Below are 66,537 nucleotides of genomic sequence, written 5' to 3' on the forward strand. Positions count from 1 at the left end.
CATGTTTGGTGACCTCAACTTTCCCGAGTAGTTGATGCCGGCATATTTTGTGACCTCAACTTTCCCAAGTAGTTTATGCCAGCATGTTGGGTGACCTTAACCTTTCCCGAGTAGTTGATGCCGGTATGTTTGGTGACCTCAACTGTCCCGGGAAAGTGATGCCAGCATGTTTGGTGACCTCAACTTTCCTGAGAAAGTGATGCCAGCAGGTTTGGTGACCTAAACTTTCCCGAGTAGCTGATGCCAGCATGTTTGGTGACCTTAAATTTCCCGAGTAGTTTATGCTGGCATGTTTGGTGACCTCAACTTTCCTGAGAAACTGATGCCAGCATGTTTGGTGACCTCAGCTTTCCTGAGAAAGTGATGCCAGCAGGTTTGGTGACCTAAACTTTCCCGAGTAGCTGATGCCAGCATGTTTGGTGACCTTAAATTTCCCGAGTAGTTTATGCTGGCATGTTTGGTGACCTCAACTTTCCTGAGAAACTGATGCCAGCATGTTTGGTGACCTCAACTTTCCTGAGAAAGTGATGCCAGCAGGTTTGGTGACCTAAACTTTCCCGAGTAGCTGATGCCAGCATGTTTGGTGACCTTAAATTTCCCGAGTAGTTTATGCTGGCATGTTTGGTGACCTCAACTTTCCTGAGAAACTGATGCCAGCATGTTTGGTGACCTCAACTTTCCTGAGAAAGTGATGCCAGCAGGTTTGGTGACCTAAACTTTCCCGAGTAGCTGATGCCAGCATGTTTGGTGACCTTAAATTTCCCGAGTAGTTTATGCTGGCATGTTTGGTGACCTCAACTTTCCTGAGAAAATGATGCCAGCATGTTTGGTGACCTCAACTTTCCCAAGTAGTTGATGCTGGGATGTCGGGTGACCTCAACTTTCCCATGTAGTTAATGCTGGCATGTTGGGGGACCTTAACCTTCATGAGTAGTTGATGCCGGCATGTTTGGTGACCTCAACTTTCCCATGTAGTTGATGCAGGCATGTTTGGTGACCTCAACTTTCCCAAGTAGTTGATGCCGGCATGTTGGGTGACCTCAACTTTCCCAAGTAGTTAATGCTGGCATGTTTGGTGACCTCAACTTTCCCAAGTAGTTAATGCTGGCATGTTGGGTGACCTCAACTTTCCCAAGTAGTTAATGCTGGCATGTTGGGGGACCTCAACTTTCCCAAGTAGTTGATGCCGGCATGTTGGGTGACCTCAACTTTCCCAAGTAGTTTATGCCGGCATGTTGGGTGACCTCAACTTTCCCAAGTAGTTGATGCTGGCATGTTTGGTGACCTTAACCTCACGAGTACTTGATGCCAGCATGTTTGGTGACCTCATCTTTCCCGAGTAGTGGATGTCGGCACACTGGGTGACCTTAACCTTCCCGAGTAGTAGCATATTTGCTACCTCAAGTTTCCCGAGTAGCTGATGCCGGCACGTTGGGTGACCATAACCTTCAAGGGTAGTCGATGTCTGCGTGTTTTGTGATCTCACCTTTCTCCAAGTAATTTATACCAGCACGTTGAGTGACCTTAACCTTCCTGAGTAGTCGTTGATGCCAGTAATTGGGATACGACGACATGCATCAGCAAGCCAGACCACCTGATCCCTTAGTCGCCTGAGAACATATGAGTACAGTGAGAAAATGTGTTGAGTTGGTTTTGCAAAGCTTGAACTTTTTTTCAGTTATATTGAAATGTCTCATCTATATTCAGGAATGCCCCAAGTCGCATGTTGTAGATGTGTACCCCTTTGGTGACATCCCAGAGCAAGGGTGTGGTTCTGGCATATCCGTATATGTTCTCTGGGCAGACAAAGGGGGAATCTGGTATTAAAACCCATGACAAGCGAAACCAAGGGACGCAACTCTGAACCTACCGTTTTGAGTAGAGAGGATGAATTCTATGTGAATTCAGTGGCAAATATGAAGATGTTTTAAAAACTACTAACACAAGTTAACAAGAACAAGTTTATTCATTATTAAGACAGGAATAGCAATATATGTCATGAAACTTCATAAATATATGTAAACAAATACAGACAATTATAAGTAAAGACAACAATAAGTCATACTATCAAGGACATAAAAATAAGGTGAAAAACTGTTCTTCTAAATATTAATTTATTACTGGAGCTGAAAGAAGGGAATGTATTGTGTTTAAGGTTATCATGCAAAACTCAGGGATGATAAATAAATAATGGCTGTGAAAAGGAACGTTCAAGTAATGACCTGGATGTGTGATATCACTTTTACTAAAGGTCTGACCATGTTCTTCTTGTTTTACAGATATTGTGGCCAATTTGCAGGAGGTAATGAGATAATAAGGAAATAAAATAGTTCTTAAGGTTGACATAAAGTAGTGCAAACAACATTATATTGAAAAAATTTAAAAAATATTTTCTTCTAATTTAGTAGTTAATGCTGGCATGTTGGGTGACCTCAACTTTCCCAAGTAGTTAATGCTGGCATGTTGGGGGACCTCAACTTTCCCAAGTAGTTGATGCCGGCATGTTGGGTGACCTCAACTTTCCCAAGTAGTTTATGCCGGCATGTTGGGTGACCTCAACTTTCCCAAGTAGTTGATGCTGGCATGTTTGGTGACCTTAACCTCACGAGTACTTGATGCCAGCATGTTTGGTGACCTCATCTTTCCCGAGTAGTGGATGTCGGCACACTGGGTGACCTTAACCTTCCCGAGTAGTAGCATATTTGCTACCTCAAGTTTCCCGAGTAGCTGATGCCGGCACGTTGGGTGACCATAACCTTCAAGGGTAGTCGATGTCTGCGTGTTTTGTGATCTCACCTTTCTCCAAGTAATTTATACCAGCACGTTGAGTGACCTTAACCTTCCTGAGTAGTCGTTGATGCCAGTAATTGGGATACGACGACATGCATCAGCAAGCCAGACCACCTGATCCCTTAGTCGCCTGAGAACATATGAGTACAGTGAGAAAATGTGTTGAGTTGGTTTTGCAAAGCTTGAACTTTTTTTCAGTTATATTGAAATGTCTCATCTATATTCAGGAATGCCCCAAGTCGCATGTTGTAGATGTGTACCCCTTTGGTGACATCCCAGAGCAAGGGTGTGGTTCTGGCATATCCGTATATGTTCTCTGGGCAGACAAAGGGGGAATCTGGTATTAAAACCCATGACAAGCGAAACCAAGGGACGCAACTCTGAACCTACCGTTTTGAGTAGAGAGGATGAATTCTATGTGAATTCAGTGGCAAATATGAAGATGTTTTAAAAACTACTAACACAAGTTAACAAGAACAAGTTTATTCATTATTAAGACAGGAATAGCAATATATGTCATGAAACTTCATAAATATATGTAAACAAATACAGACAATTATAAGTAAAGACAACAATAAGTCATACTATCAAGGACATAAAAATAAGGTGAAAAACTGTTCTTCTAAATATTAATTTATTACTGGAGCTGAAAGAAGGGAATGTATTGTGTTTAAGGTTATCATGCAAAACTCAGGGATGATAAATAAATAATGGCTGTGAAAAGGAACGTTCAAGTAATGACCTGGATGTGTGATATCACTTTTACTAAAGGTCTGACCATGTTCTTCTTGTTTTACAGATATTGTGGCCAATTTGCAGGAGGTAATGAGATAATAAGGAAATAAAATAGTTCTTAAGGTTGACATAAAGTAGTGCAAACAACATTATATTGAAAAAATTTAAAAAATATTTTCTTCTAATTTTGCAAAATCAAAAGCAGGCTTATTGATAAAGAAAGAAAATAATACAGGTCAATATCAGTTTTACAAAATATTATTATCCATTACATGTCTGACAAATGACACTGTAGATTTGGCACACACTGCATCCCTCGAGCATTCCATAGTCTCCCTCCCATGTCAAGAGGTCAGTTAAAGGGACATAACTCTAGTGAAGCATTCTAACCCCCACTGGAAAGATTTTAAAGAGGACATTCATAAGATAATTATGTGGTAAATTGAACATACACTATATTTTCACTAAGTAGACTCTTTTCTTTATAATTTGTTCTTTTAACTTGAATCAATTAAGCAGAAAGTTTGGTAAACTAAATACCAGTACATTTTAGGGGATGCCGGTTCACAGTTCACAGAGTGAGACAAAATTAAAAGTTACAATATTCAGGCTATATAGCAACCACACTTTACATATACAATTTCATCATTTGTCTAGATAGGATATTGTTGTGTAAGCTAATCTTTGCTACTCATTGGCTGCAAGTGATGAACATTTCAAGACAAACCATTGCTGCCAGTAATTGCTGACTGCTGTAGACAATATTCAGGTGCCACTGATCAGATGTTTAGCATGAGCAGATTAGCATGAGCAGTTATTAAACATGGCTGTGTCTTTATGACAAGTTGATAGACAAGTTGATTGAAAAGCTTGGAATCCCCAAACTGGAGTGAGTGAGTGAGTGAGTGAGTGAGTGAGTGAGTTGGGTTTAACGCCACTTTTAACAGTATTACAGTTATATTGCGGCGTGTCAGCTTAATGTGGGAGGAAAGCACGAAGTGATGCAGGTCTCAGAAGTTTACCACTTCGGTGAAACCCACAAGCACGGGTATGGTGCTGAAAAACCTAGAAACATAATCGTGGGGGGAACCGGGATTCCAACCCACAATCATAGGTTTCTGGCGTGCCCAAGGGACGCATCTCTGCACAGCGAATCGCGGCGCCTTAGACGACTGGGCCATCCGTGCCCCTCCAAACTGGAAAGTAGATAGTATGTTATATATAGTATGAGAGTCAACTATATCTAGCATATGTGTCCAGTCCAAGGGTGCTTGATGAAGACACATCTCGAAGGCATGAGTGAATTGAGTTGAACAGTATACATGTATTAGCAGAGACCAAATACCATATATCGGTACTTGGTCTCTGAATACAGGCATGTCATGGGCTGTCAACTTGACACGGTAGGAAAACCTGAAGTTTTTGACGTTTACCACTCTGATGAAACCCATGAGCAAAATAGTAATGTGCCGACAAGCTTGGAAACAATCTGGGTGAATGTTGGCTTTATACCCACGACCATTGGATGCAGCAAACTGACTGTGCCACTAGTGCCAAGAAATATCCTGAAAGGTTAATAGGAGATTGGCAAATGACATATATCCAGGGATGAGAATCTTCCGCCGATCCGCGAATTTAAGCGAATTTTAGTGAACATGAATTTCTTATATTCTGATGAACCCCCTTTAAACACCCCCAAATTATGGACCAAGTCCCATTGAAAAGACATTGCAGCTGAAAAGGAAAATATCCGTTCTCATCCATGTATATCCTTAATCATATTTCATACCATACAAATCTGCATGTCCCAGCTCATAATCATATTTTACAATTGCTGTCTTATATCATGTATATCATGACGATAGATGTTGAATTTAGTATGCAATAAATAATTCTAAAATGAAATTTGAATCAATAGTTACCTTTTATTGTAATAACCATGGCAACTGATGACATTGATCCTCCTCCTCATTTAACATATACCACAGTTTGATCTATACATTTTCCACAATGAACACACACACATATAAAACAACAGTAGCACTTGAATGGACAACACTTCAACGTTGTAACAAATTCCTTGTATAAAAAAGCACTTTTCACAAATACTGAGAAATGTAAGACTCACACCTCTGTAATGGTGATGTAACTGCTGAAGGGAATGTCCTGGTTGACTAGCCAGTAGCGGGAAATCTGACTGTGAACATTGCAAGGGTGAAGAAAATATGACTAAAAGTATTCGAATGTTCTCAAAAATACAAGATATAGAAAATGTACAAAAACTGACTCTACATGTGTATACAAAAGTTGATATAGCTCTCTATATGATCATGACTGTGAATGATGCTCATCATGTTTTGTTCGTTGACCTGAGTGAGTGAGTAGGTGAGTGAGTGAGTGAGTGGGTGAGTTTGTAGGGTTTTATGCCACTTTTAGCAATATACCAGCAATATCATGGCGAGGGACACCAGAAATTGGCTTCACACATTGTACCCATATGGGGAATCGAACCCAGGTCTTCGGCATGACGAACAAATGCTTTAACCACTGGACTACCCCTCTGCCCCTTGTTGATCTGAAGCCAGATATCTCTTATATTTAATAGTGCAGATTGAAGCTGTGTGGTGGCTACCTGACCATGGAGTACAAACCCAGTTTTGTGAAGCATAGGCACTGTATCGGTACTTTATAATCGCTCGCAGTGGTATGCTGCAGGGCCAAGTTCAAGTGGTATAGATTATTAATTATTATAAAATACATTGTGAAATGTACATGCTTTTTCAGGGAAATGAAACCATCAATGACTTGTTGGACACAAACAAGTACAAGCCATTCTACGTTTATCAAAGACTTCTGTCATTTGTCCTCTCAAACACACTCTCTCCCCACAGAAAACAACAATCCTACAAAGCATTAATCTTTAAACAGAACTGCACATACGATATTGTCAGGAAAATTCTGTGGTTTCAAAATAAATAGCCTGTTTAGAAACTATAAAATAAACTCCCTATAAATAATTTTAATAACATTGAAATACAATTCTAATCATGTTTGTGTGGTGACAAGCAATCAAGAACAATGTATCAAAAACAGGGATAGAGCTTTCTGTTTTCTTTTTTGCTTTTATGTACAAAACAAATAATTGTGACTCTAAAAGTACCACACATTTAATGTCATGATCTGAGTTTTTGTTATTGCCAATGTTTTTTACTTCACAGAGTAGTTCGTATTGTTCACTGACAACCATCTCTCTCTCCCCATATTTAAACTGAGAAGAATCTCTACAACTCATTAACCAGAAATGATGACTCTCACTTCAATTAACATACAAAACTACAAGCTTACACAGGACAACATTTAGCAGTACCATTAAACTTTCTTAAAAAGTGTCAATTTAAATTCGGTTAAATCCCTATAAGAAACTAAAGATGTTACTTCTGGTAATTTTCGACTGGTAGACCCATGTGATGACACGTAGAGATGTAGTTATGAACAGCAGGCACCATGCATGCTGCAGTTGCTAATACTTTTGAAAGTTTGCTTTTGCAGGTCATGTGCACAAAATACGCAGCTCGTAGATGCATGCACAATACACTTAGAGGTGACAGTGCCACGCTACCGCATGCAAGTACCGGTAGTTGGACTCTCCCACTTATTCCTATGGTCAGAATACAGGTGTCGTCAAGTCTATGTCTACACAGACTATACAAGTACTATATGCACACATTGTAAACCTGGGTCTATTGAAGACAAGTTTCTTGTCCTGTATATCTTCGATGCCTTTGCTTCCCAAAGAAAATTTTGAAAATACATATGTAACGTACAATTTACTCAACCTACATGATGTAAATACTATTAAGTCAGTAGCTATCTTTACTAAACACATTTTCAAAAAGATTTCTAAGCGTTAATTTAGCAAATGTCCTGTCCGTCATGTGACAACAACTATATTTTGTACATTCAATTGTACTCCGGGCCACAAGGCCGAAATACTGAATAAACATGTCTGTCTATCTGCGTGTATGTATGTCTGTCTGTCGTCATGTCTTGTATGTGTAGCACTGGTGGTCATGTCATAGTGCACGTGTACAGCCATGTCTGTGAAGACTCCGGGGTAGAATAGGTCTTCAGCAACCCATGCTTGCTGTAAAAGGTGACTATGCTTGTCGTAAAAGGCGACTAACGGGATCGGGTGGTCAGGCTCGCTGACTTGGTTGATGCATGTCATTGATCCCAATTGGGTGGATCAATGCTCATGATATTAATCACTGGATTGTCAGGTCCAGACTTGATTATTTACAGACCGCCGTCATATAGCTGGAATATTGCTGAGTGCGGCGTTAAACAACAAACCAACTAACCAACCAACCAACCAAGCCATGTCTGCTGATAGTGACATGATCACTGGACCCCTTGCCCTATGTCGTATATAGCATGTTGTTCTCGACTACTGATAGTGGCACAAGACGGGGCACCTGCCATCTAACTGTGAGTGAGTTTGGATTGATAACTCTTTTAGTAATTTTCCAGCAATATCACAGCAGATGACACCTGAAATGGCTTCAAACAATAGTGAGTGAGTGAGTGAGTTGGGTTTAACGCCGCTTTTAACAGTATTCCAGTTATATCTCGGCGTGTCAGCTTAATGTGGGAGGAAAGCCCGAAGTGATGCAGGTCTCAGACGTTTACCACTTCGGTGAAACCCACGAGCACGGGTATGGTGCTGACAAACCTAGAAACATAATCAGGGCGAACCGGGATTCGAACCCACAATCATAGGTTTCTGGCATGTCCAAGGGACGCAACTCTGCACAGCGAATCGCGGCGCCTTAGACGACTGGGCCACCCGTGCCCCCTTCATACATTATGCCAGTGTGGACATTGAACCTGGACCTTAGTGATATGAGCGAACACTATAACCATAAGGCTACCCAACATTGTGCAAAGCCTACCGATGCTGCGATACACTCATACACACAAATATAAACAATAGTAGCACAGTAACGGTCCAGTCACTTTGAGAAGGCAGGTCCTAACCCCACCCCCAACCCCCCACCACACACCACACACACACACACTCTGTGCCTGCTCAAGAAAGGCTCCCGATGTTGCGATACACTATATATACACAGACAGATAGATACAGTATTATCTCAGTAGAAAACAGGTCCTGAAATTGATAGTCCTGGTGTTTCCACACCAATTTCAGTCAACAATCTGCTTCAGCCATGTATCTCAAGCGTTCAAGGAAACAATATATGGAAAAAGGCAATTGAGCTACATGTTATATGACAGACAGTATTAGTAAGTGGGTTCAACAATATCTACGATGTATAACCAGACATCAGGATAACAAGGAAACAGGTCTAGTCTTCAACACAAGAATCTATAGTAAAAATATATCCACATATCTTCAGGTATAAGGAATGCTTAGTGTAAACTGAGGCTCAGGACAGAAAGATTCTGTGACTAGTTCACAGTGGAATGACAAATCCAAGTTCTATAAAAAAAATGATGCACACACTCATTTTTATATTCCATTCAAAATACTTACTATAAGGCCATAACAATTGATTGTGTCATCTCTAACTTAATGTGGGACGCAAAAAAACACATGTAGCCCGAGTGATACTGCTACAAGAATATATCTTACTGACATGTTTTAATCAGCCACTGTAAAAGAATTAAAACAAATTGAAAAATGACAGAAAACAGCTGTTCGATTGAGCTGATGTTAACTGGTGCTATGTCACGTGACTTTCATTGACTCTTGACTTGACATTGAAAAAGAGTGCAACTTTTTGCTTGGAAGAGGGGTATAAGAGATTTATTCCTCCTCTCAGAAATCCTAGTGCAGTCTGACTTGCTCGTGGCTGGGTATAAGGGATTTTTTCTCTTGCTCAGAAATTTATTTCCGTCCCAGGAGGGATAAATACGTGAAACAATCAGATCTCATCATTCAGTCAGATATGATAATTGACTCATCTCTAACCAAATACACACAACTGTGTACCTTCATACCATAATCTGTTTCCTGTTCATTTATAAATAATTTATAAGAGTCAGCATTTTGAAACAACAAACAAACAGTATTTTGAAATACAAGGAAACTTTTTTCAGACCATAAAGTGAACATCACTTTTAAGCAACAGCATGCTTCAACAATGTGCGATTGGGTTCGCTGACATGTCATATACTACTCAAAAGAAGTTAAAGAATACTTTGTTCATGCACGAACAAGTTGGCACCAACAGACTGATATCAATGATACCACATATGTGTAAAACAGTGACACTGTTGGCTTGTCCTTTCAGACAAGGACTATCAACACTCACGTACTGGGGGAACACAGGCACATGCACCTGTGACCAATGTTAGAACAATATGATCTGGACAAACACCTAGTGTTGTGACTCCATTAAGCCTTATATTTTGTATAGTTGGTTTACGAGGCCGACTGACCAAAAACACAACTGAAAATAGAAAAAAAAAAAAAATCGCCTTTGACAAAAAATGTTTTGTCCGACTGTTTTACATTTTTAGTTGAAAACCCCCGAAAACTTGACAGTTGATCACAGCTGTTCAAAAGAAATGTCGAATAATATGTATAAAAATCTTTAATCTAACAACAAAAAAACATTATCTTTAGGTATCATTTCAAAATCTTACTTCCATGATTGTGTGACCTACAAGTTGGTGTTTCATTCATTAAAGGCAAAACTAATCTAAAAGTTGACATCGTTATTTTTTATTTTATTTAACCACCTACATTGAATTTAAGGCCAAAAGGTTTTTAGACCAACTAAACAAATAATAGGCAATACATGAATTTCAAAATTCCACAAAGGTCCACATGCCATTACTTGAACATACAGCTGAGATACAGTGAATATGAGAATATATTCTTCAAGCATGACAGTAGATACATGTGCCAGCCATCAGTTGAAATTACTATGTATCCTGCCTTGTGACTAGTGAGTGAGTTCGGTTTAACACAGCTTTTAACAGTATTCCAGTTATATCACGGCATGCCAGCTTGATGTGGGAGAAAAGCCGAAGTAATGCAGGATTCAGACGTTTATCACTTTGGCGAAACCCACGAGCATGGATATGGTGCTGACACACCTTGAACCATAATAGGGGCCAACTGGGAATTGAACCCTATTCACAGGTTTCTGGCGTGTCCAAGGGACGCAACTCTGCACAGCGAATTGCGTCACCTTAGACGACTGGACCACCCGGCCCCCTCCTTGTGACTAGAGTGGCCCAAGTCCTATTGTACAACTCTGGCTGTGATGGCTGCAGCTATCTCTTCCTGAAGGGTGCTGGTGCAGGGTGTGCTGTTTGTGTAATACTCACGTACAAATATTGTGAAAATATCTTCCTTCCACTGAAACTGTCACCAGTGATCGGTATATAGAAAATATGCATCTCTTGTCAAAAAATACTTTCAAAGAAGATCAAATAAATTCATATTAGCTGACGCAAGTTCATAATGGCAATGGCAAAGATAGCAACAAAGGGAATCAAGCATCACTATTTGTTTTTTCACAGTAAAAGGAACACCACTGTACCAATGTACCAATTCAGTGCACCAAAGAATGAAAGTATTTTATTAAATTAGACCAGACCAGTTTTACTTTCCATTTCACGAACTTTCTCGGGCAGAATAATGTAGGCAAAATAGTGTCTAAAAGATAACCAAAATAAAACATAAACTTATTAACATGAAAATATTGTAACATCATTTTGAACATGCCAACCGGTAATGGACTACTTGCACGGGCTTAACATACAAATAAAGGTTGTTTATTCTTAAAAAAGGGTCTGGCCTTCTTATCAAATTCATTGTAGCTGTTTAGTATGTCAATCATCTTCCAGAAAAAAGAGCGTTAACTGACTATAAAAGTCCAGTTTCCACCCTTGCCGAACTTGGCTGGTATTATGGAGTTACATTTTGGCTGGGCTAACGAGTCCAATCAAAATCGTGCAACAAAATCAAATTCCGGTTCATAAACTGTCGTGCAGATTTCGGTTGATTGCAGGATTTGCAATATCTTTTCAATATATTTTCCAAATCTTTTCATGTTTTTAATCAAAGTGCTAACATGATTTGATGCACTTCGCGATGTAACACCCGTTTAATCACAATATAGATCTTGATTATCGATCAGATCGTCTTGACTGGGCGCCGCCATTTTGTTTGAAGCAAATGCAAGTGATACGAGAGGTGGAATCGCATTGGTCCATAGGAGAGGCTTAAAAGAGACTTAACTCGTAATAGCCACTGGTGGCACTACGTTTGAGCCCAGGAATTCCAACCTAGTTCGGCAAGGGTGAAAACTGGACTTTTAAAGTCAGTGAACTCTCTTGCCTCGAGAAGATGTACGTCAATAGTCTCAGGTAGTTACAATGAATTACAGAGACAAATCGGCAGCCACTGTTAGTTTGAGAGTCACTCTGGTCACTCTACATTCTTCAGTGATTGTCCCAGGTACTATTATCTGACGGAAGTTTCAACTTTAATCAGATAAAACTAAGAATTAGCTTGCCATAGTTTCTCATACCTGTGTAATATCACACCAGGGCTGCACATAATCGTGATAGTGACTATAAAGTTCACAATACATCATCCTAAACCAACACACTTATAATGGCAATATTTCCAACATATCACATGTTATACTGACAAGTACATTTGGCACATTTAATGTAGCTAGATAGCAAAAATAAATATATATTTTTTTAATCTATTTACATCGTTTGTTTCTTTTGATTATTAACAAATAAATTCATGAGATGTGAAACATGAATACTGTAACATGTCTTATGCCAAAAAAATGATTCTACAATGATGCCATTCACATTTTTGAGGACTTGTTTTGGGGGAAATCACCAAAATTAAACAAAGAAAACTACAATGTTGACAATGGTAGAAAACATCACGTAATGAAATATGATTACTACACAGTGTAATGACTAGCTCAAGGTGTCCTATCGGCTGTCCTATAGCAAGTGAAGAAGTCACTGTTCAAGTCTTGAAAACTGGTGCTAAATCATAAAGGTTTTGTTTAGTATTGACAACATCGAACAGGTAATGTCTTGGCATCTTATGAAAACACAGAAGCAGAAAGATCATATGCAACAAAAGTTGTAAATCAACAAATCTGATTTTTTATTTTTACAATATCTCATTAAATATGGAATATGCAAGAAATGCTTCACTTATTTAGCAGGACTTGCAACTTACAGAATCATTTCTAAGGTTAATAAATTTTATATTCTGACTACTGGTGATCTCTGTGACCTTGATTATAATGCCAGCCAGGCTCTACCAGTATTTCTGGAGGGAATATTGGAAGTGTTATACCGGTAGGTATAAAGTTCCTAAAATGTGTGGTGAGATCGATATTGATAAAACAAGACATTATTGCGGAGGTCAAATTCAGTCAACCAGTTTGAGAAGCCCCTCGTACACAGGAGCAAGGGTAGTGACAGGTGATACATGTGTTATTATGCAAACAGGAAATAATATGGGTGAATTGATTTTCTCACACTGTGTTTCCATAAAAGGTTATCTGAGTTTAAAAAATGAGTTGATATCAACATTCTCACCAGTGTGACCTTCATCCACAGACGTGAATGCAATGTTATATGTTTGAAACTGGGTTGCAAAGTCGCTTTCCAGTTAAACAGTTATAGGGTCCATTTTGGAAATGATGATATTAACTGATACTTGGTTATCACAAACAATTAAGAAATCAATCTTTATATTCGAGAAAACACATGCATATGATTTAATCTGATTTACAAGAAAAGCAAGTTGAGATTCGTTTGAACTTTTTATAAAGAACAAGTGATTCAAGTTCAAATGTAGTAAAAAAACTAAGAAATACATTAACTCAATAATCATTTGAAAAAATGCATGCCTTAAAAGTACTCAGGACACAAAGCAAAGGGACGTCATAATCTCTCAAAGAATCTTCCAGTGTCTCATTTCTTCTACAATATTTCAGGAGACAAACGTTTAGGACCTTGTCATGACACAAGGTTCTTATTTGCATAGAAGGGACAGGTCACATGTCAGTGGGTGAACCTTGTCTAGCGATGGTTACCATGGCGAGTGTCTCACGACTAAATTCGGTTCGTCTCTGAAGCACAATTTTCTGCTGCAGTTACTTTTCCTCCAAGAAGGACTTTCCTTAAATTAGCAAATCCTGCTTCCACCTGAAGCTTGTTGACCACTGAGCAGGCCTGGATCATCCACTGCCTCTTGCCCGTCTCCGCCGACAGCTCCAGGAACCGAGCAATCTACAAGACAGGCACAAGTGGTAAAACAACGGTAAATAGTTTGTGAGTGAGTGAATGGTGTTTCTGTGAACTGTGCAATCTACAAGACACACACAAGTGTTAAAACAACAGTAATTAGTTTGTGAGTGAGTGAATGGTGTTTCTGTGAACTGAGCAGTCTACAAGACAGCCACAAGTGGTAAAACAACGGTAAATAGTTTGTGAGTGAGTGAATGGTGTTTCTGTGAACTGTGCAATCTACAAGACACACACAAGTGGTAAAACAGCAGTAATTAGTTTGTGAGTGAGTGAATGGTGTTTCTGTGAACTGAGCAGTCTACAAGACACACACAAGTGGTAAAACAACGGTAAATAGTTTGTGAGTGAGTGAATGGTGTTTCTGTGAACCGAGCAATCTACAAGACAGGCACAAGTGGTAAAACAACGGTAAATAGTTTGTGAGTGAGTGAATGGTGTTTCTGTGAACTGAACAGTCTACAAGACAGGCACAAGTGGTAAAACAACGGTAAATAGTTTTCGAGTGAGTGAATGGTGTTTCTGTGAACTGAGCAATCTACAAGACAAACACAAGTGGTAAATCAACGGTAAATAGTTTGTGAGTGAGTGAATGGTGTTTCTGTGAACTGAGCAATCTACAAGACAGGCACAAGTGGTAAAACAACGGTAAATAGTTTGTGAGTGAGTGAATGGTGTTTCTGTGAACAGAGCAATCTACAAGACAGGCACAAGTGGTAAAACAACGGTAAATAGTTTGTGAGTGAATGAATGGTGTTTCTGTGAACCGAGCAATCTACAAGACAGGCACAAGTGGTAAAACAACGGTAAATAGTTTGTGAGTGAGTGAATGGTGTTTCTGTGAACTGAGCAATCTACAAGACACACACAAGTGGTAAAACAACGGTAAATAGTTTGTGAGTGAGTGAATGGTGTTTCTGTGAACTGAGCAGTCTACAAGACAGGCACAAGTGGTAAAACAACGGTAAATAGTTTGTGAGTGAATGAATGGTGTTTCTGTGAATTGAGCAGTCTACAAGACACACACAAGTGGTAAAACAACGGTAAATAGTTTGTGAGTGAGTGAATGGTGTTTCAGTTAACAAGTGTGTTGGGTTCAAAGCCGCATGTTAATGTGTGGAAAGCCCTATAATGCACATTTAAGCACATATTTAACACACTGGTGAAACCCATGAGCATTGGTATGGTACTGACAAACTGAGGATCTTGGACTGAAACCTATAATGGAAGGGCAAAGATTGTTTGTTTGTCGTTTAACGCCGCACTCAGAAATATTCCCGCTATAGGGCGGCGGTCTGTAAGTAATCATGTCTGGACCAGACAATCCAGTGATTGTCATTGTGAGCATCGATCCACGCAAGTGGGATACGATGACATGCATCAACCAAGTCAGCGCGCCTGACCACCCGATCCTGTTAGTCGCCTCTTGCGACAAGCATAGTCACCTTTTATGACAAGCATGATTTGCTGATGACCTATTCTACCTTGGATCTTCATGGGTAGAAGTGCAAAGTAAAGGGCCTGCCCAGTAGCCCATAGCTACTATATTTCCTCTCTGGCTAGTGAAATATGAGAACTGGGAATAAGTTGTCATTTCATAATCGACTTATGAAATATTCGGTTAACCACTGACCAATTACTAACTATAGTCAGAATGTAACTTAATCTGTTTCTCTTGATTTATTCCAGTTTCAAGGTGTAGATGGTTGTATATACAAATTCTCCAAGTATATTTATAAATATTCCAGACATGAAAAGAAAATTCAAATTTATCCTGTCAACAGTAAAAACTACTAATATGTCTAAGATATGTCAATCAGCAGAACTTTGTTTTTAAATAATGAAATAAACATGTTATTAAACATAGTTATTATAAAATACAACTGAGAAACACTTTTTCATACAGAAAAAATAAGTTGATTCAAGCTTGCACAAATTAAAGAAAAATCAATTCTTGCTTGAGATCCACTTTTATTAATTTTTCATTGATTCATCTATCTGACGCCCAATACATGTTTTTTCAGACCAAAAACATTGTTATTTCACACAAGTTTGGCATGGACCAGATGCTCAACAGGGTTCCAATTTAAAGAGTTCTCTCCCTTCATACCTCAGCCTCGGACTTGGCACCTTCTACGTCCTGGTGGTTTGCCAGGACAAGGAGCGGCAGCCCTCGCAGGAACTGGTTGGACAACGCCTTGCCCAGCTCGGACTTGGCTGTAGCGAAGTCCTCCTCCGTACTTGCACTGTCCACTACGTAGATCATACCTTGGCTGCCTTCGAAGTAGCGGTCCCAGTATGGACGGACATTCTCTCCCCCTGTAAAAAGCAGATGTTTGTTTGTTTGTTTGCTTGTGGTTTAACGCTGCCTCAGCAATATTCAAGCTATATGACGGCAGTCTGTAAATAAATGAGTCTGGACCAGACAATCCAGTGAGTAACAACATGGGCAGTGATCTACACAATTGGGGTACGATGACATGCATCAACCTAGTCAGCGAGCCAGACTACCTGATTCCCTTAGTTGCCTCTTACGAAAAGCTTGGTTTGCTGAAGACCTATTCTAACCCGGATCTTCACGGGGCTAAAAGGAGATGAAAACGCTAATTAATGAGCAAAAAAACGCTGTTTTCTACTGTTGAATGGAGTGAGTGAGTTAGTTGGGTTTAATGCAGCTTTGAACAGAATTCCGGCCATATCATGGCATATCAGCTTAATGTGGAAGGATATCCCCAAGTGACGCAGGTCTTAGACATTTACCACTTTGGTGAAACCCACGAGCAGGGGTATGGCACTGACAAACCGGGAAACATTATCTGGATATTTAACTCTCTAAACTTACATTTTACTTCAGATAATTAATTTGTATTCCAAGGTTATATTAGTTTGTTTACACTACTCAAAAGAAGTTAAGGACCCCCAATTCTTACATATACTGATGGAAATAAATAAGGGATCGCATAGTGTGTTTGGTCAATGAGTCCGAATGTTGTTATTTTTTTTAGACCATTTTTCGGAAGTACATGGTCAACATCTCCAAAACGCTATCACCTATAGAAAGACATGCAGTGCACGTGTTTCAGTAGCTTTTCATGGCACAATGGGGTATAAAGTCTTCTACTGTAAGACAAATCTCATTGACATCAACTGCGTGAAACATGCCAAGACATTACATGTGTTTGAAGGAGAAATGGTAGGCAATCGGGATGGTGAGATTAGGCCAATCACTGCGAGAAGTTGCAAGACACTTTCAGAAGTCCATCAGTGTCCTCTCACGACTGTGGAACCCCTACAGGCAGATCGGCGATGTTGTCATGAGACGTGGGCGTGGGCGACCAAAGAAACCTACAGCTCGTCAAGATCGTCAGATTCAGCTGATTTGTTTGAGGGATCGCTTTAAACCTGCCCCAAAAGTGAATGCCGAGTTCAGATTTGTCACACATCTAAGGTTTAGTGATCGCACAGTACGTAACAGGCTGCGTTCAGCGGGTCTACAAAGTCGCCGTCCCGTGGTAGGAATCAGGATGACTCAAGAACACAAACGGCGAAGGTTACAGTGGGAAAGGCAGTATGGAGCCAGACAGCTGCGTCGTTGGATATACACCATGTTCAGCGATGAGTCTCGTTTCAATATGGACAATGCAGATGGTCGGATACGTGTTTGGAGACGACGTAATGAACGATACCAAGCATGCACTGTCAAACAGCATGACAGATACGGGAGTGGATCAGTGATGGTCTGGGGTGGAATCACCTACGACAACCGAACAGATTTGATTCGTATGGATGGTCGTCTAACTGGTGCTTCCGTTCGCTAACAGAGTTGGGCGGTTGTTCGAGTTTCAGCAGGGCAATGCAAGGCCACATACTGCTCGTGTTTCAGCCGATTCTTTTAGGCAGAACCAGGTCGTTGTGCTTCCATGGCCGACTAAAAGTCCAGACGTTAACCCGATAGAACATTTATGGGACGTTCTTGGTTGTCGGGTGTGAGATCGCATTAATCAACCTTGTAATCTGGACGAGATGTTTGACTGTTTCAGACAAGAGTGGCATAATGTTCCAAGGGCTACAATCCGGGCATTAATTCGGAGTATGCCAAGACGTTGTCAGGCTGTTGTGAGAGATCGTGGTGGTCACACGTCATACTGAAGAATTGAGATTAAGTCATTATTTGCCATGTAGATTTCATTTGATCAAGTGTTGTATTAAAATCTTATGTCTGCACCATCTATGCGATCCTTTATTTTATTCCATCAGTGTATTACTATAGTTAATCTGTCATGCCTTGACAGGATAAATGTTCTTTAACCGTGCTCATGATGTTATACATGTGGCTTTAAACACTTGACACACGACTTGAATACATAGTTCAAGTGTTAAGAAATCGGATGTGTGAGTGGGTTGGGATCGAGGAGCTTGATGATGTAGGCTATGTGTGTTTACCACGTGGTGATGTAGGCTATGTGTGTTTACCACTTGGTGAAACCCACCAGCAATGTTATTTAACTGACAGAGATTTATCTATTATTCAGATCAAATAAGTCATTTTCAAAACTTATGGGGCCAAACTCTGATATGAAACTTATATCCCTATGGTATGCAGATTATGGATACAGAATCGCCGTCCACAAGTAACGTTAGTGATACACAGAATTTTTACAGGGCATCTCTCTCAGATATTACCTATTGCAGCAGCAACATCTGATGTCATATATTAAGCCTCAACACTTTGTTTGTGATCACTGCCCTTAGCATGTCTCTTCAAGGTACTCATTGCTAAATTAGAATGCTTGTTATTGAATTAGATTTCACATGACTTACCGGTACACAAAGCAGCCAAATCATAGTATTTCTTTCTTAGTTATGCTGCAAGCACGTGTGGTTAGAAATCATGTTCACTGAAAATTTCTACCTTTCTAAGTTTTTCTGCCTTTCTGACACCATGGTGAGCCATGTGAAACATTCTGTGTATCGCTAACATTACTTGTGGACGGCGATTCTGTGATCATTTGAAACAGAAACATCTTTGGTATTATCAAAACTATGACAACTTTATTTGAAAAATTTGTATACTTGATTCTGATTTGTGACCTTCAGCATATGAAAGGTGTTTGTAAATTGAGACACATAAGGCAACAAAAATCACGATGTTTACATTCAATAATAGAAGCAGCTATCTGAGTGATGTAAACTGTTTTTGAGACAGGTAGTGACTAATAACCATAATTATATAAAATAAACCCATCTACATGGAAGCGCCCCTTGTCCCAGTGAGAGTAAATATCATGCGTCAATCGATAAAATATTGCGATTATTGTGCAGGGCGCTGCCTCGGCAGAACACTGCAGTATTAATAAAGCCTATTAGATACTCTTTATTGGTCACCACTACAAAGCCATATCATTAGTTATAACTATAACTACAAGAATTGGGTAATCTGTTGTTCCAAGTTGGGAATTTGCACTGACATGGGGGCCGAATATCGGCCTCTGTGCAGGTCTAGATCAATCCCTGTGACAAGCTAAATCTAAGCTGACATCAAGTCTCTGAAATGAATATATTTTACTCTAAAAAAATAAAAAGTTGTTAAATTACAATCATGAAATATAATAAAAAGGATCCCAGAGACTTTCTTCATTTTCATCCTGATACTGCAGTAATCTAGACTTACCAAATATTTGACTTGCATAGGCTGTATTGGATATATTTGTTTCAGGGACTGGATGACAGACTAAGCTAAATCATACCGGTAATCAGGGCAATCTGGGATTTGAACCTACAGCCATCCTAAGGGATGGGAACTGTAGCTTCTCCAGCCACTGGGCCACCTGCAGAGCCCTGACAACGAACATTGGGTATGTACATATACTGCAGCCATAAACAAACGAGCATATCTAGGACAATCAGCGTTTCAGATTTGTATCGTAAATTACTGGTATGTAACAGGTTGTAAAAGTGACAGCTGTTGACAGCTGATGATCATCCAACCAGATGGACCTCACAAACAAGGTAAGAACATGGGCATGCTGACATCTCCGTAGGGATTGCCCACGACCAGCCTACAGCTGTCTTGTGGCATCACTTCAGCATCGGTAGGGATTGCCCACGACCAGCCTACAGCTGTCTTGTGGCATCACTTCAGCATCGGTAGGGATTGCCCACGACCAGCCTACAGCTGTCTTGTGGCATCACTTCAGCATCGGTAGGGATTGCCCACGACCAGCCTACAGCTGTCTTGTGGCATCACTTCAGCATCAGTAGGGATTGCCCACGACCAGCCTACAGCTGTCTTGTGGCATCACTTCAGCATCGGTAGGGATTGCCCACGACCAGCCTACAGCTGTCTTGTGGCATCACTTCAGCATCAGTAGGGATTGCCCATGACCACCCTACAGCTGCCTTGTGGCATCACTTCAGCATTGGTAGGGATTGCCCACGACCAGCCTACAGCTGTCTTGTGGCATCACTTCAGCATCAGTAGGGATTGCCCACGACCAGCCTACAGCTGTCTTGTGGCATCACTTCAGCATTGGTAGGGATTGCCCATGACCAGCCTACATCTGTCTTGTGGCATCACTTCAGCATCGGTAGGGATTGTCCCCTACCAGCCTACAGCTGTCTTGTGGCATCACTTCAGCATCGGTAGGGATTGCCCACGACCAGCCTACAGCTGTCTTGTGGCATCACTTCAGCATCAGTAGCAGGGATGTGAGCAGGTTTTCCCGAAAAAAGAGGAAAAGTCTAGGGGGGTCTGAAATTTTTTAAACATTTGATTGCAGCTGTCTTGTGGCATCACTTCAGCATTGGTAGGGATTGCCCATGACCAGCCTACAGCTGTCTTGTGGCATCACTTCAGCATTGGTAGGGATTGCCCACGACCAGCCTACAGCTGTCTTGTGGCATCACTTCAGCATCGGTAGGGATTGCCCATGACCACCCTACAGCTGTCTTGTGGCATCACTTCAGCATTGGTAGGGATTGCCCACAACCAGCCTACAGCTGTCTTGTGGCATCACTTCAGCATCAGTAGGGATTGCCCATGACCAGCCTACAGCTGTCTTGTGGCATCACTTCAGCATCAGTAGGGATTGCCCGCGACCAGCCTACAGCTGTCTTGTAGCATCACTTCAGCATCGGTAGGGATTGCCCATGACCCGCCTACAGCTGTCTTGTGGCATCACTTCAGCATCGGTAGGGATTGCCCATGACCAGCCTACAGCTGTCTTGTGGCATCACTTCAGCATCGGTAGGGATTGTCCACAACCAGCCTACAGCTGTCTTGTGGCATCACTTCAGCATCGGTAGGGATTGCCCATGACCAGCCTACATCTGTCTTGTGGCATCACTTCAGCATTGGTAGGGATTGTCCCCTACCAGCCTACAGCTGTCTTGTGGCATCACTTCAGCATCAGTAGGGATTGCCCACGACCAGCCTACAGCTGTCTTGTGGCATCACTTCAGCATAAGTAGGGATTGCCCACGACCAGCCTACAGCTGTCTTGTGGCATCACTTCAGCATCAGTAGCAGGGATGTGAGCAGGTTTTCCCGAAAAAAGAGGAAAAGTCTAGGGGGGTCTGAAATCTTTTAAACATTTGATTGCATTTTAAGCAATTTCGTGCAGTTTGGACAACATTCACACCAAGAAATGTAATAAGTCAATGGCAAAAGTCAATAAGTCAAATAAACAAGATGGCAGATGGAGTAAAATTTCGAAGTTAAATCAGTACTTTTAAAAAATCGGGCATAGCTTCCGCGCACCTGGCTACCCGCCAGGTCTGGGAGCAATACTGCCATAAACTTCAACCCCCCATCCCCCAGACACAAGGACAACTGATACAAGCGTGCAATGTCTGACCCTTTCCCCATGTTGAAGCATACTGAAAAAAACTTACCTTGTACTTACTTACCTTTTGTTGAAAAAAACAAAACTCCATTGCAAACATACGACATTTATACAACATATATCCCCATGTTATGGGTTTTTGGAAGCTGAAGAAACATTCACAGTTTTCTTGCTAATCACATGAACAACGGTAAAACATCTCATTCACTTACAGGCTAAAAGACAACTTTATCTTAAAAACAAGCCATCTGTGTGACGCCACACCCCACGTTATAGTGCAAGTATTCGTGATAGAAAACGTATGATGTCCGAAAACCTATGCTGCTGAAAGCTCTGATCGAAAACAATACAATCCGCGACGATTGTCCGGTTTTCGATCATATTTTTCGGAGTGTTTTTTTAGAAATCTTTGATTATATTTTTAAGAGGAAGATGATTTTTCCCGAGGACTACTGTTTTAAAAAACGCGATTTTCCGCGTTTCCGCATTGGTAGGGATTGCCCATGACCAGCCTACAGCTGTCTTGTGGCATCACTTCAGCATCGGTAGGGATTGTCCCCTACCAGCCTACAGCTGTCTTGTGGCATCACTTCAGAATCGCACTACTAACTACTTGAATTCATCCAACACAAACATTACTCATTCCTCAAGCTAATGTTTAGAGGCACACTAGTCTGCCGTACAGACCCGGAAACAAATATGTCCAATACAGCTTTTGCAAGTCTATAATGTTTGGCAAGTCTAGATTGCTGTATCTGAAAATGAAGAGAGCCCCTGGGCTCCTTTTTTATTATATTTTTATTGAGATAATTAAACAACTGTTAATTTCTGTAAGATATGTTCATTTCAAAGACTAGATGTTAGTCTATAGGCACACTTACATTTCATAAATCAATTTTATATAAATTATATTTCAACTGTCAGCCAATGACTATAACCTGATTGTCAGAATATAATATATTATACAAATTATCAGTTTTTATCCCCACCCACCTCACTACTCAACAACCCACTTCATTTTATTGTCTCAAGGTCGCTACAGATGACATCCTCCCGAGGTAAGGGAGCTAACTGACTGTAAAACTCCAGTTTCAACCCTTGCCGAAGCATAGCTGGGATAAGGGAGTTATATTTTGGATTGACTAACGAGTTTATGCATAGTCCAATTAAAATTGTGTTGCAAAATCGAAATCCGGTTTGTAAACAAGGATTTCAATGTGCAGATTTCGGTCGAAAGCAGGATTTGCAGAGGATGTGTACTGTCAACTGGGCATCGACAGATATTTCCAAATCTTTTCATGTGTTTTATTAAGAAGCTCAAGTGATTTGATGCACTTCGCGTGGTAAGACCCGTTTTATTACAATATAGATCTTGATCATCGATCAGATCATCTTGACTGGGCACTGCCATCTTGTTTGAAGAAAATGCAAGTAATATGATAGGTGGCATCTGATTGGTCAGTAGGAGGGACATAGCAGGGAGACACAACTTGTAATTCACACTGGAGGCACGGTGAACGAGCCCAGAAATTCCTTCATACTGCATGACCAACCATTGTGACCAGCTGATCCACATTCAAGGTGACGCTGACGACAAGCATGGGGTACTAGGATCTACACCCATGTCTTCATACTGCATGACTAGCCATTGTGACCAGGTGATCCACATTCAAGGTAACGCTGACGACAAGCATGGGGTACTGGGATCTACACCCATGTCTTCATACTGCATGACCAACCATTGTGACCAGCTGATCCACATTCAAGGTAACGCTGACGACAAGCATGGGGTACTGGGATCTACACCCATGTCTTCATACTGCATGACCAACCATTGTGACCAGCTGATCCACATTCAAGGTAACGCTGATGACAAGCATGGGTTACTGGGATCTACACCCATGTCTTCATACTGCATGACCAACCATTGTGACCAGCTGATCCACATTCAAGGTGGCGCTGATGACAAGCATGGGGTACTGGGATCTACACCCATGTCTTCATACTGTATGACCAACCATTGTGACCAGCTGATCCACATTCAAGGTGGGGCTGATGACAAGCATGGGGTACTGGGATCTACACCCATGTCTTCGTACTGCATGACCAACCATTGTGACCAGCTGATCCACATTCAAGGTAACGCTGACGACAAGCATGGGGTACTGGGATCTACACCCATGTCTTCATACTGCATGACTAGCCATTGTGAACAGCTGATCCATATTCAAGATAACGCTGACGACAAGCATGGGGTACTGGGATCTACACCCATGTCTTCATTCTGCATGATCAACCATTGTGACCAGCTGATCCACATTCAAGGTAACACTGACGACAAGCATGGGGTACTGGGATCTACACCCATGTCTTCATACTGCATGACTAGCCATTGTGACCAGCTGATCCATATTCAAGATAACGCTGACGACAAGCATGGGGTACTGGGATCTACATCCATGTCTTCATTCTGCATGACTAGCAATTGTGACCAGGTGATCCACATTCAAGGTAACGCTGATGACAAGCATGGGGTACTGGGATCTACACCCATGTCTTCATACTGCATGACCAACCATTGTGACCAGGTGATCCACATTCAAGGTAACGCTGATGACAAGCATGGGGTACTGGGATCTACACCCATGTCTTCATACTGCATGACCAACCATTGTGACCAGGTGATCCACATTCAAGGTGGCGCTGATGACAAGCATGGGGTACTGACACAAAGTAAGTGATCTAGACTACCACTTGTCGAACTTTCACCGCTGTGGAAGCCTCGGTGGCTGTGTGGGTTAGATCGCTGACTTTGTGTGATGGCGATTAGGTACCTCATTCTGGCAGTGTGGGTTCGAGGTCTCGGATGGGATTCAACTCACAAAAGTAATAAAATCTAACATTTGTTACATTTGAGTAAGTGAATGAGTGAGTATGGTTTTACGCTGCTTTTAGCAATATTCCAGCAATATCACGGCATGGTTACATTTGACCACTTTATAAATGGCATTGTGTGTACATAAAAACATTTTGTATACCTTTCTACAGACCCATTGTGATTATATTTCATAAGAACATGTTAACATAAACACCAGTAATTTGTTTGGCCTCAAAAGACTGAGATGCATGAACAGTGTGAATACTTTATGATGGCCAATGAAGCATGACGGATTTCACACAACATCCTGTCCCTACATGTTGGCTGTATGTTTGCCAACTGCAATCTCACCAGGAGATACCTGGTAACGAGGTAGCTGTCATCTGGAGAGGTCTCTCCCATCTGTTAGCAGTGTTCCAGCTGCCTGTTCATCATGCCATGACCAAGGATATCTAATCAGTCAATGCAACTATTTCTGTCAGTGATGTATGTCTAATGTATTGCACACAGTTCATGATCATGCTTGTGACTTTGCTGGAAATGAAACTTCAAGTTTCACTTGTCATTTAATCATTACACTATTACACTACAGTCAGCAATATTCCAGCATTGGGTCTATTCTGCCCAGTAGTCCCCATGAGAAGATCAAAATAGCTATAGGGCACTTGGGATCTGCCCTGAATCCCCTAGAGGTAAGAAGCAAGGGCACTGGGATCTATTCTGACCTGGAATTGCTATAGGAGAGATGCTCCAAACTTATTAAAATCTGGTACAATGTTATCAAATCAATAAACATAAAACTTGTAACATACCTCCCAATTCCTTCACATCCAATATGCAGTCATCAAATATCAGAGCTTTGATACTGAAACCTGAAAAAAAGACACCCAGTATTTAACACGATGAACACAACCTGGTCATTCTTCACAAACACCATCTAGTCATTCAACACGAACACATCCAGTCATTCAACATGATGAGCACCATCCAGTCATTCAACATGATGAGCACCACCTAGTCATTCAACATGAACACATCCAGTCATTCAACATGATGAGCACCATCCAGTCATTCAACATGATGAGCACCACCTAGTCATTCAACATGAACACATCCAGTCATTCAACATGATGAGCACCATCCAGTCATTCAACATGATGAGCACCACCTAGTCATTCAACATGAACACATCCAGTCATTCAACATGATGAGCACCATCCAGTCATTCAACATGATGAGCACCACCTAGTCATTCAACATGAACACATCCAGTCATTCAACATGATGAGCACCATCCAGTCATTCAACATGATGAGCACCACCTAGTCATTCAACATGAACACATCCAGTCATTCAACATGATGAGCACCATCCAGTCATTCAACATGATGAGCACCACCTAGTCATTCAACATGAACACATCCAGTAATTCAACATGAGCACCATCAAGTCATTCAACATGATGAGCACCACCTAGTCATTCAACATGAACACATCCAGTCATTCAACATGAGCACCATCCAGTCATTCAACATGATGAGCACCACCTACTCATTCAACATGAACACATCCAGTCATTCAACATGATGAGCACCATCCAGTCATTCAACATGATGAGCACCACCTAGTCATTCAACATGAACACATCCAGTCATTCAACATGATGAGCACCATCCAGTCATTCAACATGATGAGCACCACCTAGTCATTCAACATGAACACATCCAGTCATTCAACATGATGAGCACCATCCAGTCATTCAACATGATGAGCACCACCTAGTCATTCAACATGAACACATCCAGTCATTCAACATGATGAGCACCATCCAGTCATTCAACATGATGAGCACCACCTAGTCATTCAACATGAACACATCCAGTAATTCAACATGAGCACCATCAAGTCATTCAACATGATGAGCACCACCTAGTCATTCAACATGAACACATCCAGTCATTCAACATGAGCACCATCCAGTCATTCAACATGATGAGCACCACCTACTCATTCAACATGAACACATCCAGTCATTCAACATGATGAGCACCATCCAGTCATTCAACATGATGAGCACCACCTAGTCATTCAACATGAACACATCCAGTCATTCAACATGAGCACCATCAAGTCATTCAACATGATGAGCACCACCTAGTCATTCAACATGAACACATCCAGTCATTCAACATGATGAGCACCATCCAGTCATTCAACATGATGAGCACCACCTGGTCATTCAACATGAACACATCCAGTCATTCAACATGATGAGCACCATCCAGTCATTCAACATGATAAGCACCATCCAGTCATTCAACATGAACATCATTCAGTCATTCAACACGAACACATCCAGTCATTCAACATGATGAGCACCATCCAGTAATTCAACATGATGAGCACCATCCAGTCATTCAACATGATGAGCACCATCCAGTCATTCAACATGAACATCATCCAGTCATTCAACATAATGAACACCATCCAGTCATTCAACATGATGAGCACCATCCAGCCATTCAACATGAACACCATCCAGTCATTCAACATGATGAGCACCATCCAGTCATTCAACATGATGAGCACCACCTAGTCATTCAACATGAACATATCCAGTCATTCAACATGATGAGCACCATCCAGTCATTCAACATGATGAGCACCATCCAGTCATTCAACATGATGAACACCATCCAGTCATTCAACATGAACATCATCCAGTCATTCAACATGATGAGCACCATCCAGTCATTCAACATGATGAACACCATCCAGTCATTCAACATGATGAGCACCATCCAGTCATTCAACATGATGAGCACCACCTAGTCATTCAACATAAACATATCCAGTCATTCAACATGATGAACACCATCCAGTCATTCAACATGATGAACACCATCCAGTCATTCAACATAATGAACACCATCCAGTCATTCAACATGATGAGCACCATCCAGTCATTCAACATGATGAACACCATCCAGTCATTCAACATGATGAGCACCATCCAGTCATTCAACATGATAAGCACCATTCAGTCATTAAACATAATGAACACCATCCAGTCATTCAACATGATGAGCACCACCTAGCCATTCAACATGAACATATCCAGTCATTCAACACGAACACATCCAGTCATTCAACATATACAAAATCCTAGTCATTCAACATGATGAACACCATCTGGTCATTCTACATGAACACCATTCAGTCATTAAACATAATGAACACCATCCAGTCATTCAACATCATGAGCACCATCCAGCCATTCAACATGAACACCATCCAGTCATTTAAAATGATGAACACCAGCCAGTCATTCAACATGATGAGCACCATCTAGTCATTCAACATGAACATCCAGTCATTCAACATGATGAACACCCTCCAGCCATTCAACATGAACACCATCCAGTCATTCAACATGAACACCGTCCAGTCATTCAACATGAACACCAGTCATTCAACATGAACATCATCCAGTCATTCAACATGATGAACACCATCCAGTCATTTAACATGATGAACACCACCCAGTCATTCAACATGAACAGATCCAGTCATTCAACATGATGAAGACCATCCAGTCATTCAACACAAACATATTAAGTCATTCAACATGATGAACACCAGCCAGCCATTCAACATGATGAACACCATCCAGTCATTCAACATGAACATATCCAGTCATTCAACATGATGAACACCATCCGGCCATTCAACATGATGAACACCAGCCAGTCATTCAACATGAACACCATCCAGTCATTCAACATGAACATCCAGTCATTTAAAATCATGAACACCATCCAGTCATTCAACACAAACACCATCCAGTCATTCAACATGTTGAACACCATCCAAAAATTGAGAATCTTAAACCAATACTAGACAAACTAACCACCTACCAATGGCAAAAAATTCCCTTATCAAACTATACATTGGATGGAGACAATCTGTACAAATTCAACGTTAAGTTTAATCAGTCTTGTTGTTTAAGAGAAAAAGCAGAAAATGAAATTGATACATTAGCTGGCATTGCCAAAATCAGATTAATGTCACTGAAATATAAATGTATTTAAAAAAGATAAAAAGTAAATGTTTCACATATCATACATATCCAATTTCATCACATTATCTTTAAAACTGGGGGCCAAGAGCCAAAAATAGTCTTATCAACATGGCTGCCATGCTGCACACTACACATTAGGCTGAGATGATGTGAACCATCTTGAAAAAGTCTAATTGCGGGATCAACCATGCAGGGTTTCAGCTTCTTCACGTCCTTGGTTTCATAAGGTTAGGGACAGTTGCTAAATGTCCAATACCACAACAGTAACACAATAAGCAGTGAGGCCACTTTGATTTTGACAAGTACCAGGATGTAATGATGGCATCCTGCTGCAGAAGACAGAAGACTCTGTATGTCGAGCTGATGGTACAGACTATTTCCAATCAATAAAGTTTGGAACTCTGCTTGTGTCAGCATGTAAATGAACATTTTTGTATTGCCACACTATTTGTGTGACATTTCACCATCATCAAATAACATGGCTTCTTTGCCCATCGGCACTTGTACCGAACTCGTTCCGCCAACACTCACCGACATTTCATCTCATTTATTTAGAGTTGGGCAACAATTACGACCCTCCCAACTTTTGATGTCCAACTCTGGATCAGATCAGGTCTATTTTTGATGGCCAAGTCCGCACTGACTTTGCCCATGGCTGAAGCAATTTCTGTTTTGTTTGCAGAGACGGAGCTAAGAGGGGAAATGCTTTATGTTGATCACCGAAATCTTGTTAGAACTTTGAGAAGTGAAACACAGAGCCCCAAGCCATCTTTAAAACTATATTTCACTCGCCCACGGAAAACCATTTTGTCAATCACAGGTGATAAAAACATGTCTTGCCGAAAGTTTGTAAGATGATATTATAACCTGTTTCCTATGCCTGATGTGCTTCTCACATAGTCACTTCCTTTGTACAGACTTGTGCATGGACTGAACATCTCGTATACATGCCCGCTGTCACTCATTGAAATGAAGGAATGATCATGTCATTGTTTTGTGACATGCTCTCCCCAAACTCTGCAACAATATCTTGTTTCCTACCAACACATGTAATGTTTGTTTATTTTCAGTGGCATCTTAGAAGCTATAGAAACAACGAAAACAGTTCAACTTCCTTATTCTTTCAGTGCAACATTTCACTAATTTGAGAACAGATGTTAGTGCCGTTGCCCCTGATACCTAGTGACTTACCCACGGTGGGTGGAATGTTGTGGAACTCATCCCCACTGAGCAGAGCCAGGAGTCTTCCCCAGCCCCAAGTACACAACCCTCCACCCCCTGATGCCTTGTGACTTACCCACGGTGGGTGGAATGTTGTGGAACTCATCCCAACTGAGCAGATCCAGCACTCTTCCCCACCCCCACGTACACAACCCTCCACCCCCTGATGCCTTGTGACTTACCCACGGGGGCTGGAATGTTGTAAAACTCATCCCCACTGAGCAGATCCAGCACTCTTCCCCACCCCCACGTACACAACCCTCCACCCCCTGATGCCTTGTGACTTACCCACGGTGGGTGGAATGTTGTGGAACTCATCCCAACTGAGCAGATCCAGCACTCTTCCCCACCCCCAGGTACACAACCCTCCACCCCCTGATGCCTTGTGACTTACCCACGGGGGGTGGAATGTTGTGGAACTCATCCCCACTGAGCAGAGCCAGGAGTCTTCCCCTGCCCCGCACACAACCCTCCACCCCCTGATGCCCGTTGACTTACCCACGGTGGGTGGAATGTTGTGGAACTCATCCCCAGTGAGCAGAGCCAGCACTCTTCCCCACCCCCACGTACACAACCCTCCACCCCCTGATGCCCGGTGACTTACCCACGGTGGGTGGAATGTTGTGAAACTCATCCCCGCTGAGCAGAGCCAGTAGGGCACTCTTCCCAGCCCCCGTCAGCCCGATGCAGAGCACATTGAAGTTGGGCTTTGTCTCCGGGCTGCTCTTGCAACACAGTCGGCGATACAACTGAAATATAAGTATGAATGTTCTTAACATATCAAGACATTAAATTTCAATTCACAGAGTGATCTTAGTGTTTTCACCTAGTTCTCACAAACATAATAATTCAGTTTTGAATTACAAAAGGTTTGGCAAGGTTAATAACATTGATGAAAACAATATATAAAGTTCAAAACAACACAAATATGGTATTTCATATTAAAGAAATACAAGCGTTAGAATATAACACAGAAGCTTTTCCGACCGTGTGGGGCGATCAATAGTCACATTCACTGGCCCTGATTGACATGCACTTGCATGTACAGAGTTGTGTCCCTTAGGTCCCAGATTCGACCCACCAATTTTGATCCTTGTTGTCCACCATCCTACTCATACACAAGGGTCCAAGTGGGAAGTTGCCCCTTTTGTGTGTCAGTTGGTCTACAAATTTGTTGGCCTAACATTCAATGCAGGGGTTGAAACAAAATAAAAAACCCTTCCAGATCAGTACTGCTGAGGAATGAAAACGAAACTTGTAAGTCACACCATAACAGCAGTATGAATGCGAAACGACAACGAAAGATAACTGATTCGGTATCTCCTTAGAATAAAGAAGATTTTTATACATATTACAGCGTACAGGTAGCGTTGTAGCGAGGGATCACTGTATTTACCATTTCTTACAAACAGTAATTATAAAATCTCAGCGGTCAGTCTTGTAAAATGAAAAAGAAAAAAAAAACCTCATTGGTAGGACCTGTGTTACCTTAAACTATCCTCCCACACTGAAGGTGATATGACTAAAATACTCATTCTGCATGTTCACACACTCCGTGAAACAAGAGGAAGATAGGGCCTGAACTTCTCATTATACCATGGAGACAAGGCTGTAGTGGTCTTACAACAAATGAACTGCTTAGCAACTAACCATAACAAACAAGTTAATTCTCTCCGAGAGCTGTAACTCATTCACCAAAAGGTATTTCCCAGTTTTTACATTTTCATCCTACACATAATACTCATACACAATAATCACTCACTGGCTTTTGGAATGAAATGAATACCTCAACACAGCTACTACTCTTTGATAATGTAATTAATGTGTGCAATATTATCAGGAATTCATCTGGACCTGCTCAGAGGCTGATATTCGCTCTCATATGTCAGCAAACATTGAACAAGGAACAATTCTCAGTTAATACAGTCATAACTAATGTGGTTCCCTTGTTAGGCTGGCCTATACTTCACTGATCACTAAACATGGCCCGTACCCCTAAAATTTGACGAAGAGAAAGAGGTCTTAATGTTTAAATTAACAACATCATAATGAACATTGGGAAGGCAATGTTAAAATACAACATTTATATACTTCAGAAATAAGGAAAATAAAACCTTTAAAAAAATCCAATTACTGAACAAAATTACACTGTTTTGATTATTTCCAAATTTGTTGTTGCACTTTGTTTTTCATCACAGATAATCGCCTGGTTAAAGTGTCACCACTGTGTGAAATGTTAACATGAAACTGAAGTATGTGTGCAACTGTCTACAGCTGGAGCCACATGAGCAGTCCTTGAACAACACTTCCCATTGTGTGGCTTCCCACAAAGTTCAGCCTCTCAAACAGGATGCTGTAGCAGTCCACTGGGGACATTCTCATGTCACATCACACTTACACTTCTACGTTTGTTTGTTTGTTTGTCTACACCAGACTCACCATTACTCGAGCTATATGATAGTAGCCTGTAAGTAATCAAGTCTTGCCCAGACAATCCAGTGATTGATATTGAGACCAATGATCCAAGCTGCCGTTGTACGATGACATCAAACCATGTTTGTTTGTTTGTTGTTTAACGCCACACTCAGTAATATTACAGCTATATGACGGCGGTCTGTCAATAATCAAGTCTGGACCAGACAATCCAGTGATTGACAACATGAGCATCGAGCAATTGGGATCGATGACATGCATCAACCAAGTCAGCGACCCTGACTACCCAATCCGGTTAGTCGCCTATTACGACAAGCATAGTCGCATTTTACGGCAAGCATGGGTTGCTGAAGACCTATTCTACCTCGGATCTTCACGGGCGACACCAAACCAACCAAGTCACCAAGAGTGACCACTTGATCCATTTGGTCGCCTCTTACAACCACCATAGGTTCCTAGTAGGGATGGGCCAAGTCCAAATTTACTACCCAGGTACCTGACCCCCCTATGTCTGACCCGACCCAGGTACCCACTGTAGGTCTCAAGAGTTTGGTACAAAATGTCTGATTGGGAATTGTTCTTTCCGAGGCCTGGTAAAAACTATTCAGCTTCTTGTTGAAACATATCTTATGATGCATACACTGAATTTGACAAAGCTTTATCTTTACTCAAACACATAAAAGTCAGTAGGAATGCATGGGTAGTCAGGAAGAAATGCAAACATTAGCAACTTGTAGTGTGCGTATGAATATGGTGCGGACAGACCTTAGATCTTAAACGGAGCGATTCCAGGATTCGAACCAAGCATACTGGCACAAATGTACACATCGAATTGAGGCGTCCGACACCACGCCTCTAAATGACCCGAAAAAATGAAAACATAAACAATCTAAATGTGTACTTTAAACCAAGGGACTTCCCGTCAGGGAAAACTTACACACTTGCACAAACCTGACACATGTTCTCACTGACGAAACACGGGCACAGTTTACTCACAATTTGTGTAATTCAAAATCTAACACTTGGAAACTGCTGTGAACATGAATTTTAGTTTTACTGTAACAACGTTATCATGGTTATAATCATTTAACAATATATCACATGACTAAACAGGGCTCAATTTCGCTATATAAAACATGCACCAGTGCAACTTATTATTGAAAAATGAAACCTGATATTTTTGTCTATATGCACCAAAAACTTCAAATTTTTATCTGACTATAAACCTTTCCTGTCCACACAACATCAACTTTGAACACATTCAGTACCTCAAAAAATTATTCAAGATACTCTTTCTAATCCCTGAATAATGTGTAAATTGTGACACATGACAGTCATCAGAGATCTGACAGTTTCTTCTTTAGACTATTTTATGCATGTATGTGTAAACTTTGATAAATTTATGAGACCAGGGAGGACCTGGTTCATCCTGGTGCTTTTCAAGTCAACATGCACCTGGTGAAGTTAGGTTCCTTAAATAAAGCCCTGCTAACCGCATGTCCGGGTAGTTCCATGAGTACCCGGAATGGACCCACCCAACCCGAGTACCCCATCCCAGCCCCAGCTGTAAGGGACATATCTAACCCTGAATCCCCAGGGCCAGTGCTACTGTGACTGCACACACTGAACTCAACCATACAGCCGCGTTGGAAACTGGCACTGGTCATATAGTCCTTGCCAAACTGCCCAATAGTTAAGGTATCATAAGGACTAGCAGAAATATGCCATAATTATGGGTCTGGCAATTTGTTATCATTATAAGGAAGAGTGGGCTAAAACTGTTAGGTTATACCACTGTACAGAACAGATATTCTGCAGCATGGAAATGTATAGTCCATGGCATCCTTCATTACCCAGTGTATTATTTCTCCAAGCTATTATGATAAACTTCCTCGACACTTGAATGACACTGTTCTCTCGTGACAGAAACAGGCACCAACATCACTTGACTTGTTGTGTGTCGTGCAGTTTCAACTACAATTAGGAACGCCTAGCTCCTTCCCAGCGCGTGACACCTTCGTTACACTCTCGGTAACATCGCTGCCACCAATGTGGGCGCGTCCATTACAAGAATCTTGAAATTTGGCCTCTAACCCCAAATGTAGTAACGCTCATACTTTTGTTTATGTCTTTGGGAATGCCATGATAGTGAATTTTGAAAAGGTTTACGACTGACCATGTTTTCCAGATGAATTTACTTTGTTGTTTGTATAAACAGATTCGTTCGAGATTGCAGACTAACGGAAAATCAACCCACTTCTCCCTTACATTATTACTATATCAATAACACGATAGTTTTAATGAAATAGAAATTCAAATTGACAAACAAAGAAAGTAATTTAGCAGGGGTAAGTGTATTCGACGTCACGACAGTCGTCACTTGTTTGTAAACATAACGGTCATTCGGTTGCGAGTTCAACTCCAAGCATGGTTGGGGCGACCTATCACAGTGGGGAGTTTTGACTGGTGGCAGCGATAGTATGGAGAGCTCCGCGAACGAGACATTGCTGTGAGGAGCTTGCTAGGAACGCCTGAAGGCATGATGACTTCCCTCCCACTATCTCGATACCCAGAAAAAACATCTTACAGCAACAAGTTCATTAATAACAGATTTTTTATGTAACTAAATGTTTTGAGGACGCGCTCGTATAAGGCCTTAAATATTGAAGGTAGATCTGTAACAATATTGAAATTCTTGTTCACAAGAGCAATTTTTATTGGTTGTCAATGTCAAGCTCATGAGTAAGAGGCTGTGAGTGCAGGGTTAGTGATGAGTGATTGCGGTGGTGATGTCTTTGCGTCAGATAGATTCAGGGTGTTTATCATAATCAAATGGCGCTATAATACCCTGGGAAATGCAGAGTTAACCCAGGTCTTATTGTTTATGCCTGAAAGCATTTGCCAGATGCCAGCAATCAGGATTTGGAATGACATTGTAAGAGAAAGACAAAAATGAGATAGTGGCAAATTATTAATCAAGGAAAAGGAAATGCATGTTCTAATTCTATGCCCTCAGGGCTTTTTTCTAACGGAAGCAAAGATTGAATATTCTTCATACTAAATCTCTGAGTGATGATTTAATTGAGGTCGGGATGAAGGAATGGCCATCCTGTCCCCCTGTGAGAACTGTTTTCAGTATTTACTATTGATGTGCTTTATGAACAAAGCTAGCTAATGCTCACAGCCTTCTATACAGTGATGCAGATCTTTCCCACGAATTACTGTGTCCAATCAATCATCTGTATTTGTAAACTATTTGTGTAACTGAAATTCTACCATGGACTTGGGATAGGTCAGTCAGAGGTATCAAATCCCAATAACCACCTCTTATTTCAGGGCTGCATTACCGCAGAAACTAATACTCATAGAAAAGGACTTCTTTCACAGTCACTGTCGGGAGGCCTTATAAAATAATTATATGCACAATTTTACAATACGTACAATTAAGGGTTACACAATGCAGAGTTGCGGTTACTACAATATTCCAAGTATGTGTGTCAATACATTTGGAACACAATAGAAATTAACAAAGCAGGAGTATTGAAACTTTTAGAGAGCACAGAGAGGTAGAAATTTGACACTTTTCTACAGTTGATTGCCGTAATACTTTCTTTGTCACCATGAGTGGTGTGACATCATAACAGTGCATCATAGAACTAAACCTTGTGAGGCTTTCTTTAGGGGTGCCCACTTCACGCTGGATTATGATGTTGCTGTGCCATGCATTTTCAATGCCTGTCCTATGTGCAAGTAAAACCAATGTTATATACAAGATCAAACTATGTTTAATGGCTATCATCAGTGTATCCTTATCTCAAAGTGGTATATATTGAAAGTGAGTGAGTGAGTGAGTATGGTTTTAAGCCGCATTTAGCAATATTCCAGCAATATCACAGCGGGGGGACACAAGAAATGGGCTTCACTCATTGTACCCATTTCGGGAATCGAACGCAAGTCTTCGGTGTGATGAGCGAACGCTTTAACCACTAGGCTACCCGACCGCCCCTAGTATATGTTGAGAACCTCTACAGACTGAAAAATACAGTTTTGCCTGCCCATCTTCAAAGTTACCAATTTTGAATATTGACAAATCGCCAAAACTAAGAGACAGATCATGTCAATATTCAGCTTAATTAAATTAATTAATGCAAACAAAAACTTGAAAGCCTACAAGGAGTTATAAGAAAACTGAAGACATAAGTTGTCTTAAAATTATCTTCCAGAGAGTTGGGCAGGTGGAGGAAAATTTCATGCAGCTCGACAGAAAAATTACCAGCCACGGGCCGGCGGGCAGGCAGTTATTTTGGACACTGCTTGTTTGAAGTGGATGATGGACTCTTGATATGTCCATATGGACGACCACTTTCACCGTTAAGATGCAGCAGGTCATCATTGTGGACTCATGGAAAGGACTTTTCAAAAGTTGCTCTCAGAGTTCAGTTGATATTCAAATATTTTCTGCATGAATACTAAACTCTAATGAAATGAACAAAATATGATTTCATCCTAAGGAGAAACATACAAAGTTCAGCTCCCTCGGTCAGCAGGGTCAATCAATTTCAGAGAAACCAAATATACATTTTGAAAGAATTGAAGAACATGGTCTAAATAAATTCAAAAGAGAAGCCTTATATTAAAAATGTGATTTGAACTTCATGAACAAACTGGGGTGTCAATGGTGGGAACGAGCATGTGAAGTTTGAGCGGCACTGGTCCAGTGTTTTGAGGGTATGTTTATGGTGCACAACGAAGAACAGACCCCAATATAACATGCATAAAGACACTTGACTTTTAGTCCTGGTGAGAGGCGGGTCCAGGATGTTGACATAGCACGTCTGTATCACAGATCATGGGCAACCTATTTATGTAACGTAAGAGTGCTCTACTTAGTGGTAAAAGCATCGTGTTTCATGAATTTGACAGCACAACCGGACCCGCCTATGATTATATTACGTCAAAATAATATTAAACCTTTTGATGAACTTTTGGTAATATTAGTTGTGACAATCTACAATTTCTTTGAACAAATAAGCAATGATGCTACGTTTGTCCTTCTGGTAACCATGGTAACCTGAAGGTCATGTTATTGAACTAAACTGTACCTGATACTTGAAGAACTCTAAACAAGTCTAACTGAAGACTTTAACAGTTAAACTGCATTGGGTTTCTCTATCACAACCATAACAATAAAGTGCCTTGGTCTGGGGGAGAATTGTCATGGATCAGGAATCACACATGCCTGTTGACATTCGCTAATAAGATGAGTGTATATAATATATACCACTACCACATCCATCATAATATGCACTCCTCCTTGAGCAGCGTTAGAAATTGGCATTGGCCCTGTAGTCCTTGCCAAACTGCCCAATAGTAAAGGTATCATAAGGACTAGTAGAAATTTGCCATTTTAAGGGATTTGCTATATGTTATCATTATATGGACTAGTAGACTAAAACTGTTAGTTTCAACTGCTGTTGAGGAACACTCCCTAATGTTATATACATATCAGAGGGGTACACGAAATACCTGATCTAGACTACCAGTTGTCAGACTTCCATTTGGCGGAAACCTTAGTGGCCGAGCGACTTTGGTCGCTGACTTTGTGTGATGGCGATTTGGTGCCTCACTCTGAGATGGACCAAAAAAGTACTAGCATTTGTACTTTACTAAGAAAGCTTAATCCCAAATATAACATATTTTACCCTAATATTTAGTTTCCAGCAACTTGTGTCCTGGTACAAGATCAGGTAGAATGGGCAGCTCTAAGTGTATGACAAATTAGTAAATAATTTACAGCAAGCGACAAGTGATATTAATAGTGTAACTACAATACAGGTGTAGAAATAACAGACATGATGGGTCTGTGGCTGGTAGCAGTGATTTATCAAAGGTTTATGTATCTCTTTTCTAGTACAGGGGACTCAGTACAGTGAGTTAGTGAGTATTGTTTTACGCCGCTTTTAGCAATATTCCAGCAATATCACGGCGGGGGACACCAGAAATGGGCTTCACACATTGTGCCCATGTCGGGAATCGAACCCAGGTCTTCGGCGTGATGAACGAACGCTTTAACCACTCGACTACCCGACCGCCCCGGGACTCAGCACAATATTTGGGGATCACAGACCAGCTCAAAGTGGATGCTTCACTAAATAGATGGTAAATATACATGCACATCTATTAGTGGAAATATGGTATATTGTTCTGTTATATATATAGTACTACAGAGCTCCAGATAACCTTTCAAGAAATTGAGTTTTCACTCTAAGGTTTCTATTTTAATTGGGTTATTACATTTTTCATTGGGTGACCAATATTTTTTCACTCATTTATTCATTACTCTATTGTTTTTTCCCCAAAATTAGTGAACATTTTAAGATTTTGAAAAAAATTAAATAATGTTTTAGATGTATATAACGGTTCTAAATATATAAGATTGACTCGGAAAGTAAATTAGCTTGTAATTGTGTTTCGGAAATTAGCTCCTTTGTACGCATGCTGAAAAGCTTCACTGGGTATTTCAGGTGCTGTGTTTATACATTTGAGTTTGTCCTTTAATGCACGCGTTTCTGTACGCAAGATAATTGAAAGTAATTGGGTTTTTAATATTTTGGGGGGTATTTTACACACATACGCTGCTTATCTGTAGCTCTGGCGCTAAGTGGTGTCAATGCATATTTACATATGTATCATAAGGAGACCCTCATAGATATAATCATAATGGTCGCAGAAAAAGCAGAATACCAGAAGTCATGCCAGTCAGCTGTGGAAAGCACAGATTATTGTCACTACTTAGGCAGACTATGATTTGATGACATGAGTAATGATAGTGTCAGGCTGGTTGTGCCAGACAAATTATCAACAATTATAGACAATTATCAGCGGAACTCTTACACAATCCACTATAGAATGTGCAGAGTGTAATTGAAGGTAGTCGTAAACATTGTTAATGTGATGCCAACAGATATAATCCGCACTAAGCGATTAAGATCGCCAACATTCCACCCCATCTTTCATTTCTTTTTTAAACCTATCACATGCTTTTTAAAATTGGGTTTAGTGACATGCATGCACACACGCATGCACGCACTCACGCATGCACACACACACCACACACACACACATTTTCTTTTCAGAATCAATGGTCTGGCTCTTGTCAGAGACCATGTCACAGGTTAATCCTTTGGGAGTATGTCCTGCTACTCAACTGATAAAAGCTCTTGGTGAAATTTAATATTATTTGTTAATGTGGAATACACGTCCCATTCTGTGTTATTTGGGGCAGAGGACCCCATAACTAAAATTCTAGTATAACAATCTCGAGAAAAAACTTGCACATGAGGCTGCAGGCTGAGACTGTTATTATAGAATTTTAGTTACGTGGTCTTGTGTTTCGGGATACCAGGTTTTTTCCCCCACTTTTATAGCAACATACAGAGCTACAGATAAGCAGCGTATTTGCGTAAATACCCCCGAAAAATATTCAAAACCGAATTACTTTCAATTACCTTTCATAAATAAACGCAAGCTTTAATTGAAAAACTCATTGTATAAAAACAGCTTGCATAATTACCCATTGAAGCTTTTTCAGCATGTGTACAACAGAGATAATTTTGGAAACACAATTACAAGCTAATTTACTTTCCCAGTCAAGCCTACATTTAGAACTGTTAGACATCTAAAAAATTATTTCATTTTTAAAAAAAATCTTAAAATGTTCACTCATTTTTGGAAAAACCCAATAGAGTGATGAATAGATGAGTGAAAAGACCTATTGGTTACCCAATCAAAATAGAAACCTTCGAGTGAAAACTCTGTCAATTGCTCAAAAAGTTATCTGGAGCTCTGAACATATTAGCCCATACCTAGCAGTCTTTGCTGGACAGTTGATTCTTTCCTTTCCTAAACCTGTGGCTACATATTACATAATCTAAATCAATACCGAATGCATACATCACCCTAAACAAATAGGAACATCATCTTTAGGCTTTCAAACGTTTTGTTTTTAGCTACGACATATAATATTGCTCGCATTGGCCTAACTTTGGATTAGACCAAAAGCTTAGAGGGTCGACTCACTTACCGTGTACACGCCAATCCGACAGAGTCCACAGAATAACTGAATATTGTCACACATTTCCAACAACCACTGATGTGACACGACCACAAACGACGGAAACCAGGTCTAATATTACATTCGTTTCTTGTAAGCTCTGTGACTGTCAGGATCGAGAATGGAATGTCATGGACTTTCAGGAACTGGTGGCATCAACGCGAGATCGGTTAATCACAAACATAAAGACGGGAAAAGTCAAACCATTTTAAACAGCAGTCTGGCAATTACTTCCCTCAGTTCTGCAGTGCCTGCATATTGATAGTAGCCAATTGACTCTATCGAACAAGTTTGGGCACAAGTGCAACCTGGTGCAGCACTAAACGTCAGAAAACATTAAGTATGGCGGTTTTTGACGTAGTACACTATAACTGATGACGTCGCGCACCTGCTATTTGAGGCCCATTTAGGGTTAAATTACAAACTAGGCACATCCATGTTTGAGAAGTGTCTAACAGTCACAAGTTCTCGATGGTTTTATAATCATATTAATTCATACCATGCAAACGTATGCAAATGACAGCATATTACTTTGTAAAATAGACTGTAATATGTGAAATATAAATAAATACCTCAATTGGGCCTGTTAACAGTGTGTCCATACATGCCCGTCCTTTTATTTGCCAAGATTTCAGTTATGGCCTTTCTTAATGTTATTTAATTACCAGTATCATTTGAAACGTAATTGTGAATGGAGGAACGTTTTTAAATGAGACAGATGTGCATAACAAACATCACTAAACAACAAAATGAAATTTTATCAATTTGTACATGGGGAAATTGACTTCCGTAACCCTTCAACAAGTACCATGTGACAAGTCTGTTTCCCCTCTCAAAGATTAGCATCATGTGGGCGTAGAATATTCTGAGATGTAACAATACAATAGTTTAAGTGACCTAAGACCAAATCTAGCGTTCTTATGATGTCTTCCTTTCGTTAGACCTAGCGACTAACCGGTTCTGGTGGTCAGACTCGCTGACTTTGTTGATGCATGTCTTCGTGTCCCAATCACTGGATTGTCTGGTCCAGACTCGATTATTTACAGTCCGCCGTCATATAGCTGGAATATAGCTGAGTGCGGGAACAAACAACAAAGATAGCAGTCTCTTATGTCTACCCGTGCTTCCTCGAATTAGTCCAAGGTAATGAATTTCTCATTAATTGAGGGGTAAAAGAAAGTATCCGAGTTTGTGTTTTTATGTAATAGAAAATTAAAAGAACTGTTTTTTAATTCTGATTATGTTTATTCAACCATCATTCACTCCTGCAACAGTTTGTTACAAGTAATCTGTGGCTGGGTAATTTTGTGTAAAAACAGATTTGATCAGTGAAGACTGGGGTAAGAAATGAATTTGCAACCACAGGACCCTACCATGTCTGAAATGTAAGTTTGTCCCGAAAAAGCAAATTTGTTGATTTTCAGAGATAAGATTCTAATATACCCATCAGCTGTTGTGAACTGTGCGAAACAAATCTTTTAAAGTTTTAAAACGTTTTCAATCAAATATATATTTAAAAAATATAACCACGTGCTGACTAAACGCCAGCTGGTACATGTATTTGTTATTTTTATATAATATCGCTAACTTCAGATATTTTCAACTGAAAATGAAACATGATTCAATTAACTGAGAAGTATAGTTACTTTTGCTCCTCAATTCATTGAATCCGTACACATATATCAGTATAATGGTGGGTCGTGTATATCCTGAATAATACCACTCCCTTAACGTGAGGAGACAGTGAATACAGACAGGGCCCACGTCTGGCCCAGAAGTATTTACAGCAAACACTGAGTAGATAGAACACACATTTGATCAAGAATAACTAATGCACGCGCTGAACAGATATAAACCACATTTGAACACATTACGGTATGGAATCGCAGAACGGCAGTTGTGAATTACACCCTCCATTTTGAACGGATTGTATAAAAATGACGTCAGTTTGCATGACATAGTTAAAAATATGAATCTAGTGTGCACATTTTAGTTGGTATATTCTGCTATTTTGTATTCTAAAATAATGAACGTTTCTCTTAACTTGCGCACGTGTTAGCGTCCTTTCTGGTAAAATCCGTTCAAAATAGAGGGAGTAATTCAGATCAGCCGTGCTGCGATTCCATACTGTGTCGAGAGTCCCGTATGATGCCTTGAAAAGGTAAACAAAATATAACCGGAAAACGTTGAAGCGCGGCATCAGAAGGTGCCTAAATGATTTCTGTGCATTCCGTGAGCACTAAATTAGGTCAACATAGACTGAGAGAGTGAAAACAATATTTATGTTTACATGACAACAGTACATAATTTATTCATCCTCTTAACAGTTCTTTTCATTTCAATTACATAACAAAAACCTCGGTATACTTTCTTTTGCCCCTCATTTTATGAGAAATTTGTCATAGTGGACTAATTAGAGGAGGGATGGGTAGACGTGAGAGACTGCTATCTTTGTTTGTTGTTTAACACAACCAGCAATATTCCAGCTATATGACAGCGGTCTGTAAATAATCGAGTCTGGACCAGACAATCCAGTCATTGACATCATGAGCATCGATCCACGCAATTGGGATACGATGACATTCATCAACCAAGTCAGCGAGCCTGACCCCCGATCCCGTAAGTCGCCTCTTACGACAAGCATAGTCGCCTTTTACGGCAAGCATGGGTTGCTGAAGATCTTTTCTCACACCTCCTTAAAAGTGAAGAAAGATTTCCAGTCTATAAGGCTACGGTACACTTTAAAACAATAAATGCCAACATTAACAAATAAAATCAAATCGCATATGATGATACTACCACACATGTACTGCTGTATATATGTACCGTTGTAGAAGTTGTACATTTTGGGAAATTATCGTGCCATTGTGTATGTAGCGTCAATAGTCACTGAAGCGTACGTAAACTGTCTTGCACGAAGTGTCTGTTAGTCCAATCTCATTAAAATCAGATCTTAGTTCTCGCAACCGCTAAACAAAGCTGTTGCGAGAACTAAGATCTGATTTTAATGAGATTGCTGTTAGTCAAATATGTCTCCCTCATATGAAGACGACGATGTGGATGATTATCGCGAATCGAAAGGCAGGGTGGCCATTCCGTTATTTAAAGTGGTCGCACCCCGTAGGTATCACCACTACTACGCGACGACTATGATGTTTTGGAATAGTCAACAGTGCGAGATCATAAATCGAATTTTGATGGACGAAAAATCTAGCGGCGACACGAAAGAACGATCTGTCGAAAGATCGACAGATCGAAAAGAGAGTTTCCAGAAATAGATGGGGAGGTCTAGATTCCGTCGTCTTTTATACATTCTGTAATTCAAGGAGTCTTTAAAATATACTTGACATTTTTCATGGGTAGACTCCATATGCACAAGACATTCAACGTTAAATCAAAAGATAAAAAACAAACCACTTTGAACAAATTGACAATGAATGTATCCCCATTCTAATACCAACAAGGTTCCATTGTCCAAAATCATCGTCGTCAAAGACTTTGGCTACTTCAGGCAGAGTACAAAGGCACCAGGATTCGATGTTCACAGTTGCGACCTCAATCATGCCAGGATCCGCTGATCGTTTTATCGAATCCCAGATTGTCATGGTTGTGATCCGTGGTTTCCAGTATTAAACATTTTTACCCATTGTGTAGGACTGGGCTGTCTGGCTGATAACATGGGTGAGTGCAAGACACCTGGGATTCTAAGCGTGATTAGCTTTGTGAGCTGTAAACATTTCTTGTTTACGTTTTTTTTTGCTTGCAATTTATTACAATGCATATGAACCATGTTAACAAATTCATGAAAATTTGATGATACCAAGAACGGGACCCTTTTTACCTTTCAAATATTCCCCAAACACAACATAATCATTTACAACCCTCATTTCTTTCAACATCAATCAAATGTACTGCAAGGGGATTCGTATCTGTCAACAATAAAATGAAATTAATGGAGAGACTGAAAATAATGAAAATAAATGACCTAAAATTAAAGAAATATTGCCTGATGTAAATATCCCTGTAATTTGTAAATAAACGTAGTCGAAGCTGCATGGTTACTGATTGTACGCTATTGTACCCAACGGCGTGGGACGTTACTCATACTATCAATCACTGGTTTGTCTGGACCACACAGGCTCTATTGTATACAGGCCGTCGTCCTATATGTAGCAGAATATTGATGACTGCGACGTTAAACAATAGAAAAATAAACAATTTTTTTAGTAATAAAATTTAGAAATCTAAAAAGCAACTGGGTATTGAAAAACCTCATATTTTAGACCCGAGCCTAAAACCGAAAATTTCACTATATAGCAAATTTTGAAATATGGTTATGCAAATCATGCAAAACAACACGTCTATCGTCTGCTCGGCTTTTATTACTGGGCCAATCAAGCAATAAATGAGCATCCTTATTACATCATGTGTCACAATTCACAGCACACGAGTAATTACATGTCGTGTCTACATAGGCCTTCATCACCCCTTAATATGTAGCCTCCCTTTTGAAATCTTACAAAGATTGACTATGTGTATATCTATCTTCTAAGTGATTAATTAGTTTAGTCACACGAATTATTTGAGGCTCTTTCGGTTTAAACTTCTCCAGTTGTTCTAACAGTTTCTTTATGAACGAATGGAAAGTCAGTGCTTATTTATTTGACAAGAGCGAGAGGCTCAGCATGTGCGCAGGAACTCATGACGTGGAGCGCAGTATTGTTGACTGGGTAACAAAATGGCGGAAGCAGCAGTAGAGAGTTCAACTTCAGAGAGATTTTACTGCCACCAGTGTACCCAAGAAATAACACCGAAGTTGCCGGTGCGTATGTGATATGTTGTGATGTCCATCTATCCATATATATACCCTTTGTATCGTTTTGTATTTTGTGGTTGGTTCTAAGGGCGTGTCGTCGCGTCACGATATGGGACATTGCTATCGGTCATGTAAGTTCATGTCTGTACTTTTGCTTTAGATGTTTATCCTTATTTCGTTACATTTGTTTGACAAAATGAAGTACCAGAGCGTAGATTCAACATCGTAGATTCAGGGAAAGTTATGCAGTGTCGCAGGTAGTGCTTAGTTTTCAAATAATCGAAAACCAATAAGACATATATGGCTAAGAGCTCTCCATAATCACGCATACCAACACATCCTTACTGACTAGATGTACTTCGTTTCGTATTGGATATGTTCAGTGCATAAGATCCCTATAATTCGAAGCATCCTGTCCATATCCTCATGGATAATGATGTGCAAATCATACCCAATATTTTAGCTCTTCCAGAAGTCATCTCATGATGGGGACAAATGATTAATTAAACTCTGTTTGGATATTCTGTTATCTGTGTTTAGGTGATATTGATGTTTTTTGTGATTTTCTTCTTCGAAATTATTCATGCAAATGCTGCTCTGAGACATATAATCCTGATAATAGTTTGAGGCCCATTAGAACTCAGCACCAGGTTTTTCATCAGTACTAATGAAAACAATGACTGTAGACACACACATGATGTAGCGTGACTGGTTCAGCGATAATACCATACTCATGGGTAGGCACCATTGGTCATATCCCACTAGTCACCAGCTCATTTTGGACCAGTGGTTATGTAACATAACTGGATTTGGGGAGGATACAACCACTCTAGAATTTGACTGATCTCAGCCATGTACAGTGGTCACCATGTCTAACCCTGCAGACACACTTGTCTAACCCTCAGACACACTTGGTTTACTTTCTTTTAATGACCCCATCATGAGTCGGTCATGTTCAGTAGATGTCCTCATGAATGCAAATCCCAGACATATTGACAAATCATGGAAATGTAGTTATTATGTACATCGTGCCCATTATCATGCTAATGGATAAATGGATTGCGATTCACAGTGAGCATCAGTTGTAAGTTATATTTCATAGTCATTACAACCTGAACATGTTGAATAATGAAACCAGTATGTCCATGAGATACCAGAGGTTATGAATGTGATTGATTTGACTATCATGATATATATATGTGACAGATGCATTTCCATATTGCAATATCTAGTTGTTTCCGTTTTCAGATTTGTTTAATGCAAACATCCTGGTTGTTGAGTTGGAAACAGAATAAAATAAAACAAAACATTTCAGTTGTTTCTTTGCTCTTCAAACATATCTAAGATGTATATGTTGCCATTTGTGCTGTGTTTGATGAGCTTATCTTATGCTGATGGGCTTTACAATGTAACATTCAGATTCAACCTGGTCGATTTGTTTTGTGATGGAAGTAAAAGACAAAGACTACAGTGTCATTTGCAGTTTAATGGAATAAAATATTGTGCTTTTCAGATTTTGGTACAAATTTCGCTTTTGTCATGTTTAGGGGTCCGCTGATTCATCAACATGGTAACCATGGTAATTGTTGTGTGGTGTGACTAAATAAGTGCATTTTGTAATCTTTTCTTTGAAAGACTTCAAAATACAGTGAACTTCAGAAACAGCATCAATCATGCTTTGATTGCTTATGTGCAATAGTTCTGAAGATGAAGACAGATAACACTGGAAATTAAGATGTCCCTGATGCATTCGTTCATGTATGTTATATTATTATATGGGAATTAAAACAAGGAAAGTCAGACAGAAAAGCATGGGGAGCCTCATGTACATGGTCAGAAAGGGTGGCCTCTTGAAAATGTGGATTTTTAATTCCAACTACATTACATTAACACTACAAAGTGCACACATTGCCATTGCATGCTCTCTCAACTGGTGCCACTGATCCGTGAGCTCTTTACCAATTCCCAGCTATTTTTTTTTCAGAATAAAAAATTATACAATTACCATGAATATACACAATTATTTATGTCTTTCTTACATTGAGTTTGCACTTCTTTGATAACTAATAGTAAAAGGGCATAAAATGTCTCAAAACAGTTCTAAGATGCTCTTATTGAAGTCCAACACAGAGTAAAAAAAATTGACCCCTCGAAAGCCTGCATAAACAAGAGGTCACCCTGACTGGTGAAATCCAGCTATGTTGTTCATAGTAACATTAACTTTATATGTGTACATGTACTGATGTAGTTGTTGTTTGATAAGGGAGTTCGCTTTTGTTGCCATGGTTTTTATCATGTTTTATCATTGTTTCTTGTATCACAGGACTACACATGCCCCCGTTGTGATGGAGGTTTCATTGAACAAATGGCTGAGTGAGTATGCTACGTATACCATTATCTTAAGTTTACCTGTTATGTAAGACATTGTGTAATTTATGAGTAGTAATAATACCAGTGGTGTTTTGATGATTTATTGCATTATCAATTCTTCGGTGACTGATCATTTACCTTGTGGTACTGATGCAGTGTTCCATTATTAGTGTTCATTATCATTATTTAGTTGATTCCAAGGAAGAGGCTGTTTGATATCAAATTAGCATTGAAAACGTTAAAAAATTCCTTTGATCATGTTGATCTGTAATAGTTACTCATAAACATATTCATCATGTTCGTCATCAATATGCAAACAATCAAGTATTTTCATTCAGGATAAAGCTTCTCTAAAATTTCAGATAAGAATGTACAAAGGACAACCAATATGATCGATGAACATGATGAATGATCAGTCAGAGCTAACTGCATATAACCAGGAATAAGTGTTTAAATCTCAGCCCCAGATCCTAAATAGTACTGTCTGCTCCGTTCTCTGTAAGTCATTGACTGCCATCTTTACTGCCTCTGCAGTGATTTTGACGCAAAGAAACTGCATATTGGTCAATGGCTTGGACCCCAAAAATGTAATAAGTCAATGGCAAACGTCAACAAGTCAAATAAACAAAAATGGCGGACTAACCACAACAACAGTCAATCCAATACTGTTCATGAAGGATGAGTATTTACAATCTGGTCAATGACCGCCGTGATAGGAAAAGCGTGTGACTAGGTCACTATAGATAGCTCCTGACTGTGTTTCCCTATGATACAGAAAGTATGATGCAAAGACATGTGGAGCTATTGATATTTGAAGGCTGCGCATTGTTTTATTAAATCGATACTATTTACTTTTTAATCATGAAATTATAAAATGCGTGACGCCTTGGGTTTCTATCGGTCAAAAGTCCAACATGCTTAAACAAACCATCTGTCCAATTGAAATATTATTAGTCTATGCCTGGTGACCGACAGCCATGTGAAACTCTGCTCTGTGGTCTAGCAGATAGAGCATATGCCCAGAGAGTGGAAGGTTGGTGATTTGATCCCCGTCTGCATCATGCCAAAAGACATTAAAAACTTAAAAGATTGTACTTGTTGTTACCCCTCCTGGCCCCGTCAGTTGCCTTTTACGGCAAGCATGGGTTGCTGGAGACCTCTTCTACCCCGGATCTTCATGGGTGGCCATGTAGTATAGGCATCACAAGGTCAAGTATATATTTGCCAATTTTTAAGGGTTTGGCTATATGTTATCATTATAAGGTCCAGTGGGTTAAACATGTTAGTTTCTACCACTACAGAGTCATGCCCCTTAGGTATGTCAGAATCCTGTGATAGTGGAATTGAATCCCAGATTCACTCTGATTATGATTCTAGTTTTGTGATAAATGTCTAACATCTGTATCACATTAACGTGATTATACTGACACGCCATGTTGTTAGTAATGTTGCTGACATACTCTTTTTAAAGCATTCAGCTTAACTCACTTACTACGTATGGAATCTGTGTTAGATTAGTAAGGCAATCAATACTATATTACGTTAGTTAGAAAATCAATACAAAACAATAAACAATTTACTGAAGCATATGCAGGATATATTTGCAGATGCTTGTTGTCTTTGTTACGTGTAGAACACCAAAATAGGCGATCCTGAGTAGAAAAACCTGAGATCAATTCAACTTGTTTTGAACGAGAGCTTCTAAATCCATTATGTCATGGATGGAAGATTTTAGTCAATACACGTGCCCCCCATTCAACGATCAATTTTCATTTGTGCATAACCTTTACATATTGTGGGATTGTTTAAGTGTTACGTTATCAGAATTATGTTGTGTGGAGACATAATTCTGATAGCTTAATCCATAAAAAATGTTTTGGGCTTAGTTGCTGTCGGCGTCCCCTTCCCTATCCTATTCCGAGCCATAACTTCAAAAACTTTCCAGTGTTTTTCCCCGAAACTTGGCATATGCACTGCTCATCGGCTTTACTGGCGCCCATTGCTATTTTAATTGTTTTCCACATAATATTTTTTTATGTTTCCATGGGAACAATTTTGACTTAATTTCAAATGAGGGTAGGGTTTGTTTCCAGCATGTCCAGTCCATAACTTGTAAACTGTTCAGCATATTTTGATGAAACTTGGCATATGCATTGCTCATTGGTTTAACTGGTGCCTTTTGCTATTTTAATTTTTTTCCAAATCATATGTTTTAGATTTCCATGGAAACAATTTTGACTTAGTTTTAAATGAGGGTAGGGTTCGTTTCCGGGCCATAACTTGAAAACCTTTCAACAGTTTGCATTGCTCATCAGGTTAACTATTGCCTTTTGCCATGCATTTTGCTATTTTGAAATCTTTCTATTGGAAACACATTGGTCTAAAAAAACTCAAGGCTTCATTTCAGAGTGTAAACTAATTAATGTTTTTCGATGAAACTATACATGCACAAGGACCACATGCTCAATATTTTCTTTTCATATTTTTCAAATTTAAAAAAAGAAATTCTTTTGTTTCCATATTTCACAATCAATGGATCCAGTCTGGCAGCTAAGAATCATAACTCTTGGTGGAAATAAAAAGCCTTTTCAAGTATTTGTTCATTATTTTGTTCGAGTCTCCACATGGGTACAATGTGCAAAGCCCAGTCTTGGTGTCCCTTATGCTGGAATGTTGCTCAAATGGTATTAAACCAAACACACTCATGCTAGTAGAAATAATCAATGTCTTATCAGAAGATATGAAAATTATTGATGACTGTTTTCTTCGAAAATGGCTACTGTTAATTGGTTAATGATGTTCACAATGTAACATGGTTACACTTACAGAGAGTCTCCGAGCCATTCCCCCGCAGCAGGAGAGCTAGACCCAGCAGCACAGTTTGCAGAGGTCGGTACCAGTTACACAGGAGGAACATTTGTTATATACTTCAGTGTGAAAGACTGAGTTTTCCGAAGTTGAGAAAAGTGATATTTTCATTGCAGTGACCATAACACAATCACTTGATATTTCAGTGTAGTGACAGGGCTGTTTGATATTTCAAAACACAGCCTTTGAACTGTGGGTATTCTTTAGCTTCTTTTAAGAAGTATATAGTGCATTGTGTGATACATATCTTTTACAATTAGAACACATGCAGTAAAAAGGTTAAAGGATTGTATAGTAATAATACCTTTAACATGTTTAATAACAAAAGTATTTCTATTTTTTAGTGATCTTACATTTCCTTCTATGTTTCTTCTTCCATCACTACAATCACTATCATTGTTTGTTTTCCAGCTATGGAGTAGAGCATTCCTCGATTCATTTAGAAATAATACAACTGATCGAAATGACAGTTCAGGGCCTTGGCCCCAGAACAGGGATTCAGATGAGGAGGAGCCGGAGGAGGCGGGAGACAGTCGACGTCCCTTTCAGGTCCGATTTGCACCACGGACGAGGATATCGTTCCGAAGAGGAGGGCGTCCAAACCCTAGTAGAAATCCTTACCTCGAAGGGTGAGCTGATTTCCTCCCACAATACATCACTAAAAGATTTTGACCATTATTATTTTAAACTGATGCATCAGTAAAAGCATGGGGGCAAATCGCTGAGTTGCAACCCTTGGGCATGCCAGGAACCTGTGCTTTTGGGTTTGAATCCCAGTTCAACATGATTAGTTTTATCACTATACTTGTGCTCGTTGTTTTCACCAATGTGGTAACGTTTAAGACGTGCATCACTTTGGGATTTCCTCTTACATTAAACTCACACTCGGTGATAGAACAGGAAAACTTTCAAAGCAGTGTTAAACCCAACTCTCTCAAAGGCATGTAAAACAGGACAAACTTGCGCTAACAGTATAATGAAAACTTGATTGTTGCTTCTTCTTGGTGTTGACAGAAATGCTGATGAAGTGATTGTTCTATTTCAGATTAGTAAACTACTTTATATCTCGGCTGGGTGTAGATCCGGCAGGGCAAGGTGGCTCCCCTATGTAAGTACAGCTCGTACAGGAAGTAACTGACAGAAGGAACAATATGTCCTTTTGATGTGTGCAGGGCCCCGTTCCACAAAGCAATCCTAACGCTATGATTGTCTTCAGTCTGTGTTAAAGTATGGGAGTTACGGTTGTCTTAGAGCTAAGATTGCTTTGTGTAACTGGGTCAAGGGATTTATCTAAGATTTATAGCTGTCAGTAAAAGCGGCGTTAAACTCAACTCACTCACTCACTATAGCTGTCAGTGAAAGGCAAATTTGGAAAGAACAATATGTTGTCAAATATTTTATTTGCAGGCCTTATTTTCTTGATATTGTAAAAAATATTGCAATCAGTGAAATAAGGTAGAGCTAACTATTAACATGATTAAGGCCTGTTTCATTGATTGGTTCAAGTTCAATTCACTTCTAAAATAGCCTGTCAAAAGTGTTTGCCTTTTAGCTTACCTGGACCAAAGACTGATGTCAATTATGTAATGGCACATTTGTCAACATCTTTGAGCCATTGTCTTTGTGAAGCAGAAATGAAGAAAATTTTAACCATTGGTTCACTTTATCTGACGTGCTTGCTGTAAAAGGCGCCTATGCTTGTCGTAAGAGGCGACTTATGGGATCGGGTAGTCAGGCTTGCTGACTTGGTTGATGCATGTCATCGTATCCCAATTGCGTGGATCGATGCTCATGATGTCAATCACTGGATTGTCTGGTTCAGGCTCAACTATTTACAGACCGCCTTCATATAGCTAGAATATTGCTGAGTGCGTTAAACGACAAACAAACAAACAAACAAAACTTTATCTGGCTGACACTGACTGTTGTTTCAATTTGCAGAGGAATGTTTCATCTCCATGGCAACCCAGGAGACTATGCATGGGGAGCAGGGGGCCTCGATCACATAATCTCGCAGGTGGGTCTGGGGCTTTGGCCATTTCATTTATCCCCGCAGATGGATTTGAGGTTTGACCATTATACTCAAGATGGCCACAAATCAGACCACCATCAAAACTTTTGTTTATCATTTACACATGTAAGACTTTATAGTGGCGATGGTGTTCAGAAACCTCCACTTTCTATTTAAGCAGAAACTGGTACTTTAGTATTTCATTAGTGCTAACTGTCAAGAGTGGAGTGTACCATTTCTTCCTTTATAAGATTGGGCAGTGAATTGTCAAGATCATTGCATCAAAGAAAAGTACAATATATTCTTTTTCAGGTATGACCATGTCCGTTATGTTTGAAATATGTTATCTTGCCGAGAAGAACGATATATTCTCTTATGATGAACAGGTATATGTATTCTTTTGTATGTGTCATCAGTGGAGAATAATTTTAATCTTTGTTTATTATGCCAGGATCTTATTAACATGAAAAACTACAAGGAAAAGGGAGGTAATTCAGTAAGTTATTTCCCTTGATATGCATTTATCAGAGTTTAGTCTGAAATAAATGCTAGTATTAAGCGGTTGTTAAGAGATGATGGTGATAATTTTGTTTTGGTTTACTGTTTGCTTGGAAGTTTGTTGTGTTCATTTGTAATGGTTGTGTGTGTTAATACAGTTGTTGAACCAGTTAGAGGGTGCCGGCGCCCCACCAGCAGAGAAAGACAAGATCGATTCGCTACCAACAGTTAGAATCACCAAGGAACAAGCAGGTCAGTACACTTTCTAGTTATTGTCATTGTGTTACGTAAGCCCTCTTACATCTTCATCAACTTAGTGTATCCTCGGGTCTTGGTCCTAAACCACTAGCTCAATGTTTGTTTCTTTATTGTTCAATGTCTCACTCAGCCATGTTCTAGCTATATGATGGTGGTAAATGAACAAGTGTGGGACAGACAATCCAGTGATTGATATCATGAGCATTGACTTACGCAATTGGGATACGATGACCTGCATCAACCAAATCAGGGAGTCTGACCACCTGGTCTCGTTAGTCACCCTTTATGACAAACATGGGTTGCTGAAGTGTTAGGATCTGTTTCATAGTCTGGCTCATATTGCTATACTTTGCATCCAATGAAAATGTCAATATATTATTGCAGACTTCTAAATTGATACCAATATATATATTTCAGTTATAGAACAACACATTCTCAAGCTGATACAGGTTTTTGATAGATATTTTAATTTCTGTATGTATCTATATATATTTCTCAAAATATGAATCAATTTTCATTATTTTGCAATGCAAGTAATTATTGCTGACTATGCACCATATTTGATATTTTGACTATATGACTTTATTTCGCCTTAAATTCAGAACGCGTCCTTCAGTGCTCAATATGTATGGAAGATTTCCAAGTTGAAGAGGAAGCCAAGAAACTGCCCTGTGAACACCATTATCACACACAGTGCATCAACAAGTGGCTGGAACTGGTGAGTGTCCCACTGTCAATACCATGCTGAACAAAACTGTTACAGTTCTGTCAACATCAGAAAAACACCTGAAAAATGAAGTCTCCTTTCTGGTGGGGGGCATGTTACCGAAAGATAAGGCTTGGACCAGTTTTTCTTCTTACCATGTTTAATGATTTGTTTGTTGCTTAAAGCCACATTCAGCGATATTTCGGCTATTACGTATAGTCTGTAAATAAATATGTCTGGTCCAATAATTTACATCCAATAATTTCCTGGTAGATTTGGCCGTCTACTGTTAAAATAAACCCTATTGGTCCAAAATATTGAGTATGTTAAGTGATGGCAGTCCAGTGAACCGGACAATGTATATCTAAACGGAAACACTGGTCATATCTTTTAGAGATTACTGATCAACATGATCATGAAATGTGAAAACATGTAGGCATTGCCTGAAAGGTAGATACAGTGAAACCTTGTTAGTGTGGACCTTGCTAATGTAGAAATTTTATTCCTTCTGGATGAATTCTTCTTCGAACAATAATCCATGTAAAGTGCTCTTCCTTAGAATTCACCAACCTTTGAAATTCAGGCTAGACCAAGACTACGAAATTGTGGAGAGAATATCTAAAAATCCAATGGTGGTTTGCTCATAGACTGTAAGTCTGAACCAGCTCTCAGTGCTAATTTTTCTACAATTTGGAACTGTGCAAAACAGGCAGGCAATGTAAACATGGTAAAGATTTTTGTCTCTTTCAAACAGGGCCAGCTGTATATTCTAATGACTAGTGAAATACAGTTTCCTCTTGTAATCTGGAGTAGTCTTTAAAAAGACCTGAATTTCCAAGGCAGCGTTAGAAATTGGCACTAGTCTATGGTCCTTGCCAAAATACCCAATAGTGAAGGTATCATATTTAAGGACCAGTAAAAATGTGACCTCTTTAAGGCTTTTGTGAGTGTTATCAATATAAGGACCAGTGGACAAAAGCAGTTAGTTTCTGTCGCTGAGGGATGGTCATGCTTTGTTAATCTGAATGATTTTCCTGGGAAAACTACTGTCCATATAAACACAGTTTCACTTTCTGCCACTGCATGCTATAATTTTTGATGTGATAATGGTCAACTCTTCTCTGCCTTGCAGCATGGAACATGCCCTGTGTGTAGGAAAGACTTGAACGGAGAGACTTACAAAGAGGACTTTTCGCCCTCCATGAACAGTGATAGCTCCAACTCTTCAGATGAGTTTCAGAGCTTGCACTGACACAGTCAGGCTAGTTCAAACAGCACTAAACTGGTCTGGAGCACTCGAAAACCAGAATGAACTGGTGAAGCGAACTGAATGACGTGAAACAGTGTTACTTGAACATGTGTGTGGTCACTCAGTGTGTGGACATGTTTAAAACTCCTTGCGTTCCCCCATCACCACAAGCTTTATGCTCTTCCGTCAACTGAATCCATCTTGTTTCCATCGGGATGTGTGGATCTGTAACCATGGTTACCAATTAGGCATAAAATGATGTACCTAGTTCATAGAACCACGGTCTTACAGAGATGAAGTGGAGGAGGTTATTGACAGAAAATTAGAGAAAATGATATCCACACTAATCCTTCCCTTTCTGTGTAATTTGTGGACAAATAGGTGTAAGACGCAGTCGAAGGAGGGACCAGATATTCCCGGTCATAATAACATAGGTTAATAGGTTGTACATAGTACCACTGGGAAGAACCCTGAGCTTGTTAACTTCAATAGTTTATAATATCCATTAGATGTACATTAAGGTATGTTTTTTAATGTGTTATGTATATTTCCAACCAGAGAAAGTGTTGTTTTAATCATTCTGTTCAAGATCTTTATGTAAAACACACTCAGTTTTCCATGAAAGAGTGTGGTGTGTCTTTGTTCTTATTATTCGTGCCATGAAATATCATCCCCTAATGAACATATGAAGAAAGCTATAATCACCAATTTTGTTCAGTTTTAACTAGTAAGAGGAGAAGGATTTGAAAAGATCATTTGTTGAAGGCCATAAATCAGAATCTTGATGATCCTGTGGATTATGTGTTGTGGCATTTACTTGTTGCCATGACTATGTGTACATTTGTCATATTGTTTGATTTGAGAACAGTCAGACTGACAGTTTGTACCTCGTTATTTTGAAATGTCAGATCATTTTTACGTCAAATTTAAGTTGATGGGATTATACTTTATTCTCAGGGATGGAAATTCTGCGGATTTCAATTCATCCTGAAAATTTTGGATCCTGTTGATAGAAGGCCTAGTTTCAAACAGCAACAGCCTTTGAGACATACAAACCATGGAATATTATTTAGCCGAGAAATACATGAAAAGGTGGATTTCTGCAATGTGTAGCGCCCTGATCAGTTGTTTTGTTTCAGGGTAATATTAGTATAATAAAACCATTTGTTGAATGTAGGCACTGTCCAATAGTTTTGTCATTTTCCATACTTTTTGAGATAGTGAGTTAAAACATTTGGAGAAGGTGGGGGTGGGGGTGGGGGTGGGGGTGGGGGATACGATCGCTGCTTATTACTTAGAAATGTGTAGACAAGTGTTTAATGTTCATGCCTCTTGTCATGGGGAATGTTATTCTGACTGAACACATCACTGATCTGTTCTTTGTTATAAAAGCACTGGGGGTCATGAAAAGGTTGAACTTTACAATACACTTTAGACACAAAAATGGGTACTGTATGATTACCATGAACATTAATAATATGATTAGGAGGGACTAGCTTGCTTGACTAGCACTGAATATAGCTGTCGTAGGACACTTTCTATAGAAGCCGGCAGATTTTTTCTCCTCGCCACTTTCTAATCAACTTCATTCTTGAAATAGATAGATGCACATCCTAACTGTTATTTTGCCCTTTACTTCAATCACCACCCACTTCACTTCCTCAAATTTCGGGGGGCACCGGTGGTCCAGTTGTCTAAGGAGCCGCGATTCGCTGTGCAGAGATGCGTCCCTTCGGCATGCCAGAAACCTATGATTGTGGGTTCGAATCCCGGTTCGCCCCAGTTGTGTTTCTAGGTTTGTCAGCACCATACCCATGCTCGTGGGTTTCACCGAAGCGCTTAACGACTGAGACCTGCATCACTTTGGGCTTTCCTCTCACATTAAGCTGACACGCCGCGATATAACTGGAATAATGTTAAAAGCAGCGTTAAACCCAACTCACTCCCTCACTCCCCCAGATTTCTTATTTCCATTGCAATAGCTATGATATGTTTGAGGAGGCTGTAATGAAATAAAATAAAGTCGTACCATGGGGTAGATTTAGCAACAAGTTCATATGTAGCCAGCTGGTCCTGCTCCTCTCCAAACTAACTGGCAAAACTAAATTTTGGAGGCCACGACTGAAATACCCAGATGGCACCGAAAATTTTAGAACTCCTCACCCTTCAAACGACATTTCCTGCACTCTGAGATTAAATCTTGGCTTCCATTTGCCTCATTTTGTGGCGATTTTATAAGCAAATGAAGATGTGGGTTGTGCAGAAGATAACAAAATGGCTGCCGGTTGTGTCATTCTTCCAAGATGATATTTGAGCCAACCATTCACACGACCTCATCTCCCCTAAATATTTTCTCATTGAAATTACATGATTCACGAGCAATGTCCAATCAAAATTAAACATACACAGAGAAGGGGTGAACCTTTGACTTGCCAGATGGGCCATCTACTTTGTTTCAGCAAGCCTTTCATAATTAAACTGGCCACTGACCAACAGGCCAGCAGTTAAATCGACCCCTGGTATTAATGAAGAAATCATGCAAGTCCAGTGAACTTTGTCCATGCAGCCTACACTGTGAAACCTGGATTTATTATTGCCATTGTATATAGAGTATTTATTCTTTATGCAAATTATTTGTCTGTTTCATTGCATAAACAATCAATATACCATCACATTTGTTATTGATATAGTAGAACCTATGGAAAACAGATTGCATAATCAACCATACTTCCACAACATTACTTCTACTGTTGGACTTCTTTTAACATTGTGTCAGGTCCTTAGCTGTCATTTTGAGTTGTATGTATGATGTCATATCTGATTGATATTGTAAAGATTGCCACCTTGAAACCTTATTTTACAGATTTAGATCTTCTCGCCATTCATCTTTTTTGAGTGTTTTTCTGGCGGAATCGATCCCCACAGCCCAGTAGTTGTTAGTGTGGACAGGATGTGGTGGCCACAGTGGTAGCTGGGTATTGAAGTGAGGAGCACCAACTCTTGACAGTCATGGGTGCTCTGGCTTAGGTTAGTGGTCACGCCATTGATCACTTGTTCACCAGGGCCAGACTTGGTGTTATTACATGTTACCGTGATATAGTTGCAGCAGAAAAAAACAATGTAGTTTATTTGCATGTTGTCATATTTGCCTTGGGATAGGGGTGTCAAACCAAGACAACATGTTCTCAGATGTAATGCTAGATGAAGTTCTAAATGAAAGGAATTATTGTTATTGCAAGTTCCATTGTTCCATTGTTTTCTGAATCACTTTCAGTGATTTTACTACAGTGTGAGAGTCAGTACATTAGATGTGGCTATGTACAAACCCTTTTCAGCTGCCAACCAACTATAACAGCCCTTGAGGCATGTAGAAGTGGACTCACCTGCCCAAACTGTCGCATGTTTGATACAGCCAAGAATGTCATTGTATTCCAATGTACTTTATGCAGATGAATGTTACTTCCCAACCTTGTCTACAGAGCAGAACATACAACATGCTGCACAGAGTTTATACCCGAGGTTTTGTATGATATATACCAGATTTGGTGATGTCTGAATTGTGAGGGATTGTTTTGTCATTCAAATTATTCAAAATTGAACTGAATACTGTAGTCCCAGAATGTTAGTTGAGACAAGGAATTGTTCATGAAATGCATGTTACATAGTTTAATCATGAATTCTGCATGCATTAGGGACCAACAATTTGATATTTGAGAAGTGTGTGGTGGGGGGTGTGTATGCTGGGATTTGGTATTGAGATAAGATATTTTTACAGCTACAAAACCAGATTTTTAAAAATTTAAACCTGAATCTATTTTAAGAAAAACGCCTTACATCAATGTATTTTTTGTGGCAAGCTATTTCTGAAGCATAACTATTGTTTTCAAGATTTGGGGGGGGGACAATTCATTATTTTGGGATAAAATCCCAGGCATCTCTTCTCCTTCTCTCTCCCCCCCTTCTTCAAAAAATAAAAATAAATAAATCTCAAATTGTTGGTCCCTTACAATCTCAAATGAGACAAGTCGGCAGCTATGATGCTGAATAATTCTTTGTTTAGAATCAGTTTTACCATGAATTTATAGTCTGGGGATGCATATCAGCAAAAGACATGTAACGACTGCCACATTTTCTCTATTTGTATCTGAGTTTAAATATTATCTGTTTCACATTATCTTTGATACATATGATGTCTTTGGTGGTGTTTGAAACATCAGGATGAGGGGTGAACCTTTTTGAGTGTCGGTGGAAAAAGTATGGTTTCTTGTCCCGCTGAAAGGCTACCAGCTTCATTGTGATGGCAGGGATCTATTAAGTTCTACTGTTAGATATTGTTGGTTTTTTCAGGATGAGAGAAAAGTTAAGATATTGTTTCCATAACGTATGATGTATAATAAATTGTCGTGTCATCACCAAGGCCTGTGGCTGGAACCTGTAGCAAGCAATGAGAAAGCTTGGGTTAGCTGTGCTTGTTTTTCATTGTCCCAACTTGTACCCATGTTGAGTTAGGCAGGTGAAAAGCCTGCATGTACATATGTAAGTATGACCATTTTCTATTGTTTCCTGAATGGATATGTGTGGCACATAAGTGTTGTTACATTTGTCAGTGAGATACAATCTGAAGAATGAGTGTGAGTCTGAAAAAGCTTTGAACTTAACATTTATTAACAATTACAAGTATGATTTGTGCATGATCATATTTTGCAACTAAAACATGAAAACCTGGTTATGTTTGTTGTCTTTATGTTAATGAAGCAGTATCCATTAAAAGTTAAGTGGCGGTTGGGTAGCCTAGTAGTTAAAGCGTGTGCTCGTCACATATCATTACAGTATCATTGAAGCAGTAGCCATGAAACAACGCCTTAATACAGTATAATTGAAGAAGAAGCCATGAAACAATGGTTTAACACAGTATCATTGAAGCAGTAGCCAGGAAACGACTGTTTAACACAGTATCATTGAAGCAGTAGCCATGAATCGACAGTGTAATACAGTATCATTGAAGCAGTAGCCATGAAACTACTGTTTAACACAGTATCATTGAAGCAGTAGCCATGTATCGACGGTGTAATACAGTATCATTGAAGCAGTAGCCACGAAACGACTGTTTAACACAGTATCATTGAAGCAGTAGCCATGAAACAACGGTTTAATACAGTATCATTGAAGCAGTAGCCATGAAACGACGGTTTAATACAGTATCATTGAAGCAGTAGCAATGAAACGATTGTTCAACACAGTATCATTGAAGCAGTAGCCACAAAAAGATGGTTTAATACAGTCATTGAAGCACTTGCCATGAAACAACGGTTTATAGTGTCATTGAAGCAGTAGCCATGAAACGACGGTGTAATACAGTATCATTGAAGCAGTAGCCATGAAACGATGGTTTAATACAGTGTCAAAGAAGTTCTAGCATCTATGAAATGGCTAAATGCATATCAATGAAGCAGTATCCATGGAATGGCCTAATACAGATTAAATCAGCACAAATGAAGAAGTGTAGTACTGCAGTGCCCATGAAATATCCACCAACATCAGGCAGTTGTCGTGGAGCGAAGTGTTCAAGCAGTATGAGCTAAACGGTGTGGTGGCGTATCCAGAACATTGTTTGCAAACAGTATCCCTAAAGTGGTTTCTGAAAACAGTGTCTGTCTCAAGGCAACAGCACAAAATACACGACGAGGTGTCTTAACGCAGTACCTGAAACGTGTCATGATGCGGGGTTTCCATCAGCGTCCATTGGTGATGTCCAGAGTGGCAGCTGACGGTAGCTAGTTCATATATGTGTGTATGACTACATCAGACTTACGACCCGTGATCTGGGTTAGAATAGGTCTTCAGCAACCCATGTTTGTTATAAAAGGCGACTAATGGGATCGGGTGGTCAGGCTCGCTGACTTGGTTGATGCATTACATCACATTTCAATTACGGAGATTAATGCTCATGATGTCAATCAACCGCCTCCGTGGTCAAGTGGTAGAGCGTCCGCCCGGAGAGCGGAAGGTCCGGGGTTCGGTCCCCCGCCGTCTCACCAAAAAACGTTTAGAGATGGTACTTGTTGTCACCCTGTCTGGCGCTCGGAATTAAGGGTGTTTAAACAAGGACTGGTCGGCTCGGAGTGGGTATACTGTGTGTGATTTGGGGTATTCATGCTAAACTGCGGCATGGTATCTCATTGGGCCAGCACTATACAATCCGCATCAGTCTGGACTAGTTACAGCAGCCACACACCTCACTGTATGTGCAGTAATCTTGGAAGCAACGTTAAACCCCATTTAACCTCACCTCATGGTGTCAACCACTGGATTGTCTGGTCAAAACTCGATCATTTACAGACTTGAATATTTCAGAGTTAGAAAATTCAAGCAAACCTCACTAAAAAGCGATGCAAATTCGATCCCGTGATCTTTGTCAACGCCAATGTTTGATAATAATACTAATAGAAGCACAAGTAACATAACCCTAACCAAGGGAGGTAACTATTACTGCCTTGTCAGCCGATACGTCCACATTAGGTGCAGTGGACTGCCATTCCGCAGTATAATTACATTTCATGACGGATATAGCAGAACACAAAAAAACTTGATTGTGCAGATATGATATTAGAGACTCACTATAGCAGCAGTATCGGTACGGCAACGCGAACTAGGAAATGGTGACTGAAGTGGACACAAGATCTGAAATACAAATTTTAGCTTGGAACAAGTCTTCAATTACAAACATCAAATCCACACCAAAGGGTAATAGCCATATTGAAACACAACCAGCATTCGGTACATTGAAACATCCGGGTGTTGAGACCCACGTCAAGAAACCGATCAACATATACATGAGTGAGAGTGCCAACCCGTTTCTCCCCTGAATCCCGAATACCGTCAATTTTTCACAATGTCTCATTTGCTTGTCCCTATATTCAGAATTCCTCTCAACACAAATCTCAAAAGCGCGTCAGAATTCAATCTACAAAAGCAGAATGTCAATCACAGAAGAAAACAATAGAATACGTTCCTGGGTCATACAAGGGTACGACTTGAAGTTGAATTGTTGAAAGAATTTCGAAAAATTACAAATATTTCAACGAGTTTGTAAATGTTAAATCTGCGAATCATGCCTGCCGTAAAGGTGACTATGCTTGTCGTAAAAGGTGACTAACGGGATTGGGTGGTCAGGCTTGCTGACTTGGTAGATGCATGCCATCGATCCCAATTGCGTGGATCAATGCTCATGATATTAATCACTGAATTGTCTGGTCCAGACTCGATTATTATCAGACCGCCGTCTTATAGCTGGAATATTGCTGAGTAAGGCGTTAAACAACAAACCAACCAACCAACCAACCAACCTTGTGTACGGTGTTATAGAGCCCCAAAGAGTGACTGAGTTGGTTTTTGCGCCGCTTTTAGCAAAAGTCCAGCAATATCACGACACCAAGAATAGGCTTCACAAAATGTACCTCTGTAGGGAATCGAACCCTGGCAATCGATAAGTACGCTGAAACATATCTTATCGTTCAGAACATTTATTGCTATTTGCGCTTGATGGTCCAATATCCACATCTTGTCAATTAGATAATAGTAGTGTATGTACGATTACGTAATGCTTATAAAATGACAGTATACGTTGTTATCAGGTCCACTTGAAAATGTTTGTAGTTAATGCCGAAACCTACTTCAATAACTGACTTTGATCAGCAGGGTATGTTCTGTGTTCTCTAAACAGGGATGACGACTGTTTGATGTTTACCGCCGCCCAAAACAATATTCCAGCTATATGACGGCGGTCTGTAAATAATCGAGTCTGGACCGGACAATCATGTGTGGTGGATACTAATGTGCAACGTCGGGATGCTATGACATGTCATCGTGTTCCAATTGCGTAGATCGATGCCCATGATGTCAATCACTGAATTGTCTGGTTCAGACTCGATTATTTACAGACCGCCGTCATATAGCTGGAACATTATTGTATTAAACAACAAACAAACAAACAAACAAACATATTCATGTGATCACGCTGGCATTCATATGTAAACGTTGTGTTGCGACATCAGAGTAACAATTTGACGTTGCATCTGCAATACTTCCGCCATATATCAACGATATAATGATATAACGGTACATGTATATTTTAAAACGTACCAAGGCACAAACGTGACCAAACCTGATTGTACCACTTTGAGATCCGAAATAAAAGAAAACAATTCGTGGCTTTTCAAATCAGTCATTCGTTCATCATAGTGAGCTGTTTCGAAATTTTGATTATCTGGCCATGAGCGCGAACAGTGAACGTTTTCAATGAGTCACCGCGTCGTTATCTTTGTAGATGAATTTTCCTCGTCATTTGTGTTATGGAGGAACTGATTACAGTGTAGTTATGTGGCCATTCGGGACGTGAATCGATATCAGCAACGCAATGCACGTTGTTGCTGTGACGCGAACTGCGCGCTTCGCTGTGAGGGCGAAAACATGTTCTCTTCCTCCACGTCCGACCTGGTTTGGTTTTTAATCCCATCGTTCTATCATGTTTCGATGGCAATATTTAATTGAAGCAGTTAGATTTCTCCCATTGATGTGATTTATCATGCCATTTATTACGCACTGCGCGAGAGAAACACGGTTAAATAACATTAGTGTGTGAGGACGGACACACATTTGTTGAATATGTTTCGCGTAACAAATATTTGATGCGCTTCGTTGCTGTGAGATGAGATTTATTTAGACATGGTCTTCCTTCGGGAGTAAATCAAGTGATTGTGTGATACCCTATATTGCTACAATAAGCAGCGTGTTTGTCTTCTGATGCCTTCCCTGGCGACCACTCTCTCTCTAACTGTCGCCTTTTAACCTGGTATGTTTCAACGGCGACAGAATAATAACACATATTAATGTGTTTCCTCCTCTGTGCCTATGCTCGTGTCTCCTCTATGCCTGTGTCTCCCCTATGCCTGTGTCTCCCCTATGCCTGTGTCCCCCCTATGCCTATGTCTCCTCTGTGCCTGTGTCTCCCCTATGCCTGTGTCTCCTCTATGCCTGTGTCCCTCTATGCCCGTGTCTCCCCTATGCCTGTGTCTCCTCTATGCCTGTGTCTTCTCTATGCCTGTGTCTCCCCTATGCCTGTGTCTCCTCTATGCCTGTGTCCCTCTATGCCCGTGTCTCCCCTATGCCTGTGTCTCCTCTATGCCTGTGTCTCCTCTATGTCTGTGTCTCCTCTATGCCTGTGTCTCCCCTATGCCTGTGTCTCCTCTATGCCTGTGTCCCTCTATGCCCGTGTCTCCCCTATGCCTGTGTCTCCTCTATGCCTGTGTCTCCCTTATGCCTGTCTCTCCTCTATGCCTGTGTCTCCCCTATGCCTGTGTCTCCTCTATGCATGTGTCCCTCTATGCCCGTGTCTCCCCTATGCCTGTGTCCCTCTATGTCCGTGTCTCCCCTATGCCTGAGTCTCCTCTATGCCTGTGTCTCCTCTATGCCTGTGTCTCCCCTATGCCCGTGTCTCCCCTATGCCTATGTCTCCCTTATGTTTGTGTCTCCTCTATGCCCGTGTCTTCTCTATGCCCGTGTCCCTCTATGCCCGTGTCTCCCCTATGCCTATGTCTCCTCTATGCATGTGTCTCTCCTATGCCTGTGTCTCCTCTATGCCTGTGTCTCCCTTATGATTGTGTCTCCTCTATGCCTGTCTCCTCTATGCCTGTGTCTCTCCTATGCCTGTGTCTCCCCTTTGCCCGTGTCTCCCCTATGCCTATGTCTCCCTTATGATTGTGTCTCCTCTATGCCTGTCCCCTCTATGCCTGTGTCTCCTCTATGTCTGTGTCTCCCCTATGCCTGTGTCTCCTCTATGCCTGTGTCTCCCTATGCCTATGTCTCCCCTATGCCAATGTCTCCCCTATGCCTGTGTCTCCTCTATGCCCGTGTCTCCTCTATGCCTGTGTCTCCCCTATACCTGTGTCTCCTCTGTGCATATGTTACCCTAACCATCCACTAAGAGGCTACCCTAACTACTCACTAAGAGGCTACCCTAACCATCCACTAAGAGGCTACCCTAACTACTCACTAAGAGGCTACCCTAACCATCCACTAAGAGGCTACCCTAACTACTCACTAAGAGGCTACCCTAACCACCCACTAAGAGGCTACCCTAACTACTCACTAAGACGTTACCCTAACCACCCACTAAGAGGCTACCCTAACCACTCACTAAGACGTTACCCTAACCACCAACTAACATGATACCATAACCAACCATCACCCTATATTAAGCTGAAAGCGGCGTAAAACCAATTACTCACTCACTTACCAAAGTGAACAGTAATTGCGATTTGTTGACTTCTGGTAATCATCAACTAATTGCTTATGGAACATGTATTTATATTCATTCTTACATATATTAGATAATGGCAGTTATAGTGTCTCGGGACCAATGCAATGAATGTTTAATTCTTATCTAAAATTGTTTATAATTTGATCAATAATGAGAGAAATATTTAAATGTGCAATATGTTCAAGTTATACTCAATAAACTACCTTAAATTAGGTATGCTGACGAATTCAGCAGGAGCTTTTTCATATTCTAAAGTCAAGCGTTATTGTTCAAGAATCAGATCGGGGTCATCGCCACAATCTCATCATGGATAAACATCACTTAGTTGGGTGTAGCGTGAAAAGCAACAAACAGACATGAAATGAATTATTATTGACGATATCGATTTCCGCAATAAAGAGTTCTAAATTCTTTACCAAAGCGGATGCACGTCCGTTTATGTTCAACAAATCATTGAAATCATTAGCAGCTATCAAAGTGACGCCTTTTACATTTTGTGCTTGTTTTATGATGAAACTGAAAACCATTTTGTGGGTAAAAACTGGTTTACGTTTTGGTTTACTGATTGAACAAGTTTGGTTCACTGATTTAACTACGTTTCCTATATACCGAGTGGTCTATTTATCTACGTTTCCCACAGAGTCAATGGTCTATCTATCTATGTTTCACATATAGTAAGTGATCTATTCCCATATTGATCCAGATATTGTACTTTCGCAAAGATGATTAAGCTTCAAGCAAGTTTTTTAAAAATACGATTTAGGATCGATCAGTTCCAGAAATATTTAAACAAATTGTTGCAAGAAAATTTGCTTAAATAAAGTCCTACGACTACATTAAAAACTGTGTTAATCCTTTCCACCGGCTACCTGGAGCCACATAGCAGTGTTAACTTTGTTGCAATCTTTTCTATAAATGCAAACTGATATGTATTTTGTCATAGGTCGATACAGGCGGTTGTGTCAGGTGTGTTTACGAGCTCGTGACTTGTTCTTCCGGGTCTGTGCGTCAATGGCTGTGAA

At 40.1% G+C, this 66,537-nt stretch overlaps 2 protein-coding genes across 2 annotated transcripts; one reads left to right on the forward strand and one right to left on the reverse strand.

Annotated features, from left to right (window-relative positions):
* Positions 1-11,792: 11,792 nt before the first annotated feature.
* LOC124136907 (ADP-ribosylation factor-like protein 15) lies at positions 11,793-40,763 on the reverse strand. The gene is made up of 5 exons (XM_046502950.2): positions 40,392-40,763; positions 30,480-30,624; positions 25,386-25,445; positions 15,962-16,170; positions 11,793-13,836 (listed from the first exon to the last, which is right to left on the reverse strand). Exons 1-5 carry the CDS (start codon positions 40,443-40,445, stop codon positions 13,660-13,662), a joined length of 645 nt encoding a protein of 214 aa, XP_046358906.1. The 5' UTR covers positions 40,446-40,763; the 3' UTR covers positions 11,793-13,659.
* Positions 40,764-45,121: 4,358 nt separating this feature from the next.
* LOC124136908 (E3 ubiquitin-protein ligase RNF115-like) lies at positions 45,122-56,450 on the forward strand. Its single transcript, XM_046502952.2, has 9 exons — positions 45,122-45,243; positions 47,561-47,610; positions 50,436-50,496; positions 50,887-51,104; positions 51,521-51,583; positions 52,417-52,492; positions 53,143-53,236; positions 53,845-53,960; positions 55,081-56,450. The coding sequence occupies exons 1-9, from the start codon at positions 45,160-45,162 to the stop codon at positions 55,198-55,200; spliced, it is 882 nt and encodes a 293-aa protein (XP_046358908.1). The 5' UTR covers positions 45,122-45,159; the 3' UTR covers positions 55,201-56,450.
* The last annotated feature ends 10,087 nt before the right edge of the window (positions 56,451-66,537 follow it).

Source organism: Haliotis rufescens, unplaced genomic scaffold (genome assembly GCF_023055435.1).
Source record: "Haliotis rufescens isolate VD_foot unplaced genomic scaffold, xgHalRufe1.0.p SCAF_1, whole genome shotgun sequence".
Classification (NCBI taxonomy): Eukaryota; Metazoa; Mollusca; class Gastropoda; order Lepetellida; family Haliotidae; genus Haliotis; species Haliotis rufescens.

Excerpts from the sequence above, each read along its gene's own strand:
- LOC124136907 (XM_046502950.2), bottom strand. The coding sequence starts at position 40,445 with ATGTGTGACAATATTCAGTTATTCTGTGGACTCTGTCGGATTGGCGTG. Across the intron at positions 30,625-40,391 it reads GTCGGATTGGCGTGTACACG|TTGTATCGCCGACTGTGTTG; the intron begins GTAAGTGAGTCG and ends CTTATATTTCAG. Across the intron at positions 13,837-15,961 it reads GTGCCAAGTCCGAGGCTGAG|ATTGCTCGGTTCCTGGAGCT; the intron begins GTATGAAGGGAG and ends CCTGTCTTGTAG.
- LOC124136908 (XM_046502952.2), top strand. The coding sequence starts at position 45,160 with ATGGCGGAAGCAGCAGTAGAGAGTTCAACTTCAGAGAGATTTTACTGC. Across the intron at positions 47,611-50,435 it reads TTCATTGAACAAATGGCTGA|AGAGTCTCCGAGCCATTCCC; the intron begins GTGAGTATGCTA and ends TTACACTTACAG. Across the intron at positions 53,961-55,080 it reads TCAACAAGTGGCTGGAACTG|CATGGAACATGCCCTGTGTG; the intron begins GTGAGTGTCCCA and ends TCTGCCTTGCAG.